General features: G+C 42.9%; 2 protein-coding genes across 3 annotated transcripts; both read left to right on the forward strand.

Moving 5' to 3' along the window:
* Positions 1-1,381: 1,381 nt before the first annotated feature.
* Positions 1,382-14,430, forward strand: CAV2 (caveolin 2). The gene is made up of 3 exons (XM_063134037.1): positions 1,382-1,624; positions 2,263-2,450; positions 11,985-14,430. Exons 1-3 carry the CDS (start codon positions 1,475-1,477, stop codon positions 12,133-12,135), a joined length of 489 nt encoding a protein of 162 aa, XP_062990107.1. The 5' UTR covers positions 1,382-1,474; the 3' UTR covers positions 12,136-14,430.
* Positions 14,431-20,551: 6,121 nt separating this feature from the next.
* CAV1 (caveolin 1) lies at positions 20,552-58,746 on the forward strand. Of its 2 annotated transcripts, none has more exons than XM_063134038.1 (3): positions 20,552-20,855; positions 22,960-23,124; positions 57,590-58,746. In XM_063134038.1, the coding sequence occupies exons 1-3, from the start codon at positions 20,826-20,828 to the stop codon at positions 57,929-57,931; spliced, it is 537 nt and encodes a 178-aa protein (XP_062990108.1). In that variant the 5' UTR covers positions 20,552-20,825; the 3' UTR covers positions 57,932-58,746. The 2 variants fall into 2 exon arrangements, with proteins under 2 accessions (XP_062990108.1, XP_062990110.1); XM_063134040.1 differs by lacking the exon at positions 20,552-20,855 and adding an exon at positions 21,144-21,243.
* Positions 58,747-72,089: the final 13,343 nt, after the last annotated feature.

The following is a 72,089-nucleotide window of genomic DNA, read 5'->3' on the forward strand; positions in this document are numbered from 1 at the left end:
GAAAGACAAATACTCTGCCATCCCATTGTCATATTGCTTTTCGTCCAAGCAAGGGCAGAAGGGGTTAGAAACACTTCTCACAACGTCCTCTCAGTGATGCTTAGAGCATTCAAGGGCCCGTGTTTTGCTTGCAGAAGGTCCCAGGTTCAATCTCCGGCATCTCCCGGTAGGGCTGGAAATATTTCTGCCTAGAACCCTGTTAGCCGCTGCCCGCCAGTGTTGACAATACTGGGCTAGATGGACCAACGATGGAGCCTTCAAACCCTGCCTGAAACTAGCTATCTCCAACAGCAGAAGGGGGGAAGGGTGTGCATAGAAAGGGGCACAGCGCACTGGGACAGGGGGTGCCCACGCGAAAAGTGTTATTACACATGTTAGATTCCTAGAAAAGAATTGATGGTATATAATATTGCTCATTAACATTCCTACCATAAACAAAATTTCTCTGAGACAAGTTCTGTCAATTCTTATGAAGCTAACTTTCGATAAAGCACACCTTGGATTTCAGCCTTATTTTAATTTCCAATGTGTGATTTACTTGTAATTGCAGATGAAAAAGGAAGAGTGTGTTTCCTTCCAGATGGTAACTAAAGGGGTGCAGCAATTGGGGTGGGGGAGTAGCTACTTGTGGCAGGGAAAACACTCACATTCTTCTCTTTTGGCAATACCTAATGGTTACATCTCAAGGGCAAAACAGACACTACGCAAGGGCAGAACACACAACTACGTCTTTTTGTTTTCATTTTTAATTTAGAGAAGGTACAGTGGGCCTGATCTGGATCTTTAAACTGCCCCCTACCTCGCCCCCTGCCCCTGCTATGGTCCTGATCCGGATCGAGCCTCTAGCTCTGAGGGGCCTCCCTCCAAACAAAAGTTCTCTGCTCTCAATTTTTTTTAACCAAACAATTTAAAAGCAGTTTACAATTTTGTTTTTTAAAAGCCTGCTAACCAGTTGAGTTGTCCCACCTACTTATTTTGGCAGCCACCCGCTTCCCCAGGACGTTTAGGCTAGCTTCGGGGCTGTCTGGATCAGCACCCCTCCCCTTTGCCCGTGCATACTCCAGAATAACAATAATTAAAAAAAAAACCAAACGACGGAGCTGTAAGGTACGGATTTAAAGCACCGTCTGTTTCGGCCCTCCGTGGAAACGAAGCCGAGTGCCGCAAGCATGGCTGTCAAAAACCAGCCTCCCGGGTTTCTTCGCCGCTCCCTCTGAGCATGCGCGGAAGCCAGGCGGGCACATCGGCGCTTCTCTGCCAGCAGCAGCTGCTGCCGCCGCCGCCGCCGCCGCTCTGTCCAGCTCCGCCGTGGGTTTCCTCCGGGGCGTGGCCTCCACTAGGACTTGCCCGCTCCCCGTCGCGCAGCACCCCCGGGGGGGAGGAGGCGGGGGGGGGCAGCGAGAGGTGGCAGGGGGAGCTCCCCGGCCACAGCCAAGGCAAAGCTCCGGGAGGGACTCCGGCTGCCCGAGCCACCATGGGGCTGGAGAAAGAGAAAGCGGACACCAAGATCTTCATGGACGAAGAGGGCTTCAATCGGAGCAGCAGCCCGGCTCTGTCCGACACCGAGAAAAGCTTGGACAAAGCCGCCGACAGGGACCCGCGCGGGATCAACACCCACCTGAAGGTGAGGGCAGACGGAGCCCCCCCCCCCCCCGCAGCAGCAGCATCCACACGTTACAGCCACCCCTGCCCTGCCCTCCCCTCCCCTCCCACCGCACCTGTTGCTAGCCCTGCAGCTTTGCGTTGCAGCGATCGGGGTTTATTCCATGTAAGGCGATATCTGCGCGCGCGCGTGTGCCTGCGCCCCCCGCCCCGCTCCTTCCCAGTCCCATCCTAGGCGTTAGCAGTCGCCGTGGTTTGGGAGACCTTGTACCCCTCCTTTCTTCCCTGGTTGTCTTTTCATTTCGAGTTGGGGGGGGAGGAGGGGGAGGAAGGCCGGTCAAATTCGGAAGTAACTGTGCCGATTAACCGGTCAGAATTGCGTTTCCAGGTTTCTGCTGTGCGTATTTTATCTCATGTTAACAAATCGACGGGACTCTATGGATCGCTTCGACGCGGAGGAGACGTTTGAATAGGAAGCTTGTGCCTGTTTGGTTCTCTTTCAGCTCAGTCACAAAACAGAAGCCACAAGCTGAGCTCTGTGTTGGTTACCCCCCCCCTTCCCTCCCACCGCGCCGCTCTCTGCCCCGTCTTTGCATAACTGCCTATTTGCATTTCAAAACAGAGGCTTATGTTGCCAATTCTTGCTGTCTCTGTTTCCAGCTGGGATTTGAGGATGTGATCGCGGAGCCTGCATCCACTCACTCCTTCGACAGGGTCTGGGTCTGCAGCCATGCCTTCTTCGAGGTCAGCAAATACCTGATCTACAAGCTCCTGACCCTTTTCCTTGCGGTCCCCTTGGCTCTGGTGGCAGGAATCCTCTTTGCGGTGCTCAGCTGCCTGCACATCTGGTAAGACCTTGACTTCTTCTTTCGACTGCTGCCTTGCCCAACCCAGCACCCTCCAGTTGTGCTGGACTACAACTCCCATAATCCCCAGCCACACTGGCTTATTATGATGGGAACTGTACTCCAGCCCATCTGGAGGATGAGGAAGGATGCTGTACCGAAATATTACCATTTATCCATGAACAATGTGGAAATAATGTAATGCAATTTGGTGGGGGGAAATACGATGAGCAATTTTTTATGCTGCCTCTGTGACTGCTGGTATCGTCACCTCTTATTTATTTATTTATTACATTTTTATACCATCCAATAGCCGAAGCTCTCTGGGCGGTTCACAGAGAGGTCATTTTAGGGTGACCTCCTGTTATTTATTTATTTTAATTTTTTTAGTATTCTTGCAGCCCAGTCCTATTCAAGGTTATTTGGAAGTGGATTGCTATTTAAAAGTGCTTTAGGGCACAATCCTATGCACGTTTAGACAGGAAAAATATCCGAAAACTCCCAGTATTCCCCAGCCAGCTGGCTGGGGAATGCTGGGAATTTTAGGACTTTTTTTCTTTCTGAACATGCTTGTTTCCTTTGCAGCCTTATTGTAGCTGTGTTCACTTAGTACACACATGCATATACGTCCCTCAGTTTCTCCACATAGTGACTTGAAGCTGAATGTGACAGTGGGTGATTCGTTCTGCCTGTGATGGCCACTCACATATACAATTTGTTTTAGTTGCAGTAATCAGATGATGAGCATGTGTGAAGCAGCTCTGTGTCCTGCTTTCAGTGGAACTTTGCTTCCTAATAGGCATGCTTACCCTTTGTCTCACAATAACCATGTAAGAGAAATCACTGTTATTCCCTTCTGTTATTATTCCCTTCAATTACTATTCTCTTCAATTAATATTCCCTTGGACATCATTTACTCTAAGTGCATCATCAGATGTGGGGTGGGGAATTGCGTTTCCCTACTGTCGCTTCTCTGCTCCCGCTCCTGTCCCACAATACTTCCTCTTTCTTTGCGGCGAAGAAAGAGGAAGTAAACAAAGACCACATGGCCCATTCAGGGCCCTTTTTTTAACATGCAGCTTTTGCTGCACACAGCAGGAAATGGAGGCACATTCCAGTTCCTAAAAAAAAGTTGGATTAAAAGGGGTCCATTTTGTGACGGAAAAAAGGCAAGATGGAACGGGAGGCACACAAGACCGCGGCATCTAAACGATGCATGAAAAAACGTGAGTGGGCAATAGCAAGTGGGCAATAAAATGCTTGTCTAAAATAGAGCTTCTAGGTGACTGAGTGGAAGTGGTTGATGTGATCACGTGATGACAGTGCTTCATCAGCAGCACTGCCTTCCAGTACATTTCCGGGCCCAATTCAGTTTTGGAGTTGGTCTTTAAAGCTCTAAACAGCTTGGGGAGTACCTAAAGGAATGTTTCCGTCCATAAGTATCTGCCTCGACTCATAGGTAATTTTTGGAGGCCCTCCTTCAGGTGCTCCCACAAATGAAGTTAGGTGAGTGGCTACAAGTGAAAGGGCTTTCTCGGTTGTGGCTCCTTCTTTATGGGATGCCCTCCCCAAAGAGGCTTGCTTGGATGCTCACACTGTTATTTTTTCCATGACAAATGAAGACATTCCTTTTCTCTCAGGCATCTTAGATTCCATAATGTATAGATTATCCCACGGAGAGTTGGGGTGATTGCATTTATATATGTGATAGTGTATCTTGTGTGCAGATTTTTGTTGTGTTTATTGTGCATTGTTTTTATTCCTTTATCGTGTAATCTGCCCAGACAGCCTTTTGTTATTGGGAAGACAAAAAATTAATAAATAAATCTTGCAGATGGGTTTCTGAGGCATAGAGACTATTTTCCTGGAGCCATAAGGTAAGGTTGATTCTTATGTGGGCCTGCCAACCATAGTATTACAATGTTTGCTATGCATGTGAGCCCCAATCCTGCACACAGATGCCTGTTTGAGGTTGTTATTTGTAGTAATGTGCATGTTAATACCATGCTGTCGAAAAGTAACAGATGAGAATGCTTTTAAAAGGCATTGTATCAGTAAGTTTGTTATTAAAATGCTTGTAAATGATTAGCCCCTCAAACGTGTACCTGAATGTATGGTGGCTGCATGCTGTGTATACGAAAAAGTTGACTTCTGCATTTCAATATGTCTGCTTTCTCAGTGACTAACATACCCAACAAACCAGGAAGTGAAACAGGAAGAAATTCATAAGAAGGAGGTACTTCTCATCGAGGTGGGTGGGTGTTGGAGTGATTATCTCTACTTTTGTGGAGCGGCTGCTGTGCTACTCATCTCAATCCTAGTAGTCCATTTCAGCTAGCATAGAATACAGGTTGTCAGACAAGCTGATTCACCTGCAAAAGCATTGTGATCACTGGAGAAAGGTGACCCACTGGCAGCATCCTATGTGTCCATGGCTGAGCAGTTGATTCCTGTTATAATTGTTTTGTCTTTGGAACACATTGGTTCTGATGTCTTTGACTTCTGGAACCCCTCTGGGCATATGAAGCTGCCTTATACTGAATCAAAGCATTGCCTTATCTAGACCAATTGTGTGTACACTGATTTGCAGTAGCTCTATGGAGGCTCAGGCAGGCACCTTACTATATTCTTATGGAATTCACAACCAGAAGATGTAGTGATGGTCACTAATTTGAATGGCTTTAAAAGGGGGTTGGATAAATTCCTGGATGAGAAGTCCTGATGGTTGTGTGCTGCCTCCAGTATCCAAGGCAGTAAGCCTGTATGCACCAGTTGCTGGGGAACATGGGTGGGAGGGTGCTGTTGTACCATCTCCTGCATTGTTGGTCTCTGGTGACAGCTAGTTGGCCACTATGTGATACAAAGTTGCCACATACTTTACCTCAGATGGTGGAGGCATCTGGAAGAGAGCCTTCAAGGAGGACTTCAACATGTTCAGAGGAGGGCAACCAGGATGATCAGGGGTCTGGAAACAAAGCCCTATGAAGAGAGACTGAAAGAACTGGGCATGTTTAGCCTGGAGAAGAGAAGATTGAGGGGAGACATGATAGCACTCTTCAAATACTTAAAAGGTTGTCACACAGAGGAGGGCCAGGATCTCTTCTCGATCCTCCCAGAGTGCAGGACACGGAATAACAGGCTCAAGTTAAAGGAAGCCAGATTCCAGCTGGACATCAGGAAAAACTTCCTGACTGTTAGAGCAGTACGACAATGGAATCAGTTACCTAGGGAGGTTGTGGGCTCTCCCACACTAGAGGCATTCAAGAGGCAGCTGGACAAGCATCTGTCAGGGATGCTTTAGGGTGGATTCCTGCATTGAGCAGGGGGTTGGACTCGATGGCCTTGTAGGCCCCTTCCAACTCTGCTATTCTATGATTCATGGCACGTTTGACTGGAGTGCTCATATGTTTGAAAAGCTAAGGAAGAAAAAGGCCAAATGAACTAGCTTTTTTCCATAGGAAGAGAGCAATTAAGGTGACTTAGCATCGTTGCCATTTTCACCTTGCATCTCCCACAAAGGGTGTGCTCTCATTTCAGCTATGCGTGTCCCAAAACACGGAGGTGGAGTCGGATGGATGGACACGTGGGGCCATTGTTCTATTTTCCTGCGGAATCCCTTTGGTTTGGGAGTGTGCAACTGTTGCTTGCTTTGAGGGCAGGGTAGTGAATTCCACTCAAACACTCCCAGTGTCCTTTGGGATCGAGCCAAAGCAACTGCAGCGTGGGGGTTGCTAGCTTCTCCCACCCCTGGTCTCATCCAGTTCCACAAGCGGGTGTAATTCCAGCCAGCTTTAAAAAGTGAAGATCCTGTTATTAACCTGCCTTGGAGTAGTGTGTGCTGGGTGGCTAAATTCCATCCTATGTAGAGAAACATTTTGGAAACCCTCAGTTAGGAAGCACTGCTGAAGTGCCAACAGAGAGGAGTTGTTACAGTCTCAGCATGCCAAAAATTCACATAAGAACTTGACCTCACATTCCTTCTGCACCCAGAGCTCTCTGTGATGGGAGAAGACATTGCATACCAGCGTTGGAGGGCAGAGCTTTTTACCTCTCCATCAGCTGAACTTTGCGCGCACACAAAACTATCCTCACGAGAGTGGGTCGGGAATGGCAGAAATTAAAGAAAAATCTATAAAGAATTGGTGGGGCAAGGGTGGCGGGGTGGGGTGGAATACGATTGCATGCTTAAAAAACAAAGCTACTGTTATTATTTTAGCTTACCTTGGACTTATCCCTTCTGGCAGGCTTAGTTACATTGGTAGCCATAGTTACACTATCTGTGTTAGGTATAAAACAGCTATCTGAACTTCTGCCAGTACCAACCATTGAGCGAGCTGTTTGCAGGCTTGTTAAGGAGAGGTTGCCACTCTACATTCTTCTGTAACTTAAATGGATTTTTCTCCTTTGCTCTGGCGCCAGACTTAAGTTGAAGAAAAAACATCACCAAATATGTTTGTTACATGTTCTGCAATAATATTTACGGATGCTTTTAAAATAGATTCTTGTGGCAAATGCTTGGCTGTTTAGATATTGATTCACCATCAGTATCTCCAATGATGGATTCCAAATTCTGCCGGTAATGAAAGAGATCAGATTGTGGCCTGGGCATCTAAAACGCAAACAGGATTTTTACTGCGCGCAAGTCAGTTTTTGAGTTGTATTTTTATTCTTGCTTCTGGTGAGTGTTTAACATTAGCGTCATGAGAATGCTCCTGGATCTACCACTGCTTCTGATTTACTAGTAGACCATTTATATCTATATGTATTGCTTCTGTAGTTTAGGGAAGATAACCCAGGCTTGCCATTATCCACTTGCCTGGTTGTTTGTGGCAAGGATTGCTGTAGGAACCTAGGAAGCTAGCTGCCTTACGCTGAGTCAGCCCATTGGTTCATCTAGGCCAGTATTATTGACACTGACTGGCAGCAGCTCTCCAAGGTATCAGCAGGAGTTTTTCCAGCCCTACCTGGAGATGTCAAGGATTGAACCTGGAATCTTCTGCATGTGCTCTACCCTTTGAGCTTTGGCCCTTCCTGCAATTAGGCAAGCAAGCTGTACAGATGTTAGAGTGGCTATTTTTTATTATTATTTTCCACCACAAATGGCTAGCAAAGATAAGTGCAAGCAGGTAAGCTACGAAAATTACTGCAAAAGTGCAATAATTCCACTCACTATGCATAGCCTCTCACTCTACTGGTCACTTTTAGAAACAATATAAGACTAGTGTGCTGGACTTATTAATAAGAGTGCTTCCAGATGGAGGGCTCCTTGGCGCTACTAATCAGAAAACCTTGTGCAGCTATTCCATCTTTTCTTTCTTAATGGATTCTCCATGGTAAGAAAAAGATGGAAGAAGTGATGCAGGAACACAAGAGGCTTACAAGTTAAAGACGATGACATCTGGACCCCTTGTAAAATCCTGTGAATGAGGGAGGGGTACTGCTATGAAAAAATAATCTGGAAGCACCCAAACTCTTACAAAAAGCATATACTACTTACTGGATCAGAAAATACATTGTGAAAACGGGGAAAAACTTCAATACCTAGGTAACATTTCCATTGACTTCAGTGGAAAGGGTTGTGTAAAATCATCTACAGGAGTCTTATGCTTATCTGTGAGATGCTCTGTTTAGTGTTACTGACAGTTCTTTTCATTAAATCAAAGCTGCTGTTCACAGTTTCAATCCTATTGATCAGTTTTTCTTTTCTAGTGCACAGGATGGGTATTGATATAATTAATGTACTACCTAGTTACTTGGGATGTGACTGTCAGTTTGCAATAGCAAGAAGGTGAGCATCACATCAGCAAAGTAGTATGGTTGATTCAGAAGAAAAGGATCATGTGATATTCCAGATATACTTCCCAAGTAATTTACAGTAGAGAAACATTTATTCAGTGGGTCTAAATTAAATGCTATGTGTAGAATCGCAATGCCAATGTTTACCCTCCTCTGAGCTGAAAACATCTGTGGGCAGGTTGAGGGAGGGAAAATTCCTTCTGCCACATTTTCTTCTAAAAAGGATTAAGAAGTCGCATTACACTATTCAATCAATAGTTATCAGCAAAGTAGAAAAGAAAATTGCTGATGGAATCATTGCGTACAAAACCCTTTGAGTTTTCCAAGCATAATGCATGTACTAAATCTGCTTAGGGCCAATGAAAATGTAGGTCAGATTGAGGATGCCTTGGACAATTATATTCTGCAGTGAGGGTCTACACTGTTTCTTTCAGCAGAGGAAAAGGAAAAGTTCTCTTTCAAATCTACCAGCATTAGTTAGCCAAGAGTGTAGGATAGGCGAATCAGCATCGTGTTGACACAGTTGAGCTTTGAATTAGCGGCTCATTGTAGGAGTAGAGATAACTTGGATGCTCCAAAAAAGCCACTAGTGGTCCCAATTCAGAGTCCTGCCCTTCCGTTTTTTAAAAAATGTATTTTGCTTGCCCCCAAGTTATCAACGTTGCAGTGTGGATTAAACTCTGTAATGAACTTAAGGCTGGACAAGGAGGATGAAGGTAGAGCCTCGTCCGTCCAGTAGAGGCTGGTGGCTCTGATGTCACTGGGGCAGTGAATCAGCTCTGGGTTTCAGTCAGAACTCTAAAGGAGCTATCCAAGGGATCCGCCACTCCACTGACTTCAGAGCCACCAGCCTCCACTGCTTCCAGGCTACCCTCCTTCCAGACTAAAGAGAGCTTGGCATTTATAATATTCAAGCTGCTCCACCCAGCCTCACATGTGGTCGCCTTCACGTGTGTTCAATGAGGCTCATTTGCTGAATTGCCCCACCCTCTTTCACACAGTGATTACAAGGCTAGATTCAGCTTCAGACAAGTACATTCACTCTTCTGCTAGTATACCCAGACCTAGATGTCAGTGCCAAGTGTTCGTTACTAGTTATCACACACTTAATTGTGTATCCTATTACCATACAAAGCACTTTTTTTTCTCAATCCGGATTGCAAAAAGAGCTTTGATTAATGACCTGATCTGAGAAGTCCTCCCTTATAGAATTCGGGTGCTCTTAAAGCATCAAGAATGTTTGGGGGGGGGGGTTAACTGTTTATTATTTATTTATTTATTTATTTATTACATTTTTATACCGCCCAATACCCGAAGCTCTCTGAGCGGTTCACAAAAGTTAAAACCATAATAAAACAACCAACATGTTAAAAGCACAATGACAAAATACAGTATAAAAAGCACAACCAAGATAAAACCACGCAGCAAAATTGATATAAGATTAAAATACAGAGTTAGAACAGTAAAATTTAAATTTAAGTTAAAATTAAGTGTTAAAATACTGAGAGAATAAAAAGGTCTTCAGCTGGCGACGAAAGCAGTACAGTGTAGGCGCCAGGCGGACCTCTCTGGGAGCTCATTCCACAACCGGGGTGCCACAGCGGAGAAAGCCCTCCTCCTAGTAGCCACCTGCCTCGTTTCCTTTGGCAGGGGCTCACAGAGAAGGGCCCCTATAGATGATCTTACGGTCCGGGCAGGTACATATGGGAGGAGGCATCCCTTCAAATAACCTGGCCCCAAACCGTTCAGGCCTTTAAATGTCAATACCAGCACTTTGAATCGGGCCCGGACCTGGACTGGCAGCCAATGAAGTTGTAAAAGGACTGGCGTAATGTGATCTCGCCGGCCAGTATCTGTTAGTAAACTGTTTGCACAGTGGATTGAAGGTTTTCCATGCATGTACTAGGATAAACAGTCTATGGATATGGACTGACTCCTGAATCTGCAACCTGAATGGCTTCAATGCTCATTGCAACACTTGAGGCAACAGAAATATGTTAAGAACTCTAATGTTATCTGTCAAACTCTAAGCCAGTGGCTGAACATATGAAAGTGACTTATACCGAGTCAGGCTATTTCCCTTCACCTGCTGCCTGACATCCTTTCAACTGGAGATTCCAGGAGCTGCACCTTGTGATGTGTTCAGCGTGCCCTCGACTACCGGAGGAGACTTGTCAGCTTGACAATCTTTTAGCATTCAAGAAAGCTATCAAGACTGATCTCTTCCAGCAGGCCTATCCAGTAGGATACTTTTAATTAGTATTTTATGTATTTTATGCTTGCTGTTGTTCCCCGCCTTGATCCAATTGGAGAGACGGGTAAGAAATAAATTATTAGTATTATTACTGAGCTATGGCTCAATAGGGGGCTGATGGTCATGGGGCAGAGTAGTCTTTTGAATCTCCAGCAGCTCATACCACAGAAAGAGTTATGTCAGGCCCGTGAACTGTAGTATAATGAATGCAAAACACAGCCACAAAAAATAATAATGATCCATTGCAATGTCCCCTCCAGTATTCGAGGCAGTAAGCCTATATGCACCAGTTGCTGGGGAACATGGGGAACATGGTGCTGTTGCACCATGTCCTGGTTGTTGGTCCTTGGCTGATGGCTGGTTGGCCACTGTGTGAACAGAGTGCTGGACTAGATGGACCCTTGATCTGATCCAGCATCGCTCTTCTTATGTTCTTGTGCTGAGGTGAGTATCTTAAAAGCTGTATATAGCACAGTAATAGTTCATCCTTTCCTTGGACATTATACACTGACACAATGAGCTCTTTCAAAACATAAAAGCTTATATCTGAGGGAGGAGTATGTGGAGCACAGTAACATCATGATGACAGGAAAGACCAAAGAGTCTGCTATGATGGAACATTAACTCAGGCTTGTAAACAGCCACATGTGGCTTATAAGCACTGACTCCAGGAAATCTGGCAGGAAGCTTCTGTAGATCAGAATGAAGTTATCCTGTTAAAATTTCTTTTCGGCTGTTGAGCTGCTACCAATGACTAAGATGGCAATGCTGTGCATTTTTACCTGCAAGGAAACTCCATTGAACTCAGTGTATTAAGTAAAGATTATCATAGTGATAATAATTCATTTGTGTTACATAATATCATGATTATTATTTAATACAAAGGAAAACACACAAAAAGACAAAATAACAACTTATACAAATTAGTGGTGCAATGCTATCTGTATGTGCCCCAAAGGTAAGATCTACAACATTCAGTGGGGCTCACTCCAAATAAAATGTGCATAGGATTACAGTTCAAATCTTGATAATTTATCTTAAACTTTCTAACCTCTGTATCTTCCATGCTGTACTAATCTGGTGTATTCTTAAAAACCACAAAAGGGGGATTATAATATTAAACTTGTTTGAAAATGTCACCATTGAGGAATCTAGCTTTCTAGTGCCTTGTAAACAGATCCCACTCTTTAACATATGATTAAAGTGGAATTTACTTCTGAGTAAACATCTGTAGCATGGGGCTGTGATGCAGGTCCTTGAGGGCTAGTAAGACTTTGTGGGCATTTGTCTTTTGCGGACTTATTTGCTATTGATGTGCTAAAGCTCTACCATGGCCAGGATTTGTCAAAGATAGACTCAAACAAAGATGATGGATCCACTTGGTGCATAATAGTAATAATAATACCATTTTTATTTTAATATTCCATGTTAATGGCAGAATTTAAGGGCTGGTGGTTAAACTCTCTCTTTTTAATTCTCTTTTCTAGGATCGTGATGCCTTTCATCAAGTCTTGCCTTATGGTCTTGCCTTCTGTGCAGGCTGTATGGAGGAGCGTGACAGATGTTTTCATTGCACCAGTATGTCACAGCATAGGAAGGTGCTTTGCAGCAGTCAACGTACAGGTTGACCAACAGTGAACATCTGGAATTCAACGATAGTCTAATCTTAAATGATGTTAAACCTCTCTGCTGACATAGCATGGAGACACTTAAGCATTCATTCCAAAACTACTATTGTATAAATGATATTTTGTTTTTCTTCAGTTGGGTTGCACTTTTTTCTGAAAAGTAAGCTTGCTTTGGGGACAGTAAAGAATTGTTTAAGAGAAATTAGCCCATTTTCTAACTGAAAAATAACGGGCTACATTCGTCAATGCCTTATTTTAATGGTACTCTCATTGTCTGGTTGTCCCGGATGTGTCATGGAGACGTACATGACCACATCACATCTGCTTGCCTAGAGAGACAGAAGAAGGTAACTACTATGAACCCTAACTATAGGATGTCGCCATGCACTGTATCAACTAAATCTGTATCTAAATCCCAGTTTCTTTGAAAGTTATACCTGTAATAGACCTGCCCTATATCTTACTGTTAAAGCTCTCAGAATTATAAATGCAAACCGCCCAGAGAGCTTCAGCTATGGGGCGGTATATAAATTTAATAAATAAATAAATAAATATAGTCATTCCTGAAAACTTTCTTCATCTGAATCCTACCAGTCAACCTATTACCTTAGCAGCTAGCTCCCTATAGAATTTAGCAGCTCCTTGCACAATGCATCAGCATCCTTCTGCCCCCAGTACCTGCAGTCTCTCGAATCCAGTGCTTTCCAACAGCATAGGAGTTCATGAGCAGCTGCACCTGGGTCCCCTCGGTCAGTAGTGGAAACTGGGGACTTGAGCCATAGTTAGGGTTTGAGTTGGGGCCTGGACAGCAGCAGGCAGGTGATACTTGTGCTATTGACCAAGAAAGGGCAGGAGGCTAGGCTTATGTTTATAACGGGCCTAGCCAATCTGAAAACCTCATACTGTCTGCCAGCCCCAAGGGGGTGACGTTGCACGTCCCTTCTGTGCTGTGGGATCTCTGAACACACATTCCTAGGTAGCTCATTAGATGAGGTGCCAGCGCCAGACCATGAGAGTCCCATTTCAAGCACTGGAATCCCTAACATGGAAGTCAGGCACGCAATAGTGCTCCAAGGCACACATGGAGATTGTCTACTGAGGGAAAGATGCATACAGCCACTCCCTTTCAAGTGAATAGGGAAGCCATTTCAGTAGATGGCTTAGACTAGGGGTGGGCAACTTGTGGCCCTCCAGATGTTTTGGCCTACAACTCCTAGCATCCGTCACCATTACCTATGCTGGTTGATGGGAGTTGTAGGCCAAAACATCTGGAAGGTCACAAGTTGTCCACCCTGGTGTAGACAGAAAACAGGGTTCTGGACTTTGATAACAAAGCATCATCCCTGAAGTGCTTTGCAGGAGAATGCCCCCTCTTTTTCTCATTGTGGGGTGTGTATTTCTTAAGAGATATTTTCTTGATCATTCTGTATCTCTTGGGGTTTTGTGAAGTTCTGCATATGTCGATGCAGTTCAGGATTGAAAGAATAGTGCATGGATGTTTACATAAAACCTTGCAGAGAAATTAGATACTTCTGCCTCTGGCCTACTGTGCAATTTTCTGAAGATAAAAAAGAAGGGGCAAAGTTACTCCAAAATTTTTTTCTTTTTTTTAATAAGGTGTTGATTTGGAGCAGGTAATAAATCTTGATGCTTTATTTAATTGAACTTTTTGATTTTGCTGTATATATTGTGTTTTTATGTAAATGATATGGGATGGGTTACCTTGAAGCGTTATGTTTACGATCTCTGTATTCTTGCCACATTGTTATCCTAAAGAAGTGGGGTGCTTCAGCCAATTGCCTGCTTGGGTGATCTTCTACCATGCACAGAAAGTCTGCAATATGTATACAGGTCCACAAAGGTTTCCACATAGAAAGGCCTTTTTGAACTGCCCTTTGCTTGAAGAACCTGAGTCAGGATCATATTGTGTCTTGGAAACTAGAACATCCCACATGGAAGTAGGTGCTACCCACTTCTCAGCTGAGCAGTGTGTGGATATTCCCTCCTACACTGGGATCTTCACAGTTCTTGATCTTTGGACTGTGTTCCATGCCTGGAAATACTAGCATACAGCACTTCAAGGTGCATGAGCATCTCCAGAGCAGGGTCAATGAAATTCTAAATGAGTGGGTTTTGTTATCTCAGTTATGCAACACATCAGTTGAAATATCCATGTGCAATTCAAAATATACCAAAGACTTCATATAATGCTACTTTTGATACCTAAATACTATCATACAAGCTATGCAAACAATTCTGAATGATGTATTTTAAAATTATTTCTATTAAAATGGTCTATATAACATTCAAGATTTCCTGCCTTTGTAGTTCAGCAACCACATTGTTCAATAATTCACATAATAAACATTTTACTGACACTTTGAGCTGGTAGGATGTCCTCTTGCAAAAAACAACAACAAGGGTGATTAGAAATTCTGTTCCCAAGTGGATTTTAACTGTAACTTTAGTACAAAACCTAATAACAAAGATCATTTGACATGCATTTAATACAGCTTTGAGAGTTTTATATGCATGGCTTGAATATGCAAGTTACACTAATTTTGAACTAGACTGTTACGTTGATTTTATTTTAAAAATGTTACAAGGGTCAAATCATTTACAGTGTGGTACAATACACTTTCTCCGAAGTGATAACACATAAATGGTATCTTTTAACATCGTAGGGTGTTTTTTTTCATATTTATATATGAAAGCCAACATCATTCACTTTCTATTCAGCCAGAGATATCATTAGACATTCTTCTAAATCAGCCTTCCTCAACCTGGGGCACTCCAGATGTGTTGGACTACAACTCCCAGAATGCCCCAGCTGGGGCATTCTGGGAGATGCAGTCCAACACATCTGGAGCGCCCCAGGTTGAGGAAGGCTGTTCTAAATGAACCCTGCCAATCAAAACCTTAATTCAAACTTGAAGAATATGAATAATTATATCTGAGCACAAAATAGTGGACTAAATATAATGGTGGTGTAAAAGGAAAGGAGCAGCTACCTTCAGGGACTAGGAGTCCCTTTTCAGGAAATAAAATATGGCTCTACTTGACCCAAATTAGGGCTGCAATCATAGGAGTAAGTCTTACTGAACTCAAAAGGACTTATTTCTGAGTAAACATGCATTGGGTGTACGCCTGTGTATAGGTTCCATATAATTTAATGGGATTTGTGTAAATATCCCAAACTAGCAAGGAAAGCTGTGTACTTTAATAAGCACCAGTTTTCAAAGCAGGCCTCTAGTTTGGTTTTTTGCTTTCCTATTTTTCACAACAGTAAGAACATTTTCTAACGTTATGTAATTTCTTTGCAAGCCAGCTACAAAATGCTCATGACGTGCACTTTGAGTTTTGTCTACTAAATCCTTGGGGCAGTATCCAACACTGCCAATCTGCTTATGCTACTGACATACTACTAGCTTAAGTGACTTCTTTCAGTATGGCAATAGCATAAGGTGGTGCGACAGGTTTCCTCAGAAAACCCATTGTGCCAATGCACATTATTGGTGTACAGCTAGAGGTCACATAAACTAGCGGTACATCAGTGGCCTAAGCAGATCTAAATATCCAGAACTTGACACTGCCGTGTATTATAACAGAAATTTCCAGACCCGTCATATTCTACAGCAGAGGAAGGCAGACTTCCAACTTGTAGGCTCGACTTTGTTTTTTACTAGAACCTCAAGATCCACTGGATCCAACTGAAGCCAGACACACAAAATGGCGGCTTGAGGCAAAGCGAATTATCTACTATACCCCATGAGACATATACTGGGATGACTTGCATAAACATATACAAACCTACACCAAGCAGGATATACAGTAGCACTATGAACGTGGAACTGTATATGGAAGGTGTCAATGGGACCCAACAGTTGTCAGTGCACTTAAATACCTCTATAAAGCAGTAGTGTGGCTCCTGACTTTTATATACTGCTTTCATAGGGCAATATCCTGCTTGGTGTAGATTAAGCCTACATCTGAGTTACTACATATCGGTGAGTCTAACAGTCTAACTAAGACATAAAACTTACCCAACAATCCTTTTATCTTCCCAACTGTGAACTTCATGGATCACCTCGGAACAGTCATCTCTCAGACTAATCTATCTCACAGTGTTGTTGTGAAGATAAAATGGGAGAATGATGTACACTGCTTTGACCCCATATATTTGAAGGTGTTCTCACCACTGAGTTATTGTGCATGGCCTAGGCCACACACATTATGCCAGCAGTGCGGGAAGTAGCACTGCTGCTACAACTCCTTTAAAGGCTTTTTGTTGCCTTTAATGCTTTTATTTATTTATTTATTACATTTTTATACTGCCCAATAGCCGAAGCTCTCTGAGCGGTTCACAATGACTCTTATAATAGCCTTATGCTGTATTTAAACCAGCTTTTGCTTTTCATCTGTTGTCTGGCCCCACTAGCTTCCTATTTTCAAATCTATTATTATTTTCTCCACTTTTGATATGATATTTTTAATTATTGGATTGTACTTGTGATTTTTTTTTATCTTCCTATTGTAAGCCAGCTTGAAGTGATTTCACTTCATAAAAGGTGTGTGTGTGTGTGTGTGTGTGTGTGTGTGTGTGTGTGAGAGAGAGAGAGAGAGAGAGAGAGAGAGAGAGAGAGAACTCCTATGCTACTAGCATAACGAAGATCAACCTAAGACCACGACTGCAACATGGTAACCTCTTCTGCCTTCCAGGCTCAAGAGTTCTGCGCTTCCTTTTAGGAATGACTTGTCGCATTTGGGTCATCTGATACAACTCTGGTGTTTTATCTAGTAAACAAGACAATTGTGCCAAATACTTAGCAATCCAGTGCCAGAAGAACCACAGTATGCCCAAAGGCTGACTCTGCCACTTGAAAGGTTGGCCGTATCTTATTCACTCCTGATCCATTTCACAACTGACATACTGTATATACAAATATGAACACTATGTCAATTTCCAGAAGGTCTTTTTGGAACCATTTTGGTTTAGTGGATCCAAATAGGCAAAACAAAACAAAAATTAACCTAGTGGTTAAAGCAAATAAAGAAGGGCAATTTCATACTCTTAGCAGAATCTGAACTCATCACTCAAGTCTCCTTTCAAGGGCACTTCACACATCTAATGTTTCTCCTTCAGTAAACAAACCTTAGAAGAGAATGGTTGCACTTCAAAAAAAAAACCCAAAAGGGGGGAGACTTTAAAAGGAGAGCCAGTTCTGAAATATTCCAGCCAGCTCATTTGCATGGGTAACTGCAGTCTGCTCCAGAGACCATTATGTACACGTGATCAGTAAGTTCACATGCAATTGGTGCTCCTCTTCCATCCACAGAGAAACTGCAGTTTCAACTTTTCTGTTTGCTAAAAAGGAGATCTGATCTCATGTGAATTTGCTTCTCCAGTGTTATACTGCTTGTTTAAGTGAATGTGTTGGCATCTGAGTCTAAGCAGCCACTTCTGTCCTCCTCACTAGATACCACAATTCTTCATAGGCTGTTCTGAAATTCATCTTACGGGTTATATAAACTCTGCCAGCCCTGAAAATTCCTTTGACTGCTTTTTGCAATCCTGCATTGTGTTTACAAAACAAAAAATAAATTTGCACAGAGCATAGAAGTTGAGGATCAAATCTTAAAGCCAGGAGGATGGTTGTGTTATCAGTTCCAGGGCCAATGCAAAGTAGTGATTCTGACCTCTGAAGTCTTTTGCAGTTTGGGCCAGAGTACCTGAAGGATTGCCTGACTCCACATATACTTGCTTATACACTAAGGCCTTAGCTAGACCTAAGGATTATCCCAGGCAAATGTCCCTGCTTGCTCCCGGTATCCCCTGTGTGTCATTTGGATGCACAGGGATGATCCTGGGACAATCCCGGGATATAGGCCTGGTCTAGCTATGGCCTAAGATTGTCAACAGAAGCCCTTCTTGGTGCCCCCACCATCTGAAGTGTTTTGAGTCTATCAAGGAAAAGGAATTTCTCAGTGGTGGCACCCCAGTTGTAGGCATGCTCTTCCTAAGGTGGTTTATTTGTCACCTACTTTTCAGTGCCAGGTGAAGAACTTTTTATCCTCCCAAGCAAGTCCCTTTATTTATTTATTTATTTATTTATCTTTGCTAATGACTCAACACTGCTCTTTTAGCAGATTTTGCCACTTTCAGATTGTTTTGCTTTGTATGGGCAGTATCTGATGCTGCTGCTCTGTTTATGCTGTTGACATATAACTAGCACAATTGACCCCTAGCACAACATTAACAGTTCATACTGGCAAAACAGGTTTTCCAAGGAAATCTGTCATTCCAGCATACCCTATTGCCATTGCACTAGGCAAGAACCCTTATGCTAGTGCTATGTTAATAGCATAAGTGGAGCGGCAGCATGGGACACTTCAGTAGGAGAGTTTATGTCAAAGGTGGTTTATAAATCTTTTCAAGTAAATACATTAAATAAAATGTTTTATCACATGCTTGGATTTTTGCATTGTAACCTGCCCATGGGAAAGCTTTTGAAGGGTGGGGGTAGAAATGCCCATAACAAATAATAAATCACTTTGCAATATTTATTATTGCACATTTGCATTTGATGTGTGCCAAAATTCTTTCTACTTGGTAGGATGAAACAGATGACCAAATTATCACAAGTTAGTGACTGGGTTCAGACAACGCGATAACCAATGGTGGTTTAAATAGTTGTCAGTTTGTTACTTAACCCACCAAGGGTTATTGTGTTGTGTGGAGGGAGTTTTTAAACCAACAGTTGGTTATTTTGGCCAAAATAATCAACGCTGTGTAGAGTTGGCAATTTGAACTACCATTGGTTATTGTGTTGTGTGGAGGACACTGTTGGTTATTTCCTTGGCCACCATTGGTTATTTCATCAGCCAGAGAGTTGCAAGGCAGGAGCAGTCAAAGTGATGGCTGCCGGCTCTAGTCCAGCTGGCAGGATAGATCTTCAGCAGTGGGAGGACTGAGAGGGGAAGAGAGGGCGGGGGATGAGTGAGTCAAGTCTGCGTGGACTAATAGTCAACTCAACACTGCTCCTAATCCACACCACAGTTGATTATTATCATGTTGTGCTGGGAGTACCCCCTAGATAAACAATTGTCAAGTTGCTTATTACCCCACCGTTGACAATCATGTTGTCTGAACACAGCCAGATAGTTTACCCCAGGGCAGTTTTGAAATCTGACTGATATCTGTATCGACCCACTGTGTTCAATTTTGACACTGAACGATCAGCAGTGAATCTGAAAGATCGCAATGGGATACAGGAAAGGGAGCAGTTTCCAAAGTATGGAATTCAACTTCTAGGAAAACACTGAACCAATTTGACTGAAATACAAAATAAGATGAGGTTTCACCACTAAACTTTTCCTCAGGCTACCTTTTCCATTTTTGTTCTTTCTCTGGGACACAACCAGCAGCCACGCCCTGAATTCCATGCTTCCAACATGAGCAAAACCGTTTGCAGCTTTTTACTTTTTTGTTCATGCTTGTGTCTATCTCTACCAACAGCCCTTAGAATGTACATTACGGCCAAGTCTTGTTGTTGATTGTATTATCATTCCCCACGCAATAAAGCTAGTAAGCCATTTTATACTGGCATTATTGGTATGTTTGCATCAGTAGCTCCCTTTCTTAAAGCATAATATGAAGGGCAAACATGCTATATAATACGTTGGCACACATAACCATTCTGGAGGCAGGTTTAAAAGCACAAAACAAGGCAGAGCTGTAAAAGATTTGCATAGTTTTGGAATGAAGCAGTGGGGAAAGCAATCTCCATCTTGTCACCCTGAGATGAGTCCAAGTTTCCACAGCTTTGGGAGCAGAAACCACAGTATGGAGGAGGAAGAGGAGGAGGAGGAGGAGGAGCAGCAGCAACAGCAGCAACAGCAGCAGCAGCAGCAGTTTTGGTCAGAGTGTAGACTTTTGTTTCGGGTGGTGGATGTGAAATTGTAAGTGCTATACCTCCAAGCACATTGCATTATTCATTGTCTGCAGGACAGAAGCACCCAGAGATCTTCCCATCAGAATTGACTAGGACAGCAGCTCAAGGCAGCATGATTTTCATCAAAACCGAGAAGGCTGGGCCCTTCTTTCTCTGAACATGTCCAAAAACGGTGAGCCAGTAGGTTGTATCCAATGTTAGCTTACGATAAGTCCCTTTCATTTCAGTGGGTCTGCCCCACGTAAGACTAACATTGGATACAACGCAAAGTCAACCAGGCAACCGTTTTCTTTAGCCAAAGCAGCAACGGCTTCCCTCGGATCGCTGAGGATGTGCAGCGCGCACATGCGCGTAAATTACGATTGCTGGGACTGGCAAAGGAACAAACATCGCCTCGGGTTTCCCAAAAGGAAACAGGAGGCGAAAATCTCCCTCTTTCTGCAGAAGTAGTCCAAGCGCGTGTCCTGTTTGTGTGTATTTACCCTTTTCCACCCCGCGCTGCTCCAGATCCTTGGGGATGTGCCGAGAGACCTACCAGCTCTGTCCTCCAAGCCTAGAATTAGCAGAACAAATCCCTGGCGGGCGGCCAGCAGTATAACTTGGAGATACCTCCCACTCGGCTACCCTGGGTGTGTGTATGTGTGTGCGTGTGTGTGTGTTTTAACAATACGGGATCTTCCTTCTCCGGATCCTTGAAATTATAGATCGGGAACACCCACAGCAGAGCCTCAAGCGAGCCCAAGACAGCATGTCTGGGAGCCAATACGTAGATTCAGAGGTAGGAGTTTGCTTTGCATTTTTAAAATTGCTTCTTTTTTTTCTTTTTTTAAAAACTTGCTTTGCGATCCTGGCATCCGGTACCTGCTCCAGCCATCTCTGAGTACTCTTGGCTCTTCCCTTATCTTGTTCTCCACCGTGAAGTCCTTTCCAGAGTTGGAAAGACGAGACGCGCGTGTGTGTTTTAGGGCATTCGGGGGTTATTGGTCTGTGTTGCTGGTAATCCGATCTTCTGGCCGGGCACTTGTTTTCGCTCCCCCCCCCCCCCTCCGCCGCACTTACCCAGATTTTTCTTGCCTAACGCCTTTCCCCCACGCAGCAGTTTCTGCAGTGGTGTCCACCCAAGGCTTTCGATTTCGAGAGCGAGACTTCAAGCAGACTACTCTAGAGTAAGTGCGCGGGGGCTTTTCCGTTTGCAAATATGCTCTCCCGGCCTGTGGCTGTGCAGAAGCGCCGTCCTGTAGCACGCTTCTCCCACGCCTTGCAAAGCGCCTGGTTCAGTCCTTACAAGGCGGGAGAGCGGATTTCTGGAGAGCGTCTTGAGAGTAAAACTGCAAGTAGGGAAGGCACGTTCGGTTTCTTAGGAGGAGCGGCGGCGGCGGCGTTTGTTCTGGAGCGTGGAGCGAAGTTGGGATATCCCTTAAAAAAACCCGAAGCGGCTTGGCTCCTACAGCTGCCAAATCCACAACCCAACCGAAAGTATTTTGAGCGCTTGATAACACACCTTTAGGAGTTCTGGCCTCTGTGGGTTGTGTGGATCAGGCTTGCGGGAGGGGAAACGACTTGGCCTTCATTTCGGGGAGTTCCTTTAAAAAAAGACATGTGGAGGACGGCACGGCTGACAAGGAAGCGACTCTTTGAAAGAGTGCCATTCTTCAAGGGAAGCATTAAAGCAGCCTTCGCCAACCTGGTGCCCTGCAGATGCGTTGGACTACACTTCCATCATCCCCCAGCTAGCAAGGGGCCGTGCTGGCTGGGGATGATGGGAATGGTAGTCCAAAGCCTCTTCTGCTGGGCGCCAGGTTGGCGAAGGACGCATTGGAGGAGCCTTCCGATTTCCGGAGTCAAAAATCACTTTCTGTGGATTTCGCCCGCATAGAGCGCTTTAATTGTCGTGGAAAGTCGGCGCTCCCCCTCCCCATATGTTCAATGCATGTTTGTAGGTGAAATCGGGATCCTGAATTGTGAATGACTGTGACCGGACGGCCCCAGGTATTTATTCTGGATTAAGAAACTCGGAATACAGAGTGGCCAATCATAGCCACCGCTTTGCAGAAGACACGTTTCCTTTCCCAAGGAACGCTCCTCCGGTCCAAAGTTTCGGGGAGGCCGATGGGGGAAGATGTGACATCCTTTGCCCCCTCTCCCCTCTTTGCTGGGGGCGCTTTGTCGACCACCAGATTCCCTAGGTGGCCAGTTCTCCTGTTGCCTTTAGCGGAATGAGTGGAACGACTGCACGGGAAGGAAAGCGCCTTCCGGGAGGGGGGTAGCGAATAAAAAAAGGAGACTTAAGGCTGCGATCTTACGCACTCTTACTTGGGAGTAAGCCTTGCGGATTTAGCGGGACTTACTTCCAAGTAAACACACAGAGACGCCAAGTCCCGCGGCGCGCGGTTTGCTGCCAGGGACGCTAAGAACTAATTTAAGGGATCGGTTAAGAAATCCGGATGATATTATTCCCGCTCCGGGAGTTGGTCTAGACACGAAAGATACTTTTAGGGGGGTTAGGCTGGTGAAGCCTCCTCCAAGCGCTTGAATTCAGGGGCGGGGTGACTGCGCCCTGCCCTTGCCCGAGCTCGCCTCGATCCTGCTGCGTGCGCCAGGAGAGGCCCCCTGGCGGCGCGAGCAGAAGTCGCGGCTCTGCCTGGTACCGAGGGGTGTGGTGTAGGTACTTTTTATCCGTTTAAAAAGCCAGCCTTGGGACGTTCCCTGGATGAACTTTCTCCTGACTCCGTACGGCCGCTGCTCTGGACGTCCGATGAGCGAGTGAAGGGGTTTTTTTTACGCAGAGCCGCCACCCACCTACCCACCCATCCACCCCCAAAGCTTCCCAGGACAGTTCGATAGAGTGCTGTGGGCTGATCTCTTTACCCTTCCCTTTGTAGGATTTTTTGTACACCGCACCCATCAGGGAGCAAGGCAACATCTACAAGCCCAACAACAAGGTCATGGCAGATGAATTTAACGAGAAGGAGATGCATGATGTGCACACCAAGGAAATCGACCTGGTCAATCGGGACCCCAAGCATCTCAACGATGATGTGGTCAAGGTAGGAAGTCGAGAACTCTTCTCAATCCCCCCCCCCTTTCACGATCAGCTCAAAAAATCTGTTGAGCCAGCATGGGGAGGGGGGGGGGACAGATTGAGTCTGAGTTGCCTGGATTGTATAAGAGGAGATGGGTGGGGGTGGGGGTGGATTGATTTGGCTTGGAAACTCAACAGAGAAAGCTCACCGTGCTGGGACTCTCCAAGGAAACTGTTTGCATTTGTGACAGCTCCTTAACCATTTGCTTTCATTCTCTAACTTGAGCGTTGCATAATTCCATCCAGTACTGTTTATATGGAATCGGAGGATTGTAATGTAGATGCTGAAACAGCTTGCCTGGATATAATTGCATGATGTTGCACTTTCATCTCTGTTGGGGAAGCTTAATGGCAAATTTCTAACAGATCAACAGCATATTGAGAAAGTTCCATGGAGGAAGTATATCCTGTTGTAGTAATGAAGCTTCTTCCTATTTACTTTCCAGTGGAACTTTGGATTGAGGCTATTTACTAGTTTTTAGCAGTGTGGTGCACTGGATAAGCATTAATACGGAAGAGCTCGGAGCAAGCTTTGCCATGGAATCATTATATGTCTTCCAGCAAGTCAGTATACCTCAAACTCAGTTTGCTCATCTGTGAAAATGGGAATGAGACTTATCTGACCTCACACTAATGTTGTGAATGTGAACATGTCAGTGACTGCTTAGCTCAGGCACATGAAAAGCAGTGCTAGTTCTTGCAGGAAAACTGTTTTTGATCCCTTAAAAGGGAAAGTTGTTTTCGGATGCAAACCTGTGCACACTAATCTGAGAATAAATCCCATGAATATCAATAGAGTTTACTTCAGAGTAAACCTGCATAAGATTGTGAGTTCTGGTCCACGAACACTTATGCCACAATAAATGTGTTTCTTTTTAAAGTGTCATAAGTCTCTTTGTTGTTTTTACTGTTAGACTGCAAATCAAAGCACCCTTTCTAGAAAGTAAGTCCTGTTGGGACTCATTTCTGAGTAAATATGTGGACTATTAAGCAATGTCTATGCATGAAGGATAAGGTAACACATGTTAAAATGGTTCAACTGTGTCAAGCCATGTATGTAAGAAGTACGTTCTGCATGCCTGCACAGCTGGAAGAGTACATGGTGATTTGCTGTCCCAAAAGAAAACTTTTGCAGGTTTTCTGACTAAATAGGAAAACATGTATTTGTATATTTTCTCATTAAATATCAAGCTGCCTATAAAAGCCTGGCTTCAGAAGGCAAGGCTGGAACACTTTTTGAAAAGAAAAGAAAAGGCCCTAATTCCAGGTCGGCCCTACCATTAGGCAGAGTGAGTCAGATGCCTTAGGTACTATATTGTGGGAGTGGCAGCATGGTGTTGGAGGACAGAGCTGTGTGCCACATGTCTGCCTTGCACTTCGTAAGCTTGCAGGCTGCAATAATATGATAATAGTATATAATAATATACTATAATAATAATAATAATATACTATAATAATAATATGATAATAATATAATAATATGATAATAGGTGTCCCATTATCAGTGTTGAAGTAAATACAACTGCCTATCTGTGTGTAGCATGCAGGAGACAACTGCACAGTTTCTGTGTGTGGCATGCGGGGGGCGCCATCTTGTCTTTGCCTCAGGCAGTGAACTGTCATGGGCCAGCCCATTGGACACTGAAGAAAGAGGAAAAGAGAATGGGCTGCAATACTTAATCCATTTTTGATGATTTAATTAAAAAATTGAATGAGAAGCAGGTGATTTTTTTTTAAAAAAAAAGAAAATTATTTTTTAATACGTGTACTTAAAAAATTCAGGTGCAGGTGCCACCTTAGACAGTGTATTCCAGTTTCTCTCTCTCATAGAAGGGAAAGCCAGTGGTAAAATGGTGATTGCTATGACATATATGGATATAATTTAAAACAAAGAAGCAATGCTTTTTTTCTTCAGAATGATTGCTTATTTGAATACAAATGTAGGCAGATTTAGGATACAGTCCTACTACACACATTCACCTGGGAATAACACAGTGAAATTTACTTCAGAGTAAATATGCATCATCATCATCATCATCATCATCATAAATGTATTTCTTACCCGCCTCTCCATTTTGATCAAGGCAAAATGTAAATATAAAATATATAAAACTGAATTAAAACATAATATACATTGTTAAAACATAGGATTGAGCTGTGATTAATGAAAACTCATAAAGTTAATTATCTAAGATTTATTTAATTATGTAACATCATGAGAAAAGAGGAGAAGGTTTAATTAGGTGTGCTGAATTATTCCCTCTAATTCTCAACTGCAGCGTGAGTGACATTACCTATGTAGCCAAAATGCCACCACCCATGCAGGTTCAGGTAGGGCGACCATATAGAAAGAAGAAGAGGGCTCCTGTATCTTTAACAGCTGTATAGAAAAGAGAATTTCAGCAGTGACCTGATACAAAAGAGGGCAGGGCTTCTACAGATTTAACTGTTATGAAGAGGGAATTTCATCAGATGCTGCATGCATACAAATAACACCTGCTGAAATTCCTTTTTCTATATAATTGTTAAAGATACAGGAGTCCTGTCCTCCTTGTCATATGGTCACTCTAGGTTCAGGGAAACCCCCAAGGTTTGCAGAAGTGTGTGTATGTGTACACCAGGGGGGGACAACTTAGGGAGCGACCCCAAAACAGCCCAATGAAGACTGAGCATATTTGGTGACTATAAAATGGTGTCTGTGGGCGGATCCGCACGTCGGCCCCAGAGCGCATTTATGCGACCCCAGGGCACCCCAAAAACGATAGTCTGTACTTACCTGTAAAAAGAAATGAGGAAGAGACAACGACGATGATGCCGCCAGCGCCACGCCACCCAGCTTCCCGCTCCCCGGCTGGGATGGAGAGCTGGGTGGAGAGCAGAAAAAGCTCTCTACCCCGCCTTCTTCAAAAAGAGCTCTCCGAGCCGGCCAGGGAGCAGGAAGCTGGGTGGCGTCGGCGCCTCTTCCTCGTTTCTTTTTACAGGCAAGTACAGACTATCATTTTCGGGGTGCCCTGGGGTCGCATAAATGCGCTCTGGGGCCGACGTGCGGATCCGCCCTGTTGGTGGGGATGAGGATGTGAAAAACCAGTCAGTAGGGTAATGGACCACAGTATCCTACAAAAAGGCATGGCTGCCTCACTGGAATCCTGAATAGGAACACCATACACTGCAACATCTTGATGCAGATCCCATTTGACCACTAATTCTATTATATAGACCAAGTTTTACATGGAAGAATTTTTGCAAAAGAATAGTTTATTCATGGAACTGGAAGTATGTACTGAGACCCCACCTCAGCCAAATGGAAGCAGAAAACCTCCATTAGAGAGAACTTCTTTCCAATCTAAAAATGCCAGAAGTAGGGAAGGAGAAATAATTAAATAACTTGGTGCAAAAGCCTTTTTGGATCTATTGTCAATTTTGTAAATGTCAAACTTTGTTCATTCCAACAAATTTGGGTCAATGGAAACTAGTATTGGGGCCCATCTGAGTCAGGGAAATTATGGATGTGATCCATTCTTGGCAAAAACACGTCATACTGCAGATGAGATGGCCAAGGATGGTGTAATCCAAGCTTGATTGGACTTTAGGAAAATCATATTTCTACAGTCCACTCAACTTAAAACAGTAGGACACTGAAGTACTATGCCGTGCAGCCTGTTATGTGGGAGAAAACACACACACACACACACACACACGTGATTGCAATTCCCCACAATGTTGTTCGTTAATGTTTGGGTGCTTTGTCATAGGGTGACCATATGAAAAGGAGGACAGGGCTCCTGTATCTTTAACAGTTTAATGAAAAGGGAATTTCAGCAGCTGTCATTCGTATATATGGAGAACCTGGTGAAATTTCTTCTTCATCACAACAGTTAAAGCTGCATGTGCCCTGTCCTCTTTTAAATCAGGTCACTCTAGTATAGCTTCTGCACTTTAACTGTTGTGATGAAGAGGGAATTTCACCACATTCTCCGTATATACAAATGACACCTGCTGAAATTCGCATTTCTGTGCAACTGTTAAAGATACAGGAGCCCTGTTCTCCTTTTCATATGGTCACCCTAACAATGTACATCTGTATAGGCCTGAGGCCTAGCGTTGTTAGTATGTCAGAGGCTGGTGTTAGTAGTAGCTGCTTGGTGACAGTTCTGAAAAGAGGGAGAAAGACTATCACTTTGAATATTTTTGGATAGGACCTGGATCAGGTAAATTCAATTTTGATTGGCTAGAGGTTCTAGGTATGTGGAAAAGAGCAGTTGAGAAGTGACACTTGACAGTAACAGGTTGACAGTTTGAGTCAATTGGATGGTTGATAGCCAGAGTGGTCTGCTGGTTGATATGTGGTGTGATAGAAGGGTTAGGAAGCAGCTGATGAGAAAGTGAATAGTAAGGCCTGGATATTGAGCTATTTCTTCTCTGTGGGATAGTCATATGTGGCTGGTGAAGATCAGGAGTAGGAAATAAGTGGCTGTTATGCCAGGAAGCTGCCCTAAGATCCCATCAGGAGAAGGTTACACAAGCAGGCATTAAAACTTAGATAAACAGCCCAAGCAGCCAGAAATACAACAGGTAAATATTAAGTAAATATTCCCTTATGTGCAAAATATCCTTTTAACTAAGCAGTTGCTCATGGTTCATTTTGTTTCTAGTGTTAGTGACCATCTCACACCTAAGCCTCTTATACCAAGCTATTGATTGAGCCCCTGATGATCAGACTCCTCCACATTCGGAGACTTCCAAACATCCGAAGTAGGGCAGAAAGAGCAGCAGAGGTGATCTTCATCTCCCCATCCTCCCACCTTGCATTTTTTGCTAGACCTCAGGATAACTCGTATCTTGGCCTCTCCAGTCTCCTCTCCTCCCCGCTCACCAAAACACCCCCTTTTCTCCCTCTCCGAGGTTGTTTTGCTTTTCCAACCTCGGAGGCCTGTTGGCACTGTGCTCTCCATCAGCTTTGAGGGAGGGGAGGAGGGTGTATCTCCAACTTCCCCTGACACCTCAGAAATGTCTAGGAGCCATAGGATTGCTCAAGATAATTGGTGGCAGCAGAAAAGGCTCATCTCATAGAGTTAGAGCAGCAGGGAGTTACTTAGGCCCTGAAATACCAACATTGCTAAAAAAAAATTAAAAAAACAACACCATAGATAGGATTGCTCAGTGAAGGTGAATTTCCCCATATCTAGTTAGAGCATGTCAGATAATTAATAATAAGGATGAAAGTGTGACTGGGTGCATTTCCATCACTATTGAGTGGTCTGGGAATAGAGCAGGGCTTCCATGTTAGAGGGGATACTCCTAGATAGATTTGAAATCTGACAATATCATATTTCATTGAATTGAACATGTACTTGAGTAGCTACAACCTCAGAAGAAAGGATCTAATTTATTTAGCCCACACTATTTTGGTTCTATCATTATATTTATTTTGTCTTAATGCTAATTTAGAGTTTCCACTTATCTGTTATTCTAGAACCCATCTCCTTGTGCTGCTAGCAAGGAGCTATTGACTTGGAGGAACAATCAAGTATACCATCCTACCACCTGTATTGTAACATAATACAATCCTTAGAAAGCTACACCACACATTTTCCTCCCTGAAAATGTCAATTGCCTTAAAGAACCAGGATAGACAACATTCCCTTTCTTCCCCCATCATTCATAGAATCAAGGGTTTTCCACTCCCAATTCCTGTCCACTAGTCAGAAAACCATAAATTTCCCCATGGGGCCAATAATGTTCTTCCTACAATTCTGGCATTCCCATTTCACAGGCTGAAGATCTGTGACAGAGATGTGTCTTTCTTGAGCCTCTAAGGCTGTGATCCTGTGCACCAGAAGTGGGCAACTTTTGGCCCTGCTGATGTTTTGGCTTACAACTCCTGTGATCCCTCACCATTATGCTGCCTAGGGCTGATAGGAGTTGTAGGCTATGTACCCTTAGAGTAAGCTCCATTGAATACAGAGGGACTTTTGAGGTGATACACACAGAATTTGTCTGTTAATATCTCAGATCTCTCATCATTCATCCCAATGACCAAGTTGTTCTGCAATAGATTGTGGAAATTAAAGTATTGTGTAAAACAATTCACCAAAAAGCAGCTTACATAAATACTATAATATTTATTTATCCTTAGCTGGGAAGCAAAAAATAGGCATGGGAAGGGGAGTATTCAGGCAGTGAGGAGAACATATTTTCTAGCTCATTTTTCAGTGGCAGCTGAGGTTCCCAAAGCAACAAAACCTTCTGAGGATTAGTGATATGTTCAGAGCTGGATGGAATCTAGATAGCGCCAAACAACATTATTAAACAGAGAAAGATAGATCCTACAGGGAATAGGAGGCCAGTCACCAATGTGAAAAAACACATTTCTTAGAGGAAACATTTGCAAACCTTCCTCAGGGGAGACATTAAAGATGTCAGTTATATCCAGAGTCTCAGAGGAAAATGAGAACATTAGCATCAAATAGTGGACTTTTCAGCAGCATAAGGGTTATTCCCCCACCTTAGTACACACATATTATGTTGTGGTGACTTTTAACTAAGAGTATTGTAATAATAATAATAATAATAATAATAATAATAATAATAATAATAATAATAATAATAATAATTTATTTCTAACCCGCCTCTCCATCCTGATCGAGGTGGGGAACAACAACAAGTATAAAATACATAAAATATTAATCAAAACACAGTATACAATTGTTAAACTTCCTAAAAACATCCTAAAAGCATCCTAAAATTCCACTGGATAGGCCTGCCGGAAGAGATCAGTCTTTATAGCTTTCTTAAATGCTAAAAGACTGTTAAGTTGACAAATCTCCTCTGGCAGGCCATTCCACAGTCTATACTGTATTCTGAATAGTAGCAATTCAGAGTACAAGCAGAGACGTGTGTGTGTGTGTGTGAGAGAGAGAGAGAGAGAGAGAGAGAGAGAAGAGCCTGGTCCACATGTACCGGCAACCCAGAGTATGGTTTGTTGAATCATGGGCTATCATTTCATGTGAACCCTACACTATTTGTAGTTAACCATGAACAACATAGAGTTCACAATCCAATAACAAGCCATGGGCTCTCTTTCTGGGTTGTTCATGGCTAACAACACATAGGCTGAGTTTGGACGACATGCTAATCAACAGGGGGTGTGATAATAGGAACGGAATGGGAAACAACTATTTATTAGCATGTCGTCCGAACTCAGCCATAGTTAAACCATAGTGCAGGGTTTGCATGCCATGTAATGGCAACTCACAATACAATCCACACTCAGTTTCTATTCTGGGTTGTTGTTTCATGTGAACCAGGTCAAAGAATACTCTCTCTCTCTCTCTCTCTCTCTCTCTCTCTCTCACACACACACACACACACTCACACACACACACACACACACACACACACAAACATAGAAAAGAGCATGTGAAAGAAAATGCTAAACTAGAACCTTTCCCCTAATATTCAATTTCATTTGGCTATAATTCTATACCTACTTAGCTGGAAGTAAGTCCCATGAAGTTAATGGATCTTACTTCTGAATCCTATGTATAGGATTATGCTATTTGTGTATTTTTTTAATATATGGGAGCATTCAGTCATATAAGTTTCCATCTACAGTCTGGAGTGATAAGTCTAGGAATCATTTTACCACATAATTGGTTCATCTCAACCTGTCTTTCTTGCAGATTTCAGGGTGACCATGATTTCAAGTACTTATAGTACTGGAATAGAAATAAATAGATTCAGTACAAAGTTGGATTTGAATTCACAGCCTAGTTTTTTGTTTTATTCTTTGTCTAAGTTCTTTGCAAGCCTGTAGCCAGAAATATTGTACCAAGGAGGTGGGGGCTATGGGGGTGGGAAATCATTGCAGAGCAGTTGAAGAATATACATACAAATTAAGAGCCCATTGCGTCTCAATTATCCCATTTCCTTGGTATCCATTGAGGAGAACTTTGAAAGGCAAGATTACTTCTTTGTGAGCGATTGTGTATTGCCTTTATGCAATATCTTTATATCTCTGCAAATAGATTTTTTTTCTTTTCACAAAAGCTGAACATCCAAGGGCTTAGAATGCTTCTGAGGAGAACAGGCAGCTTAGCTCCTCTTGTAGCTACAACACTGGTTCCCTGGAATGCTTTGAGCTAACTAGGCCCACTTTGGACATTGGTGGTGGTTGTTCTTGTTGCAGGTATGTCAGATGGGATAATCGTTCATGTTTCAGCATACTGACCAAAAAAAAATATTATATACACATTACAAACACATTGCTCTCACTCTCTTTGCGAGTAAAGGAGCAGCCTTGCTAGGCCTGACTGTCAAATAATTCTTCACAGGGGAGGTGGACAGCTGCTCTCTTGCTTCAAACTACATGTCCTTTACTCAGTTTGTAATAGTGTGACTCCTACTATCACAGAAGTGCCAATCCTGGTCTTAATATTAATGTGTATCAAGGACTTAATATCTGACAACAATCTTTTGCTGTATGTTAGTGCAGTACCTATAAAACGGGTTGCTCATTCTCAGTGGAAATCTGAGGGCTACTATAAGGTTCTATATTCAAGATCTAGCTGTGGACTAATTATCCATTAACCACAGGGCAGCTCCATGTTTGAGGGAGTCCTGGTAAGTGTTTCCCCTGGTACTTCAGTGGACCCCTGGCTGCCATTTTTAATTTTCTCCCTTGTCACAGAGCAAAGCTACATCAGCTTCTCTAAGGCACTGCGGGAAATCTAAAATGGCAAATGGCTGCCACGTCCAGCTGCATGTCACAGCAGGCCCATGGCCATTGTCAGTAATAGGACCTGTTGGGGTGTTTGGTCTCCAACAACGACTCAAGTATGCCAGGTGCTGATGTCAGCCCTGCTGCCAAACAAATAGGGAGGTAGAGGGGGTGAATGTTTCCAGCTTTTAGTGTATGTCTTATAGATGAAATGGCAATTCTAATGACTGAAAGTATGGAAGCTAGGGCTAGTGGGGTTTTTTTTTTCTGGATTCATTAAGGTAAAATACAAAGGTGTAACCAGCTTTAATTGACATCCTTTTACAAAAAAGATTTTATAAGGCAAATTTTTGCATGTGTCATACCCTCAGTTTAGGTTAGAACCATTCCATCCTACCTACAGTTCTGACCACTGTAACCATTGTTCAGGACTTCTGCATTTCTTGTCACCACTCCATGCTGACACCTACACAGGGCCATAAAAGCAAAGTCAACCATGGAAGACAAATGGTTAGGCTAGGGCCAAGGAATCTGCTCTGTAAGCATTTCCTCAAATGGCGTCAGTGTTTGTTTTTTAAATGCCTTGTAAGCTGTGAAGAGCAGGGAATGGGCTCCCCAGATGTACAGTATGAGAGCCAAACTATACGTTACGCCAATCACGTAGCTGAAACATCTTTTTATCTATTCTCGTGTAAGTGTGGTCCCAATTTGGAACAGGACCACTGTGCCCTGGGAGGGTAGGTTTAAACCTTCCCACTACCACCATTTCCCCCATGAAATCCACTCTTAAAAAACAGGAAAAAATGCTCCATTGGTTTCAATTGAGATTTTCCTCTTTTTTTTGAACGCCCTGCAAGGGAAGGGGTTGCATTTCAGGGCTAGAAACGGTGTAGGGTGGGGGGAAGTTTAACCATCCCCTCCCCAAGCACAGTAATGCCATTTCTACACCAGCCCGAAAATGCAGGCTGGTCACGGCCGAGTCCTTGTGCATCCAAATGACGCAGGGGGGACGAGCACGCATTTTCCCAGGGATAAATAATCCCTGGGAAAACCCAATTCCTCCAACAGTCTCAGGATCATTCTGAGACCACAGAAGGTGTGTGGCCGCCCATCACAGCTTCTTCCCTCCTCCCTGCGAGTAGCGGGGATCAGTAGAGGGAAGGAGCCAGGTTGGGAGGTATCGGGGGTGGGTTGGGGAGCAGGAGCGGGGGGGGTTCCCCACTTACCTTTCGCTGGAGTGCGAGTGGCCACCTCCACTCACACAACGTCCCTCCTCCCATCACGGACATCATGCTGGCCATGTGGACACAGGGGACAATCCCAGCAGGAGGTAAGTCCGGGATCGCCCCCCCTCTTCAAGCAGAAGTGAGCAGAGATATCTGCAGTACAGAAGATGCTAGCAGCAGTCAGAGTCCAAGCAGATAGAAGTGCAAAAAAGGGGGTCAGATTTCTTTTAGCTTGGTAACTATTGCCACTTTGCATGTGTGGTGGGAAATGCCTGAAGGTCAAGAGGCTGACATTGCCCATAGATTCATTGCCTAAAGATTCATTGCCCAAAGCTCTTTTCCCCTTCCCATGACTAATAAAACCAGAATACATTTTAGGGGTAATCTGCCAATCCTGAAATGTTTCCCTCAGAGAGGACTGCCTTGTGCCTACTTGGTTGATTATTTTGGTGCCAGGCAAAGCCTTTTTTATTCTCTTGGGCCTTTTATCTTTCTGTATACTTCGCCTGATTGTATCTTCAGTGTTGTGTCTCAGATCTTTTATTATCTCTATGGATATTCTTCATTCATTTTAGCATTTGTTAATTTTGATATTTTAATCTTGGCTATTTTAAATTGTGTTTGTATTGCTCTTAGTTTTGGGTTGTATTTAACTGGATTTTATTGTGCGTGTTTTTTAAATACTTACTGTATAAAATAAATAGCTGAAAGCTTTGGTAATAGAACAACTCATGTGTTGAATTAACAATAAATAATGGAAAATGAGATGCATATGCATGTATTTAGTTTGCCCAATCTGTATAGGTTGCACACCTTTTTGGTGCATAGTTTGGTTACTTTTGCTCACAAATAGGCAGGGGATACACAGAGCAGGGAATTGCTTCTACCCTTCATGATTACTGTTAAGTCATTGAATTTGCAGTGTGGAAAATTCCACCTGCAGACTAGCTCTTGGAAATACAAAATAAGCAAGATAATATCATGCTTGTCAAATAAGTTTGTCACCTTTGAATTGAGTTTTTTTTTTCTGGACACCAACCTTAAAAAAAGAATTACAGGGGAGAGAGAAAGGTTTAGCTTAACAATTTAATTCTTTTATGTGGCAGGGATGGGGAGAGAGAAAGAGATGCAATGGGAAAGATACAGGTTTCTGCCATTTCTCTAATGAAAATCATCCTCTCCTGAAGCTGCTTTTACTGTAATAGAATTGAATGTTACACACTTTTGCTATGAATGAGATGGCTTTTTGAAAGGATTAGATAAACTTCTAGACTGGTTAAGCCTGTCATTAGCTAGTTCAGGGGTGGAAAACATGTGATGTTGTTGAACTCTAGTTCTTTTCTTCTGTGACCATTGCTTCCTGGAGCTGATGGGAATTGGAGTTTAACAACATCTGGAAAGCTACAGGTTCCCCTACCTTTGAGCTAGACCATGATAGTTAAAAAGAGACCATTTCCAGAGGCAGTATATTTCTGAATGTTAGATGCTAGGGCAGACACCAAGGGAGGCTGTTGACTTCATGCCTTCTTTGTAAGCTTCCCAGAGGCATCTGGTTAGCCACTGTTAGAAACAGGGATTTAATTGGTTGCTGTTGGAAAGCTTTGGTTCAATTCATCTGGGCACTTTTTATGTTCTTTATCTACAGCCAGACCTGGAAAAGAGACAGGTGTAGCTGGGAAATGAAACCTTTTGGATTCAGTAGTGTTTTCCCATCCACTCCATCTTTTTCTGTGGTCCCTTGACTGGTGCAAGACTTGTACTAACAAGGTCCCTCTTTGTCTCTGTGAGCACAGACATAAGCTTCCTGGTGGACCAGCACAATGACTACAAGCCTTGGGTGAGCCAAGTGATGGCAGAGTGGAGAGGAGGAAGACTTGCCCTGATCAATCACGACATTTCATCTCCAGCCATCTCAAATCTTTCTTTCCTTTCCCAGGCTCCTGGGCAGTAGACGCACGAGCCTCACTAAAAATGACAATAGGAAAGGAACCTCTCATGCAAGCACTTGAGTCATTGCTGACTCCTAGAGGGACGCCTGCTTTCGCTAACGTTTTTTTGGCAGACTTTGTAGTGGGGTGGTTTGCCATTGCCTTCCCCAGTCGCAGTTCCCTCTCCCCCAGCTAGCTGGGTACTCATTTTACCGACCTCGGAAGGATGGAAGGCTGAGTCGACCTGAGCCAGCTGCCTGAGAACCAGCTTCCACTGGGATCGAACTCAGGCCGGGGGAGAGTTTCGGCTGCAGTAACAGCCGAACAGCAGTAACAACAGAGGAGAGCTTAACAGAGACGAGGAGACACTGCCAAAACTCATCTGCTCATTCTCCAAATTAGAGCATACCGTTAAAAGTTGCTCTGGGCATTGAACATAGTTCTTCAGTCCTGATACTCTCCACGTGAGAAATAGGATAGATAGCAACCCTAATTTCAAAGGTCTTCAGAACTGTGTCCTCTGATTGTCTTATGCCCACAATGTTTTTTGATTGTGTTCAGTTTAATGCTGAACTGCACTCCCTGTAGTCAGAACTCTCTGGCTCAAGCATTAAGAAAGAGAAAGCGTTTATTATTACCTCCAGAATTCCGATTTAATCCTGGACTAAACAGGCAGCAGATGAGATGACAAAACCTATCTTGGATTTTTAGGAATTCAAACTGCACATGGGTGAAGGGGGTTGCATGATTGAATGTTCCCCTATTTATTTATTTTTAAACTCCCTGCACATAGCAAGCTAGATGTCAGCTGGGAAGGGTTCTAGCTTAGCTCTTTCCTTCACATGTTGTTTTTCTAAATGTAACAATGTTATTATTACCTTTATTTAAACACACACGGACGCGCGCACACACACTGCTACCCGCTGCAGTCTGAAGCAGTACATTACACAGTTTAACCATCTGATCTGCTGTTTGTGTAGACTAAAAGCTCCATCACACCTTGGAAGAAACGCTGGCTACCGTTGCTTCTCCGTGGACACTCAGTTACTTCCTGTTTTCAAACAGGAAGTAAACAAGGTGCACGAGGTCCATTCAGTCTGTTGTGAACATGCTGCTTCTCCCACACACAGCAGGAGAGAGCAGCAACTTCGGTTTAAAAAATATTTTGGCGTTTTTCTGGTTTTTCTTGCGGTGCAAGGAAGACCGGAATGTGCGAGGGAGGCAGACGACGTCATGCGAACTACCTCTGAGGAATCCATGAGTGCCCAGTAACAAGCGTGCAATAAAACGCTCGTCAGATGGAGCTTCAAGGAGCAAGCTACGTGGAAAGCCTTTTCCAATGTGACTCAGTTTGAAATCGCATCTTCATCAAATCGGATTTGCTCCTCCCATGGCACATGCCACCAATTAAAGCGGTGTGTATAAAAGAAACACTTACGCATGGCAGACTGCATGAGAAATGGTATTACATTCAGGCATATATGGGTGGAGTTTCATGGCATCAGCAAGTTTCTTTTTTCTTTTTTTTTAAAAAAGAAGAAGTCATTAAACCTTTTGTGAAGGTATACACCTCGATAAACATAGATTTAAAACAATAAGCTTCTCCGCCCCTTTCTCTGCTCTGTGCTGAGAAAGCGCAGTGGAAGTCAAAGAAATTACTTCTGAATAGAAACGTTTAGCAAGCTGTTCTCAGGGCAGAAGTGAGGAAAACAGCATCTTATCTGAAGCTCTGCTCCTCCGCATAGGTGCAAATGATGCAACCTTCCCTTCCTCCTGTCAGTGCTGCGCCCCCAGCTGGTATGGAAGCTAGGATCACTCGTTGAGGTCATACAGACTCCCAAATTACGCGAAATAATAATAATAATAATGATAATAATAAATTTATTTCTTACCCATACTACACAAGAAGAGAGCACTATAGAAAAATCTGTCACAAAACAACTTTGCAAAACGGTGGGTTTTACAGCATGAAAACCTGTGGTTGCTGCAAAGAGGAGGAACATCATGTGCCACTAACATCTGTATCACCAGAGTAAATACTCTGTGTAGATTTATTATTTATTTACAATATATATATATACCACTCCCCATCGAAAATTTCAGAGCGGTGTACAAGATAAAATAAAAACAAAAACAGAATAAAACACTTTAAAATAGATTTTAAAAGATGCAAAATGTACAGTAAACCATGGCTAGTCATTAAGAAAAGGCTTCCTGGAATAATGATGTTTTTAGGAGGTGCCAAAAGAAATACAAAGTTGGCACCTGCCTGACCTTCAGAGGCAGGGAATTCTATAGGAGGGGGGCTGCCGTGGACTCTAATCGGAGGATGGGACTATGTGGAACCACCAGGAGCATGCCTTTGGATGACCTCAGTGACCAGGCAGGTTGGTAGGGGAGAAGGCACTCTCTCAGGGGGGCCTAAACCATCCTTGATTTTTTTTAAAAAAAAATCTCAAAGCATCTCAGAACCAGGAATTGGCATTTCCTTTAAGGGGACCAATCAAAATGTGAGAAACTAGTGAGCAGGTTTTTGAATTCATCACCCTGATGAAGATTTCTGAAAAACTCAAAAGCTTGCTTACTGTTTTCTGACATTTTGGTCAGTCTCCATAGAACTACTGCCCAACTGTAGATGTTGGAATTGTTCTTATAGGCCAACACAGTTTCCTTTGCTTTTTGTGCACCTTACAAAATCATGCTATATAATTCCCAGAAGCCACGCAAAGTAGCTTTAGAAATCGATAGAATAAATATTCGTTAAAGTTCACAGTCCCCAATGTCAGCACGAAGACTTGAAAGCTGCATTTTAAAAGGAAAAATCTAAACCAGACATGATCTAATGTGATACATGGGGCAGGAGAAGTTTTTTTTAAAAATAGTATTGCAAAATAAAATCACAGCATGCAAATAGGCGGTGAGAGAAGAGAATTCTGGAATAGCCTTGTTACTCTTCAGACCCTGGCACCAGAGGCTACACGTTCTTACATGTACAAGAAGTCTGTTAATGCAGAATTGCACACAAGTATAAACGTTGGGATTTTATGCCATAGTCTGTGTTTTACCAAAGCTTTCTTGTTCCTTTCACAAGCGCAGCCTCTCCCTACACCCACTCATGGCCTTTCTTTCTCTGAATCAGTAAATACTGCCTGGGTGCAGCTAACTGGTTGTTGCCTTTTAGTATCCCTAATCAAAGCTGGCCAGATCAAGCCTGCCTACTAAAAGGGTGAGCAGAAAGAAAGGGGCTCTTGTGTGTGTTCCTTCTGCCAACTCCTACTCACAGTTGCCCGTATGTAACTTTGTTTCTGTTTGGGTGTTTGTTTTTAAACTAAGGCTACAATCCTATGCATACTTAGTAGGAAGTAAGTCCCATTGAAATCAGTGGCATTTACTTCCAAGAAAGCATGGTTAGGTTAGGATCAGGCGATATGCTTTTACAGATCTATTCCACTGATGAGAAACATCAAGCCATTTCACAAGGGCTTTTAAGTAATTCAGAACATCCACTTAAGTCCCTGTTTCAGAAGTCTGGAATTTCACTCTCATTAGGATTAAACATATTCCAGATTCTTGGTTTGGAGATTAACAAGAACCTACCCATTGCTAGGTATGTTGGCATCAACGTGGATGATATTATTTACACATCCATGCAGAACTGGAATTTCAGTTTTTTTTTTTTTTTTTTAAGTGAATGATGACTGCAAATGACTAAAATCAAAATAAAAGAATGCTTTCTGTAAGCATAATAATGGTGGCTAATTAACAGTTTAAAATAGCAGTTTAAGGCTACAGTTCTATACACACTTACCTGGGAATGAATCCTATTTAATTCAGTCGGATTTACTTCTTACGGCATGGCTAGACAAGGGGGGGTTGAGGGGGATGATCTCGCGATTTTATGATCGTGAGATCGTCCCCCTTGTCTACATGCGGTGCGCGACATGCCAGGAGGAAGAGGACATCACGCCCGCCATTTTGTTTTTGTTTTTTTAAAGGAAAATGAGCACACAAGCGCTTGAACAAAACTGTAAAGTGTGTGTGTGTGTGTGTGTGTGTGTGTGTTTTAAAAAAACTCGCTCTCCCCCCACCCCACCCCTGATGGGCACATAGCTCCTGAGGAGCTCCATATCCCATGCCTGGCTCCTCGTGGTTACTCACAAGGAGCTCGGACAAAATTGTGACGGCAGGACACAAATTGGAATTGAAGGGTAGGGCGATATCCCAGGGCAAGGGAGAGATAGTCCCTCCCTGCTCCCGGGATGCCCTATGCATCATGTGGACACACAGGGATGATCCTGGGATGATCCCCGGGATATCGCCCCATCTAGACCTGCCATTTAACCGTGACTGTGTCTGCTTCTGCTGTTGCTGATGCATTTGGAACTACTGCTGGGTGTGCCCCTACAGTTTTAGCATTTGAAAGACTGCTGTAGGGGTTGATGTGGTGGGGGTGGGGGTGGGGGTGTGAATTTACTGCTAAAAGTAATAGATTACTGCTGTTCCTTGGAGTAGGCTGTCTGAGGATGGCTCAGAAACAGAGTGTGTGCTACTTCTGTCCTCCTCGGCAGAAACAGTTGAATAGGATGCCCTTTTTGAAGGCAGCAACTTTCAGACTCCCTTACTTAATATAGAATGCATGACAATTAGCACTTTTCTTTTTAATGCAGGAGTAAAACAGGTAGCTTATTGCTTTTGTAGGCAACAGAAGTGAAATACTACCCTTACCCAACCTGATCCCCCAAATGTGATAAAACACAAGTCCCATCATCCCCAGCCTAGGGGGGTCGTTCATGGCGCCAAGTTGGCACCACTTTCCACCCAAACCCTGTGCTTTCGCTCCTGCGGGGTTGTGCCAAATAATCCCCACGTCAGGGAGCAAATGCGGGGTTTATTGCTGTCATCTGACCGCCAACCCCATCCCTCCCTGGGAGGAGGAGGCAGCGGTAGCAGTTTGTGGGGAGGGGAAGAAAATATTTTTTAAGAGGAGGAGGTGGCAGCGGCGACAGGCAGGGGTGAAATAATGGAGGAGGAGGAGGAGGAGGAGGCACCAGCACCAGCTCAGGGGAAGAAAATACTCTTCTCCCTGGTAAGGCAGTGTGAGACGTTCCCATCCTTCTCACCAGCCCACCTCCACCCTCTGCCCAGCAGATGGCAACCAATTAGGGTTTGCCATCCACCAGGAATGCCCCCAGAGAAGTTCCTTAGTGAGGACAGACCAGTGAAAGAGCTGGACTGCCCTTACTCTGGCTGGAAGAGTTGGGGAAGTCCCTGAGTTTTCAGCTGCGCATTTTTGGCTCTTTGCCCTTGGTGGAATCGAATCTATGGCTGCGTCATCTAACTAGTGCCGTGCAGATTTGGAGCCACCCTAGAGCAAAGAAGACATCAAGACAGCCCCCTAGCCTCAGTTATGCATGCTCTAGTTACATCTAACTAGACTACTGTAATTAGCTCTAACTGGAGCTGTCTTTGAAGATGACTCAGAAAATTGAACTTATACAGAATGCAACCGCTTGCATCCTTGTTGGGGCTAGCCATTAGATAGTCAGACCACATTACACCTGTACCAGCTGCTCCAGTTACTGTGCATTTCTGGGCCCTTGTGAAAGTTCTGGTGTTGACCTTTAGAGCTCTAAAGACTGCCTACACCCATATGAACCTCCCTGTGCTTTAAGAAAAAATTTGGAGGCTCTATTTACTAGTCCTCCCCTAGGATCAGTAATTGGTGGACACTACAGAGGAGCCTTTGCAAGGATGGCCCCTATCCTGTGGAATTCACTCCTGATAGGGATAGCTCCGTCTCTGCTTTTTAGACAGCTTTACATTGGCCCAGTTTAGAAGACACCTTAAACTACTACTTTGACCACGGTGAATAAGGCCAAAAGCTTTATTCACTGTGGTTAAAGCCATGGTTTAAGGTGTCTTCTGAACGGGACCAATGAAAAGCTTTTATGGTATTTGCTGCTGCTAAAGTTTTGAAATCGTATTTTATTTTGCTAGCTTACAATTGTTTAAATTTTAAAGTGCTTTTATAATTCTTTATAGAATGTTACTCTTTTATAGTGTAAGCAACCTTGGGAAGACCACGGTCTTGAAAGGCAGCCAAGAAATATATAAAATAAATACAAACATAAAGTCACAAACACACCCAAGCTGTTTTTCCACTCAGAGTTCCAAATGTTTGCTTGTGAAGGTAAACATAGGGTGACCAGATGGAAAGGAGAACAGGTCTCCTGTATCTTTAACAGATGTATAGAAAAGAGAATTTCAGCAGGTGTCGTTTATATGCATGCAACACCTGGTGAAATTTCTTCTTTTGTACCTGGTCAGGCAGCTTTAACTGTTGTGATGAAGAGGGAATTTCACCAGTTGCTGCATGCATACAAATGACACCTACTGAGATTCCCTTTTCTATGCAAATGTTAAAGATACAGGAGCCCTGTCCTCCTTTCCATATGGTCACCCTAGGTAAACATCTATTTGGAACTCTGTGAAGGCAAGGAAGCACTGTCAGGGATGGTCATTTGGAGAACAATTACTGACCAGGAAAGACTTAAGCAATCCCTTCACCTGCTTCCACCATTCCTTCACTCCCATCTACCCCCTAGTGAATGTGCGTAGGTCAGGCCTTAGCTTCCCACTGAATGTGTGGTTTCCAAAGGTTCGCTGTAACCATGATTTTCAGCTGAAAAGTGTATTTGAGTACTCTGTGTGTGTGTGTGCATGTGAAAGAGAGAAGCTCTCCCATATAAAAGTCTCAAATGATTTACTAAATATAGGTTTGGAACTTCAGTTGGCAGGCCGTCTTCAGCAGTGCACTGGGGCATTTTTGTTTCTCTTGAGCCTTCACAACTGCAATGAATCTCAAAAGTTAGTTAAGATTTGAAGGGAGGCCAGCTTGATCATGTCTGTAGTCTGCTTATTTTACTCTAGTACACACTTATATAGGACTCCGGATTTTATCTAGTTTGGGATTGAAGAATTATTCCTCAAGAATTAAGCCAGCAATTGTGTTTGTTCTGATCAAACGTTCATTCTGTTTATGCTTCATTTTTTGTACACATAATTGAACCCTTGTGTACTTGTTTCCATTTTACTGCCAGTGCCCATGAGTCATAACTCCATAGGAAAATGTTTGCTATGTGCAAATTGTGTGCGTAAAAGTCAAAACAGCAGTTTATTGGGCAAGAGCAATGGCCACCCTGTCCACTTTCCAAAAGTAGCTTTTTGGCATGGAACTGCCTAGCATATGGTGCCCATGTATCTGGCCAAGGGGAATATGTGCCACTTCCCCCATTTGGACATTATGCAAGAAGCACAAAAGGCGGATGTGCAAGTCACTCACACATCTGGTTTTCCCACTTCATAATGACATCCAGCTCCAGCCTCAGCAGCAGAGCTTAAAAAGCAACACTTGGGGCTGTTCTACATTGAAGCAGAAATCCTGCACCTTTACTGGGTCTTCTTCTGGAGTTGTTGTAGGATTATGATTGGTACAATACACATACTTCCCCCTCTTTTTTGTTTGTTTGCTTTCTGGACAAGTTCCATATGTTCCATTTATACAGCCAGTAGATGGTGCTGCTATATTGCACAATTTCGGAAATGTTACTGCATTTTTTGGCGAGTTAAAAATGGTGGAATAAAGCTTAAAAACAATAGGAGAGGCACTGGAGGTTGACAGTGTTGTGGAAAGGACCCGCAAACTTCCATGAGTGACCAACTCACTAGTGCACGATAAAAGCCTCATGTGAGGAGGGCCTTGATGTCTGGACTGTGTCTTGAATCCAGCACCAAAACTCCTGTAGCTGCTACTGAGAAAAGTAATACCACCTCCCCTCTTCCTGTAAGCACCCTTGTGCTCTGAGTATGCAAAGGGGAACGGACCAAGCAGGTGAAACGACTGTGGAAAGTAAAAAGAATAAGCATCCCTCCTGATTAGCTTGGACAACATGCAAACCTCCCTGCCTAAGACACATGCTAGAAACATTCCAGTTAGCTCACAACAGAATTTTCAGCATATGCAGGCAGACCAGAATGAAGGCACCCAGAATGTTTAGTCTTCTTTGTGTAACATGGCATGAGCAATGAACACATGGAATGAAGTTCAGGATTGTGCCTGCTACCCTTGCTCCTCACCGGTGCACATTCAGGAGACTAGGGGTCCCCAAACTTTTTAGGTTGGTGAGCACATTTGGAATTCTGAGAGAGTATCATGGGCACTCTCACAAAATGGTTGCCATGGTGGACATCGTCAGTCACAAGATACCCATTTCCCAGAAGGCAAACCAGTGAGATAAAAGGAAAGTAACTTGCCCTAGAACCTAAGTACATTTTTAATATAAAAATAAAAATCAAGAGTAGGGAACCTGGTGGATGACAAAAGACACCATGTTGGAAACCCTAGGAACAGACCATAGCCTCACATTCTCTTCCATGCATTTACTGACCTTATGGAAGGGGATTGTGCCCATTGGCCCTGCCCTCAACCTCTGTATGTTTCCTGGGCCCACCGAGCATATAGGGGAAGGATAGAATGGTAGGGCCTCTACCAATGAACAACTCTTACATGTGTTAAGCCCCTCCATTCGATCAGGAAGCCTGAGCAATCAGGGTTTCTGATTCTGTGGACAACCCAACATACAGCTCTTTTCATTCTCTCCTTCAACTGTACACATGGAGCTTGGGGGCAGGAAAACGTGTGCAATCCCACTTCCCTTCCACACATGATCAGTGCATGGAAGGGAGCATGCAAAGAGGTATCTTCTGAAGAAAACTATGCACATATACTTATAATACATACGTATGTATGTATAATATGTGACTATGCAAAAAGCTCCCAAAAAGGTCGTATGAGGGCCACCAATCACATGCAGGCATATGTGCATACTGTTTCTATGCAAATAGAGTCCATTCATAAGGTCTATTGAATGTGTATAGATCAGAGTAGGAGCTGGGCCAGCAGGCATGATCCCAGACACACCCTTCCACGTGTTCGCTATATATTCCATGTCACATTAAGAGAGCTTCTCGCTTTCCAGTTCATGGATGTCTCATAAATGAAAATGGGTATTCTGTAGAAGGGTACAAAAACAACATGAACTGAGAGATGTAATGTCAGATCCTAAGGAATCTTGTCCTTGGACTTTACCTATGCATAGTTAAAACAAGAACCCATCACCACATGGTTTGTCTGATGTCAAAGAAACAGATAAGCAAGTATCCCTCAAGATAACTTGGAAGGTTCCGGACATTTGTGCCAAGCAATGCACTTCAGCCCTCTCTACCTTCCAGAACATTTCTCTTAACAGCTTTAAACTCTAGACCTCACTTGAGAGAAGGCCAAATTTATCCAGGATGTAGAGTTTATGGTTTGGGAGGAATTACACGAGGGATGAGTATGGTCCACGGCTTTGTTTAGCAGAGTGGTGACTGATACGTTCAGCTCCTCAAATAGGAAAGGGAAAAAGATTCCATCACAGCTAAAGGTGAAAGTGCTGCATTCTTCGTCAGTCTGCTCTGGTCAAAAATATAAGCTAGGATTTTTAAAGGACAGGAAGGAAGCTGGAGATCCAAATGTCCCTTCAGAAAGGGAATATAAAAAACGGACAAAAGTGCAAATTGGCAGTGGACTCATTTAAGTCAGATGATACATGCCCCTCTTTGATTGAAAGAAGACCTTTATTTGCAAAAGAAAATGAGTGAAAGAGCTCTTTGACATCAAGCACTATAACTGTAGCATTCAGGATTAACTATTTATCTAACTCTTCAGCTAGTAGTTCAATTACCAGAGGGCAATAATTCCTGTAGTGCAGTTTAATTGGAGGATAAATGCATGTTCCTATGGCATCTACGCCTGTTCCTGACTCAACTGTGCTCATCAAAAGAAGCAGAAAGATTGGTCTCTCTGTAATGGCAGGCTTCAAATTTAAGGTTAACAGGACCGAGAAACCATTCTGGCCAGTCATCAGAAAGAGCAAGGTTTTATGGCAAGGTTTTGAAAGATGAGTACCTGCAACATGTAGTTCAGCACTGGGCCTTCTTGTCATTTTCTTTAGCTCAACTAGGGATCCACATAATCAAAGAGGAGATATACATGGAGAAGAGAAGTTGGATCATGGACAAAGGGCATGCCACTGTGATCCCACTCACTCCCACTCAGTATATCTCATTGGATCAGAAGAACAAAACTACTGTCATGAGCCACCACAGATAGAATCATGAATATGTATTTATTTATTTATTTATTTATTTATTTTATTTATTTATTTATTGCATTTCTATACCACCCAATAGCCGGAGCTCTCTGGGCGGTTCACAAAATTTAAAACCATTCAAAGTATAAAACAACAGTATAAAAATATTTGGCTCTATGTCTGGGCCGCCCTTTGCGATGAGCTACTAAAACTAGAGTGTGGTGTGTCTTCCTCTTATCAAAGTATTCTTAGACTCTGTCTGGACCCACACAGCCAGATTGGGCATTGGGCACTGCTAGACAGGAAGGGTTATAGAAAGCTTCCTGTTTGGACTGGGTTTTGCCCAAGCAACAAGGTCTTCCTGGCTCTGTGTGTTTGGAACTCTGGTTCAGCAATGTGCCCTCATTCTTCAGGACTAGTCTATGCAACTGTATTCGCTCCAGTTCTAGAGCCTGAGGTTTATTTTTTAATATATTTTTTGTAATGGAGAAAGCTCATGGATAGATGGCACGGGGGTGTGAGGAGTTTTGTACGAGAATTTGCCTCACTAAATTTTCAGGATTATGTAGTTGTGAGGGGATACATGGATCTGTTAGACTCTCTGGCTGCTTTGCCACTGTAGCTGTTTCATTCCCAAATCAATTCCACATGCTTTTCCTACATCAGGCCTTCCCCAACCTGGTGCCCTCAAGAGGTGTTGGACTCCCAACTCCTGTAATTCCAGCCATGGCATTGAAATTGCCATCCAACGTATCTGGAGCAACCAGACTGGGGAAAGCTTTTCTACACTTCATCTCATACAGCTACGTGTGTGCTAACTTATCGTGATTCCCCCCCCCCCCAACTGCAATGTTTCACGTTGGAGTGAATATCCGGAAGTCTGTTGGTTACATGTATATTCCAAAGGAAGTGGAAAAGAGCTGGTCAGAAAAAAAATGCCTGATGGTTCCAGTGTTTTCTTTGTAATTCCTCTGTAGCTCTTGGCAACTCACTGCAAATCATTTTCCTAATTAAGGCTAATTTGCAAGATTCTCTATCTGATTGTTAATTGCAGTATAATTATAATATAGTAACAGAGCCTAAGGATGAAGGCCACTGTTCCACTTCCTACCCCCCTCCCTTTGAAATAAACATATCTGCCACAGTGAACCAATTGTTTGGTAGTATTCCAGGTTTGATGGTCTCCCCCCACTCCCCCGCCCCCTGAAACAAGACTTCTATGACTCATAGCTATGGACATTTTGTGAGCAACACATATTTGCTCCAAGTGAATTGTTTCAAAAGGAAACTGAGCTCTATGGGAACATGAGTGTGATAAAATCTTTCTCTATTGTGATAATCTTATCTGTTTTCAGCTGTACAATTTGAGTCATTAAGCATACAAGGGCACATTATTCGCCCTTGAACATGACAGATTTTTTATGATTTACAAAAACAGCAACTTTGCTCTGACAGTCCTTTATGGCAATAAGACACAGAGTTATTTAAAGGGAGTGGTGGTAGTGGTCATGCAAACTCAGATTTGAAGCTATTTACTTATGAATAGTATAAATTAATTCATTGATTATCACAGACTTCAAGCAGGGCCTATTAATATAGTTTTATTCAGCACCACTGCCTATGAAATAGAGTTTAATAACAGTATAGTGCTAATTCACTTTTACAAATGCTTAATGGCACAATCCTACTCAGAAGTAAAGCACATTGGATTTAATGAGGCGTAGGGTGACCATATGAAAAGGAGGACAGGGCTCCTGTATCTTTAACAGTTGTAACGAAAAGGGAATTTCAGCAGGTGTCATTTGTATATATGGAGAACCTAGTGAAATTTCCTCTTCATCACACCAGTTAAAGCTGCAGATGCCCTGCCCCCTTTTAAATCTGGTCACTCTAGTATAGCTCCTGCAGCTTTAACTGGTGTGATGAAGAGGGAATTTCACCAGGTTCATATATACAAATGACACCTGCTGAAATTCCCTTTTCTATGTAACTGTTAAAGACACAGGAGCGCTGTCCTCCTTTTCATATGGTCACCCTAATGAGGAATATTCTCAGGTAAGTGGGTATAGGACTGGAGCCTTACAAACTATTAACTTTCTTCACTCTCCTAGTACTGGGGGAGGGCAAAAAAATCTCACCTCTGCTTTTTTCTGTATCACTTCCAACTTTTGGTTTCAGCCCAGTTTGCCACCCCTCTATTTACGCTGCCCTCAAAAGTGCTTTCTAGAAAATATTTTTAAATATTGAGGGCATTGGAAATAGCTCTCAAATTTGGCTCACTCTTTCACGTATTTCAAGCCATTTGCTCAGGATTATCTGTTGTCCACAGTCAGTCCTAAGAAGAATGTTATGGAGCTGAAGTGTTGTGAAGTAAGGGGTACCTGTTACGTTCCAAGGAGCTGTTGCTTTTTGAAACGATAGGAATTCACTATGGAACACGTTTTAGGGTGTCTCCACATTAAGTGGGGTGGGGGGTAGGAAAACTGAACCCTTACCAGAGTTTCTTCTTCTGGAGTCTTTTCATGTTCACTCTGTGCTTCTTTAGACAGCGACCCAGAGCTGCCTGGAGGAAGGAAGGGATATAAAAATGTAAGAAGTAATGATATCTAAGGAAACATAATGATTAAGCTGAAAGACCATTTCAGGATAGTCATAACAGAATGTGCTTACTTATATCTTGGCATATCATCATTTCAGTCTAATGTCCTGTTGGCATAAGCCAAAGAAACTATTGACTTCCAGTTCAAGATCCTCTGCCCCAAAGCAGTCCTGCCCTTTTGGGGACTATGAATCACTTTAGATAAGTAGTGGTGAGCTGCAAGCATGTTTATATATAAATAAACATGGCATATTTTAATCTTTCTGTGTCTGGAAACAAGGGACACTCATGCTCCTTTTCACCTCTCATGACCTTTGTCTTAGGCAGCTGTTTAGATTGTAATGCACTGCTTTGTGCCTGGATGGTATCAAGATGTAAAATTGGTCACCACTTGCCATTTAATGCCACTTATCTACAATGACTCATTGCCCTCCAAAGACTTTGAGCCACCATATGTATTGTGGATTGGATGGCAAGTTCATCAAGCTTTCATCAGAATGTAATGACATCATGATGCACCCTATGCGGGATGAGGTGGGGACCCCTTGACAGTCTTAGCCTTGTTCCTCCAGATGAGTTATGACATCATGAGGATAACATAAAATGCTTTGAGGGGGCGGGGAATTCAAAGAGCCTTCAACTGACATTGGATAATGGATTTCACAGGACCTCAGCCCAGTTCCTAGCAAGGACAATCAACATATACTGAGGTCAACATGTGGACCTGGAATGATTCTTAGTCTACGGTTGCCTTTCATAGGTCCTCAACCCCTGGAAATGTCAGGGCCACTAAATTTATGGCACACATTAGCAGATGCCGCCTGCAAACTAGTACTTTGCACCGTTAAAAATGACCCACTGCAAACATCAAGCAAGATTATGCTGTCTTTCTGACAATTAATGAAACAGTAAATGGACTATTTATCATGCCAAGTTAAGGTTGTTGGCTTTTCAATCAGTTAATGGGCTTTTAAAATGGTTGATTTTCTATTATAGTATCTCAGTAGAGGAGATATTTGTAAATAAAGATCAGTGTTTTTACAAGTAATATAGCCAAATATTTGGGTTGTATCCAGTATAAGTCTAACTTAAGTTTAATTCATTTCAGTGGGTTTACTCTAAGCAAGAGTGTTTACAAAATCTGTTCTGAACACGCATTGTCTGACTGAAGAGAAAAATGCCCTTTTTCTGACTGGGGCTTCAGTTGCAAAACTGTGGGTGCTGCATGGGGGAAGGAACCCTAAATATCACACCTGTTGGTATGCATAGATCCTCATCCAGGTAGGGATTCTGCACTCATGGCAGATTGCTATTATTATTATTATTATTATTATTATTATTATTATTTATTTATTTATATAGCACCATCAATGTACATGGTGCTATGTTTAGACACTTCACACTAAACTTGTGGAACAAGGTTCAAATAGTAATGGTGCACAGGGAGGCATCCTTGGTAAGTAGTCCCCACTTCTGGAATTCCCTTTCTCTTGAGGTCCTGTTTGGGCAAATATTTAGTAGCTGAGGATAAAGATGGGTATATTTAATGACCTAATTATACATTATGATAATTGCATGGCTTACAGACATTTCAGGGATTTAAACAAATTTAATCCTACGTGTGGGGGGGCTGGGCACAATTTTCATTGGGACCACAGTGCCTGGTGGTGGGGGAGAGAGGTTTCTGTTTCTTTTCTTTCTTCTTCTTTGCTTTAATAAATTTGTGTTAAGGATTTTTTTTCCCAATACATAACAACCCTTCCCCAATCAGATAAACAAAAACCGGGGAGGGGGGGGAATCAGAGATCAAATCAAGTTAAAGGAACCAAGAACATTTAAATAATACAAAAAAGGTCAGCAATCTCACAATATCATATTCCTCCGTCAGCCAAAATGATTGATATACATCTGGAAGTCTTTTATGCTGATCTTCTTGAGCTGTATACTTAATAAAGCAAGACCAGTCAGCTGAAAATGTGACCTTGTATTTTAGTCCTCTAACCAGGCATGAATTATTTGTCAATTTTTCAGATAGAGCAATTTTCCAAACTGTTATAAGCCAGTTATCCAGTATGGCTCCTTCCAAGGTCTTCCAAAAGTGAGCTATAACAAATCTAGCAGCTGCCAGTAAATATCCCACAAGAGGCTTAAATTTAAAAAATTCTCATTTACACCTTGGAAAAGGTTTAATAAGGCAAGTTTTTGGGTTTTAGACATTTGACCTGTAATCTTATTAATTTCAGTGAAAACTGCATCCCAGAACTTAGCCAACTTTTCACACCACCACCACATAGGTCGGTAGGATCCTCAAACCCCACAACCCCTCCAACAAAGGGCAGAGGGAGCAGGGCTGAAATGGGAAAGACTTTCTTGGGAATTCATAGAATCATAGAATCATAAAATAGTAGAGTTGGAAGGGGCCTATAAGGCCATCAATCTACCCTAAAGCTCAATGCTCAATCTACCCTAAAGCAACCCTGACAGATGGTTGTCCAGCTGCCTCTTGAATGCCTCCAGTGTAGGAGAGCCCACAACTTCCCTTGTGGCTGAAGCATCCTTTCTAAAGAATCTCAGAAGATCTTAACTTCAAACTAATATATTTTCTAGGTACTTTCTTCCTAACAACTAGAAAACACATGATTTTACATTCTACCAACTTCATATTTTTGTGCATAAATCATTCAAATTTAGATCCAGCACTATAATTGCAAGTATTCTTGTCTAGCATTCTCCAATATATAATAGATACCAACAACTGATATGTACAGTGGCAAAGGAGACATTCTGCCTGTTAAATAAGTAATTGGAGTCCATGAGCTCCATCAGATGGGGGGTTCCCTACCATCTCTTCTCCGCCCCCGCTTTCATTGCTTGATACTTTCTCTTTCAAAAGAGGAAGTAAACAACATGCACATGGCCCATCAAGTGGGCTGTTCTGATCGTGCTGCTTCTACTGCACACAACAGGAGATAGCAGCAACTTCCATTTAAAAATATATATCAGACTTTCTGGGTGTTTTTTTGTGGCGTAAGGAAGGCCAGAAGGGGTGAGAGGCACACGGGAGGCAGATGACAATGTGAGAGGGACCTGTGAAAATCCGTGAGTGCCCAGCAATGAGCCTACAATAAAATGCTCATCTGATAGAGCTGTATGATGTCCCAGTAGCTTGGGCATCCCAGTATCCTGGCCATAGCAAGTTCATAATATTGGTTTCCTATACAATGTATCACCTACAACAATATTAAATACCCATGGAAAAAACCTCGGAGGCTTCAGGATTTATTTGTGAATCAGATATCAATCTTCTTGTCACCAGAAAAATATGGATTGTTTGATTTTCCCCTTGTGGATGGTTCATTTTTATGACACAGTCCTAAACAGCAGTGTCTCCAGGGTCAACAGCATCTGACAGTCCATTTGAAGCCAAGTAATGTAAAACACATTAAAAAAAAGGACTGTTTTTACTTGAAAAGTAACCCATCTAGATTTTGGCTTGACTTGCACCTTTTAAATTAATCAAGGTGTTTTATGAGCCAGTGTGCTACATGAAAGTATTCCTCATCGTTTATAAAGAATCGAAAAGTACCATTCAGCACTAGTAAATTGTCCATGGAAATAAATAACTGGGGTATATTTTTCCTTTGATGATCATCACAGAGTTAGAATGATTCTTGCCAGCTGAGCAATGTGTTCTCTGCATTAAAAGTTTTAAAACTCCCAAAAATGTAATGTCCATATTTTTCATCACTGATCATGTTGAATGTAGATGGTTGTAGGCCTTTACAGGAGTGCAACTATGAGGTGTGTCCTGTCCCCACTCCCACTAATTTTCTCTACAGGTTTCACTTAGCCATGCTAAGGTTACAATCCTGTACCCACTTACCTGGGAATAAGTCCCATTCAAGTCAACATTTGAATCTGAAGGAACGCCTCCTCCCATATGTACCTGCCCGGACCCTAAGGTCATCCTCAGGGGCCCTTCTCCGCGAGCCCCTGCCAAAGGAAGTGAGGCAGGTGGCTACTAGAAGGAGGGCCTTCTCTGCTGTGGCACCCTGGCTGTGGAATGAGCTCCCTAAGGAGGTTCGCTTGGCACCTACATTATATGCTTTTAGATGCCAGGTGAAGACCTTTTTATTCTCCCAGCATTTTAACAGTCTATAAATAAATTTTAACTTAGTGTTTTAAATTTGTAATTTTGCATTGCTGCTGTTTTTATCTGGTTGAGCTTTTATATTGTATTTTATATTATGGTTTTATACTGTTGTTTTATACTTTGAATGTTTTTAATTTTTGTGAACCGCCCAGAGAGCTCTGGCTATTGGGCGGTATAGAAATGAAATGAAATAAATAAATAAACATTTTAGTAGACATGGTCATTGGAAGCTGCCTTATACTTAATCAGATCATTGGTCCATGTCACTCTGTGGTCCTACACCAACAGTAGGCAACCTGGTGCCTTCTAGTTGTTATGAACTACACCTCCCATCATTTCCAACTAATGTGTCCAGTGCCTGGGGATTGTGGGAATTGTGGTCCAAAAAAACTGAGGGGCACCAGATTGCTTGCTTCTGGACACTGATCGGCAACAGGACTCCAGGGGTTCAGCAGCATTTCATGTTTCCTTTCCCTACCTGGAGATGCATGGGATTGAACTGGAGACCTTCTGCATGCAAAGCAGGTGCTCTACCACTGTACCGTAGTCTTTCCCCATAGCAGAAACAACTTCATCTGCTAAACCGACTGAGGATTTGTGGTTACGGGGACATTTCTCCTTCACTGCCTCCTCCATCCCCTATTCTAATCGTACAAACTCATTGATATGGACTAGAAAACCATTCACTACTTGTAATGTATATAGAGAAGAGAAAGACAATTGCCTTGATAATAATTATTGTTATAAGCATCACATTTTATAAATTAATACCTTTTCAATCCATATTGCCGAACCTGATTTCTGGGGGTGGAGGGACTGTGGTTGTTTCTCCTGAAAACAGATTCATCAAATATTTTGAAGAATGTAATGGTCTGGAGAAATAATAACTATTATGGTAGCAATAGAATGCTGTTTTGAAATAGCAGCCAGGGTATCAGGATTCATTGTAGATAGCTATGTTTAAAGAAAAGTGATAAGACAGGTAAATAATTCTAGGACAAACAAGCCATATTTGGCTTATTGTCCATAATTCTAGGACAAACAAGCCATTCAGCACTTCTCAGGGCTTTCTTTGGGAAATACAAATGCTCCAAGCAGAACCCTTCCGAAAACCTTAGCTTATGATCTGAAAATGCTGCTTTCGGCCCTCAGCTGCTAGTAGGTAGTTTGGCAAAGGCAGTCTGCATAGGCTGAGAGACACTATTCTCTGCCTGCAATACAGAGAACAACTGTCTTGGCTAATGCATTCTATTTTAGATTGACATTGCAAGGCAGGGATGAGGAATTCATGGCCATCCAGGGGTTGTTGGATTGCAACTCCCATCAACTCTCACTATTTACCATGTTGCACAGGTTAATGGGAGTTGTAGTCCAACAGCATCTGGAGGGGCACACGGTCCTTATCCCTGCTGCAGGGCCTAACGAAAGCATTTGGTATTGGAGCATGAGACTTATGAACATCCAAACTTGTGTTCAACAATCACAAGATGGCTATCTTCTAGCCACCTTCCAGGAACCTAACATGTATCTTGGTCTTGTGACAACTTTGACACACATGCTGGTTTCAGATTCACACAATTTTGGCAGACCTGTTTATTGGAAGCTGGTTGTACCATCAAGACATACCATCAGAATGCAGATTGAGCCATTCACAAAACCAGAATCCATCTTGATGTCCTTCCCCCACCCCATATTGATCACAAAGTGTCACTCATGTGTCTGGGAAATCGTCATGTTAACCCTCCATCAGTGTTCCATGTGTTCCTGATCCTGCACTTTCTAAGGGCGTTACTAGACGGGGCTCTAGCGTGCGTTACCTTCCGCAGTCACGTCGAGGCTTCCAGATGACGTTCACCAGGATCCGCCTTTATCCTGCGGTGAAGCCTCTTTCTCCCGACTTTAAAAAAGTGAGTTCTAGTGCGCCTTTTCTTGCCGTCCCGCGGTAATTCAGAGTACGTGTGGGTGGATGTGAGGTCACTGCGGTCCGCACTGGGCAGGAAAAGGCGTGCTAAGGGGGAGTGGTCAGCGGCTTCGGTCAAGCCGCCTCCACCATTTGCGCCCAGTCCGCCAGCTGGGGCAGCGCGGCGGAGCGGCTTTTTTTTTTTTATTCCCCCAGTGACAGTTTGCGCAGGAATGGAGGAACGGAAAAGTGGCTGGTGACTCCTTGCGGTGGGCAGCTACCGTGGCCACATAATGGCGGTGCTGTACGCTGCCTGTTAGTGTGGGTACCAGGCTGGCAGAGGGCAGAGCTGTTTGTGGGCTGCTGCCATGGCTACGGCCAGATGTGGGTTGGCTCCTTGGGATGGGGCACAGGGCACAGAGGCGGTCATCACCGCCGACACCTCAGAGGCATGATGGGAGATGTAGGCACAGAGTGCCCATGCAGACGATTGACCTCGGGTCATATGACACCCGCCACGACCCCCATCAGGAAGTGAGCGCATCAATGCCCTCAACAGCACCAGCAGCACTTCAGCTGGCACTGGCACTGCCGCCTCTGACGGCTGCGCAAGTTTGCGGTCTTTCGGACTTGCGCAAACCGTGCAGCGAGCGAAAAAAAAAGCCTCAGGCCGGTGTGGCTGCGCAACCGTGCTCGCGGCGGCAGCAGCACAACCGGCGCAAACTTCCGCCACAAATCGAAGGCAGGTGTGGATCATGAGGCGTCACGGTTGAACAGGAAAATCCGCTTTCACCGCTCCTCAACGACGGAACACCCGGTAGGTCTAGCAAAGCCCTAAGACAGGGCTGGGGAATATGTGACCTTCCAGATGTTGTTGGACTGAAACTCTCATCTAGGCATGGATGGGTTTTGTAAAAATGTTCCACCTGCATTTCATTGATTGTCAGATGTCTTGCATTCCATCGTCTGTTTAATGGAATCAGGGTCCCCCCCCCCCATTTTCCTGGATTTATGGAAGTTCACATTTGTGCAAATTTGCATATCCCCCCAGGGTGAATTTTCATGCTTTAGCCTATGGGGGTGGGGGGAAATGAGAATTTTCAGCTGGATTTTTTTTTTAATGCATATTTTTCTAGGACTACATTTCTGTAAAAGCCCGGATGATGATGATGATGCCATAAGTCCACAGAATCCATGTGACTCAGGAAAAGCCAGTCCACTGCAGAATCTGCGGGTCAGATTCATAAAAATTCAAACTCATTTGATTCCATTGCAGATTTTTCCAACATCAGACCTAGCCAGAGCAGCCAATTTTGAGATCTGTTAAGAACTGCAGCCCAACAAAAAGTAAGGGTGGTTCCCATTGTCAACACAACTGAAAATCCTCTATGTGGGTTTGGCGGGGCCGAGGGCTGCATGGAAGTAATACAGGGCATCATCAGATGAGCATTTTATTGCACGCTCGCTACTGGGCACTCATGGATTTTTGTGGATCCCACTCACAATGTTATCTGCCTCCCACAAGTCTCCCACCCTTTCTAGCCTTCTTTGCACAACAAAAGCCACCCCAGTAAGTCCAACTTATTTTTGGTGACGGAACTTGCCACTATCTCCTGCTGTGTGCAGGAGAAGCAGCGCGATCAAAGCAGCCCACTAAATGGACCACATGCACATAGTTTATTTCCTCTTTCCTCTCCCTTGAGAATGAGGAAGTAATGAAGGACAAACGCACGGGTGGAGAAGTGACAGTAAGGAAATGTGATTCTCCCCTGTGTGAATAACGTTCATAATGTGTGATGCAGGGTGTTTGCTGAATTACTGCAATACAATCTTGTCTCTTGGGAAAGGAATAGAAAGAACATTGAACCAGTTGTACTCACATACAGATGCATTCACTCTGTATGGTAGGTACTTGGAAGGGACACCAATTTCCACCAGTCCCAGCCTCCACTTGCAGGCCCCTGTGACTCATTCCCCACCTTCCATAGCATCCTTCTCCAGCATGGTGCCCTCCAGATATTCTGGATTACAGTTCCCAGCATTCCTGACCATTGGCCATGCTGGCTGGGGTTGATGGAATCTGAAGTCTAAAACATCTGGTGGGCACCAGGTTGTACAGAGGCTGTTCTATAGGGGCCCCAATCCTCTAAAGAAACTTTTCAGGGGATGTGAGGGGTTGCAGTAGAAAGGGGTCAGGCAAGTCTCAGTATGCACACTGAAGTGCTACAATTCATTGCATCCAAGCCGCTGTGTATTCTTTTCCCTCTGGATCTGACATACCTCCACTCTTTAGTTATTTTGGCTACAATAAATATCCTGTGCTGTGGATTATATCAAAGACATGTTCATGTGGTGTGTGGATGAGCTATTTTATCTCAACATGTTTCTGTTAATTTTCTTGTGGAAATGTTATGACAAACATCCTGGATATTTTGGCTTTTCACCATAAAATGATGAATTATATACTTCCTTGGACAACATATTTTTCTTTCCTAAAGACCCAAACCCCCAAAATACAAAAGAGAGGGTATTTCTTCTTAATGGCAAAACTAAGTGTTACTTACAATCAAGTTGCAGTCCCTGTTTGAAAAGGCAAGAACAAAAGGAAGGGCTCCAGCATTCCATGAAAGTACACACTAACACTTCCACAGAAGATATAAATCATCAGATGTGCTTATACTTTGAACACTTGCATTTACATGACACTTCACAAGTTATTTAGATTAATTTCAATACCATCAAAACATTCCCTTCCACAGCAACAAGCAAGACTGTAAAATGGGTGGGCAACTTGTGACCTTCAGATATTTTAGCCTACAACGCCTATCATTCCTCAGCATTGGCTAGGGCTGATGGGAGTTGTAGGCCAAAATATCTGGAGGGCAACCCTTGTTCTATGTGTGTGTGTTTGTGTGGAGAGAGAGAGAGAGAGAGAGAGAGAGAGAACACAGGGCATCACCGGACGAGCATTTTATTGCATGCTCATTACTGGGCACTCACAGATTTTCATGGATCCTATTCACAATGTTGTCAGTGTCCTGCACACCTCCCGCCCCTTCTAGCCTTCTCACAACAAAAAAAGACCTTGGTAGATCCTACTCATTTTTAAAGATGGAAGTTGCTGCTATCCCCTGCTGTGTGCAGGAGAAGCAGCGGGATTCAAATGGTCCACTGAATGGGCCATGTGCAGGTTGTTTACTTCCTCTTTCAAAAGAGGAAGTGATGAGGGACAAATGTGTGAGCAGAGAAGTGATGGTAAGGAACATGATTTCCTCCCCCCCCCCCCCGCCCCCGTGCGATGACACTGATAGTCAAAATGTTGTTTGCTATAGGAATTATGAGAAGTAATATGTGGTACAAATTACAGAAATTTCTTAAGTTATGGCTTGTTTGTACTCAAAACTGCAGCAGCTGAAAAAGCGAATATGTTTTCTTCATTTTTCTCCACATTTGCTTGGACATCTCCCTTTTTTTCCTAATACTGCCACCAGACTTCCCTTTCCTCTCTCTGCTTTCAGATATGAACATTACATTTATATAGATTACTCTGGAAATCAAGTAACATGGCTGCTACCTCTTGGTCTTAAAAATGGAATAAATGCCATATATAGTTCAATTTTTATTTTATTTTCAGATCGGTGGCTTGAAAAAGTGCATGTATGATTGTCCATTTTGGCTTTCCTTCTCACCTTATGGTGTCTTTTGTTTACAGATTGACTTCGAAGATGTGATCGCCGAACCTGAGGGAACCCACAGTTTTGATGGGGTCTGGAAGGCCAGCTTCACCACCTTCACTGTGACAAAATACTGGTTTTATCGTCTATTGTCTGCAATCTTTGGCATTCCCATGGCTCTCATCTGGGGCATTTACTTTGCCATTTTGTCATTCCTCCACATCTGGGCAGTGGTGCCCTGCATCCGGAGCTACTTGATTGAGATTCAGTGCATCGGCAGGGTTTATTCTATCTGTATCCACACCTTCTGCGATCCATTCTATGAGGCTGTTGGCAAAATGTTCAGCTCTATAAGAGCAACAGTACAGAAGGATGTGTAACTGATGTTTCAAGGAGCCTGAAGAGTAAGTCTTCTCTGCCTCCATCCCATCTTTTTTGGTGCCAGTCTCAAGGCTGTCAACAGTGAACAAAGTGACCGGCATGCAACAGCATCAGTTAATGAAGCAGTCAAGTCCAACCTGAATGCAACAAAGAATCACTTACTCAAATTTCCTTACTACTTAATCACTCCTGGATTTATATTACTCACTCTTTTCGGGAGGGAGTTCAATTAGCTTTTTTAAAAACACACACACATATTTAAATTGCTGCTTTCCCATTCCTATTTTCCTATTGTTTTGCTGACCCTTTGACAGACTGACTCATGTTCTGCTTACCTCTTCCGTTCATTTGTTGCAAATTAAATTCACAACAATATAATAAAGAACTACCTAAAATGCTTTCTAGCACTGTAACACTGCTCTTCATTTTACTGTGAGCAAAAGGGGTCTAACGCTATTGCTGCATAATGGACATGATAAGCTGGCAGATTTTTAAAGAATGTTCTTTTTTCAGATGTATTGTCATTCGACTGTAGCTCTTTACTGTAGTGGACAATATCTAACTGCAACACACAGATAGATCTAAGTAAATAACTAATATATATGCTGAACAAGAGAGAGAGAGAAATCCAGTGCCTTTAAGAAGGACAATACCCTCAACCTGGGCAACTTTGCATGTCCACACAAAGCTACAGCCAATGCCGTTCCTTCCACTGTCCTGTTTTGTTGTCCCAACTGAGAGATGACCTGCAGATCTTTACGATATGTCACTAAAAGGGGTACAGAAGGAGCCGCTTTAATGGTTTTTTTTTTTTTAAGAAATACCAAATCATTCATCATCTAACCCATTATCATGAACTCCTGATTGGTGGCTCTTTTTGCATGTGACTCACTAGGTCTCCCTGCAGAGATCTGCCTCTTCGCCTTGAGATCCCCTTCACCGGAGATGTCAGGGATGGAACACGGAGCCTCATAGAAATGCAACACAAATGGGTCATCACCAAACAACAGATTTCAATATTCAACATCAAAATTCAAGCCAGAAATGTCTTTCTGAGTGTGTTTTCTGGACTGTGAGTCAAAGTGTAAAAGTACTTCCATCAACAGAGCCCCTATGACACTGCCCTTCTCCAATCAATGGCTCGTTTTAGCAACTTGATCGTGAGTGAAGTGGACAGGTAAATATCACTGCAGAGGGACAACTTTTCTTTCTTTCTTTCTTAAATGAATGTCAAAGTGCGTCCAACTAATGCAGAGTCATTCCAGCTATGAACTGGGTTTGTACGGGTGGTTTGGCTTGGTTGTTTTGTGTGAGGGGCCAGCTTTAAAATCCCCTTGTCAGCCAAGGTCAGCATGCTGCCAGTACATTCACGCTTTGCTTATTTCACACTAATCCCCCACAAGAAGAGCGGCTTTAGCAACACTACATTGTGATTCACTTTTTTCCGCCCCTAAGCTGAGCTGTGCGCATCAATCAGGAAGCCTTCGTGGAGGTAATTTGTGTGAAACTGGCTGAAAAGAACATACAGAAATAAAGCATTTGCAACATTATTTCATGCTGTGACCTGATTTGAAGCTTTTCCTTCACTGTAATAGAACTGTGCTGAGAGAGTGCCATCCTTGATTTGCCTGAATCTATTTGTTGCTTTAAAAAAAATAGCTGTGAGATCATGTTAGCTGGAATAAGCCTTTCTATGACTTCAAACTGAGGAATTTCAAGGCCTGAGCTTACTCTTTTTTGGATTAGTCCCAGTGGGGCTTGTTTGAATCCTTAGCATAAAACCTGTAGAAGCTTCCAGGTACAGCCCGCCTGTTATTAGTGATAATACCCTGCATAGTCCGCAATACTTTATAACTGCTTCGACCCTTTTCTGTTACTTTAATAGTAAACTCAACAGTGCAATCCTATGCATGTTTATCCAGACCTAGTCCCCATGCAGTTCAATGGGACCAGTGCCAGCTCATTATACTTTGCTGCCTGAAGTGGAGTCCAAACGGTGCCTCCCTGCATCACCAACCCAGCTACAGCCAACAGTTCAAAAAGTTTTGATGGAAACACATGTTCCTGCCTTCATCTATTGCTCACAACCGTACACAACATAGCACTGCCTGAAGCAGGTCACTTCACCTCGCTGCATATTAAAGGCCAGACCTGAGTGGGACTTTCTCCCTGTGAACTAAGGCTACTAGTACAAGCAATATGTGTTGCCAACCTAGGGCTTATCGGAGACCAGCCTCAGTTTCCTTTGTTAAACGAATTTCCCATCGTTTTCACAAGGTGATAGCATAAATTGCCATGGCAAATGAGGCCAAGATGGTCTGGGCTAATTATACTGGTTTCTCAAGTGCCACGCACTCTCGATTCCTAATCCACTGTTTCCAAGGGCTTTCTGGATGATTTGTAAAATACATGGACAGTTGTTGCAGAAGATCCATTCATTCTTCCACAAGGTGGTGCTTTGTGTTTGGGGGAAATCATATTTTTCCTCATTGGTCTGTGACCATAATACATTTATTTATTCATTGATATTTTCCCAGCATTCAAGCAGTAATATTTTATTGCTGAAAAATGCAATTCTTCCTTTGACATGTGGATTTAACTACAGTATTTAGAGTGCAGTATGGATTGTAGTTTGAGCTTCTTAAGCGACAAGAAACACCTGCCTGCTCATCCACCTCTCATTTGATAGCTTTTTTTTTAAAAAAAAAAACTTATTTAATTTTAGCATCCCCCACCATCTTTAAAGTACTTTCTGATCTTGCCCACTGTTACTCCATCAAGGGAACATGAATTAGCCCTTTACCATAAAAGTAATGAGCACTAGGAAAGCTATAGAATCATAGAATCATAGAATAGCAGAGTTGGAAGGGGCCTACAAGGCCATCGAGTCCAACCCCCTGCTCAATGCAGGAATCCACCCTAAAGCATCCCTATAGAACAGCATCCCTTGCTGTTCCCCTAACATTTACTGTTGTCCCATTCCTCCTGTTTTGAGAGTGTGTCATGGGTCCTCTCACAAAATGGCTGTCATGGGATCATCTTGCCCACTCACAAAATGGCTGCCATGATTGGCATAGCTGGTCATAGAAGTCAAACTTCTGATAATAAAAGAAAAGTAACTCAGCCAAGAATCTAAGTAGAAAGCAGGAGTGGGGTCTCACTCCAAAACAAAATCATTCTTTTGAACCCAAATAAAGATAGCACTGGAGTTCAGATCTTTTCTTTGCAGCAAGCCAGCCTCCTGGTTGTTGTGTTGTTGTTGTTTTTTAAAAAAACAATTTTTAAATATTAATAAATAAAATAAAAACCAGAAGGTGCAGGAATCTTGCTGGGCGCCAAGAGAAGTGTCCATGGACACGTTGGCACATGTTCAGGACCCCAGCTTTATGCTGTAGGCTATAAAAACACTGGTTCCACATCACAGCTTGCATTTGAAAAATCCTATTAATAAAATCTCTTCATTTCACCATCTGGAAAAGACATGGTAGTTGTGATTGGATGCTGTAATTCTGACCAATTTGACCCTGGTTGCTAGGGTGCTATGTGAAAGCACATGAAGTCTGTAAGCACACTTACTGCTGAAAAAGACCTAGGCTGAATTTGGTTTCCAGAGAAACTTTGTGAAGTTGAACAGGGAAAAATAAAGTAGGGTGTTGCCCACAGGACCTGTTTTACTCAGGGTGCAAGTCACTACTGAAGCCGATAACAAAATTGCAATTTTTAGTTATTCTAAATATGCCTTCATTGTTAACAGGCCTGCAAAGATTGGAGATGGAACTTCTGAGGGGGATTCCTTTATTTTTTGGCACATAAATTACAAACCTAATAAGTGTATGTTTTTCTCTCTTTCTGCATTTAAAACAAACACTGGTCTGGCTATAGTTTTATATTTTTACTATGTACATAAGTGGGAGTGTACTATTAGATATATATTTTGCAGTATTGCAATACACATTTGGTGAAAATATAAACGAGATCTGTTTAATCTTTACGTAAGGAAAATCACTTTGAAATCTATTGCATATAAACTGTGTATCCAGAAAGAGCTCCCAAATGCAAATAAATTGCTAATCCAGGATATTTACATAGCTATTGTATGCTTACAAGATATAATAACAGACACTTTTTTTTTAATTCTGCATGTTTGACAACCAAGGCTACAAATCTGCACAATAAAAGCTGTTTTGATAGACGCTCTTGCCTGAATCATTCCTTTCTTAAAAGATGTGATTTCAAACACAAGTTAAACAAATACTGTATATTAAGGGAAGGGCAGGTCAATCCATTGAAGCCTCCATACTGTGCTACCAAACTTTGCCCTAAAACTGATGGCTAGTGGTTTAATACAAACAGACTGGAGGAGCTTTCTGATGAGTCAAAGATTCACCTAGGTTGCTGCCTATACAGAGTTAGGTTGCTGCCATGATAAAAACAACAACATGCGCTTTCTCTGCTGCGGGGTGGTGGCAGCTAATCCTAAAACAGAGTGTGCTGGGTTTCTGATGGCCATTCAGCTCACCAGGCCCACCCCCTGCTCTCTGCCTGGGTGGACAGCAACCAATCAGAGGTCACCATCCATCCAGGGAACACCTCTGCTGCAATGCTGGGGTAAGTCCCTGACTTTTTAAAATCACAGCTTCATGTGAAAGCCCTGTAATGGCTGCAAGGTGGCTGCTGTATTGTATAACAGGGAAAGCTTATTTTAAAAGATGTGTTTTCAGGAGGCATTTGAAAGACGCTACATTTTCCGCCTCCCGAACTGCATGAGGGAGGGTTTTCCAGAGGGAGGGTGCCACTACAGAGAAAGCCTGCCGTCGAGGTTCTTCATGACGACACTCTGTTTGTCTTGGAATGATGAGCAGGACCTCCTCTGATGGCCGTAAATGTCTTCTGGGTGTGTATAAGGGAAGGCGGTCTGCTAGGTATCCTGGTCTCAAGTTGTTTAGGGCTTTATAGGATAATATCATAACCTTAGCACAGGTTTTATGTGAGCAGAGCTAGGTGTCCCCATGAGCACCCTAACTGCTGGGTTCTGCACAAGCTGCAGCTTCCGAACTACACACATGGGTAGCCCCACATAGAGTGTGTTACAGTAGTCTAATCATGAGGTTACCAGTGCATGAATGACTGTGGCTGCGCTATCCCGATCCGGGGCCAGATCTACACCAAGCTGGATAAAACATTTTGAAAACTATATGGAGTGTGTCCTGGGCCTCAACAGTTGTCAAAACTGTTCTAACCCATTTTTTAAAAAAGTAATGTAGATCCTGCCCAACCAAAGTGGATGTACCAAAGTGGATGTACCAACCAAAGTTGATATGGATGCTCCGGGCCACCAAGGCCACCTGGGTCTCCAGTGACAAAGATGGATCCAGGAGCACCCCCAAACTATGGACCTGCTCCTTCAGAGGGAGTGCTACCCCATCCAAAACAGGCAAACACCAAAATTCCCAGACCTGGAAACTACCAACCCACAAGGCCTCTGTCTTATCAGGATTCAGCTTCAGTTTTTTGGCCCTTATCCAAGCCATAACTGTATCCAGACACTGGTTCACAATGTGCATGGCCTCTCCTGATTCAGATATTATAGAGAAATAGAGCTGGGTGTCATCTGCATACTGGTGACACCTTACCCCAAATCTCCTGATGACTGCTCTACATGGCTTCATATAGATATTGAATAACATTGGGGACAAGATGGTGCCATGTAGCATGCCACAGTTCAGCTGCCATGAGGCTGGAGTTCAGTCACCTAATGCTATTCTCTGGAACCGACTCCACATGTAGGAGTCAAACCACTGTAAAACAGTGTCTCCAACTCCCAACACATGAAGGCAGTCCAGTTTTCAACGGTATTGAAAACTACTGAGAGATTGAAAAGAAGTAACAGGGTCTCCAAAACCTGAGATTGATCCCACAAAACAGAATAAGAATGATGGACTGGACACCTCAATAGACACTGAATCAATAGCAGCATTCAAGTCAGCATGGAGGTGAGCAATTTTATCCTCGAAGTGTCTTGCAAACTCATCCCAGCAAGCCCGTGAGGGTTCTAGTATTGGATTGGGTGGGTTAGATATAAGTAATCCCTGAGCCTCTTGAAAAAGCTCAGCTGGACAACAGCTTGAGGATGCGATGGAGGCAGCAAAGTAAGCCTTCTTTGCTGCCTTCACTGCCACGCAGTAGGCATGATTATATGTGCTTACATTTGTTCAGTCATCTTCATGACAAGTCTTACGCCACCGACGCTCCAGCCGTCTTCAGACCTGTTTCATTGTCCAGTGCTCCCCAGTAAACCAGGGGGCCTTCCGAGCTCCACAGTGTTGAAGAGGGTGCTCAGGAGCGATTGTGTTGATAGCCCTTCACACCTCGCCATTCCATAGTGTGATAAGGGCCTTGACAGAATCGCCGGCTCTGGCTACTGAAAATTCCCCCAAAGCATTCAGGAATGGCTCAGATTCCATAAGTCTCTGGGGGGACGGACCATCTGCCAAGGCTAATCCAACTATATCTGCTTAACTACACCTATACTCCATTTCATGACTGTGACATAATGCAGACTTTGGGGAAACAGCAAGTGCTCAAAGTTTCTTCTCCCCCCACTTTCTCTCAGCTTGTTTTGTTTAACAAGAAGCTTGAGAAAGACTTCTGGAGAACTCCAAAGCTTGCTCATGACACTTTGTGATATTCTTGGTAGTCCTAATAAAAGGATGACTGTACTGTAGACCTTTGGATTTTTCCTCACAGGCCAACATGGCTACCTAATGTGTTCACATCCAGTTGTTTACTTTTCATAGAGGCACACAATCTGCCCAAGACAGTCCTTTCTGTTGGATTTGGATGCTATGTAGTGAACTTCCCAGTCAAAGGACTAGTTTATACTTTTCTTACAGTGCGTTTGTTTTGTTTTCCTGTATGTGGGTCCACAAGAATTTCCTGTATGTGGGTCCACATTGCTGCCTGCATATGAGGGGGGAGGAAATTCCACAGTTGGAGTGCCTGTCTGGAGAACACCCTCTCTCGGGTTGCCACATATCAATTCCCAGAAAAATGCCGCACCTTCAAGGGGGTGTCCACACTTGATCATAATATACAGGTAAGCACATAAGGGAAAGGGTGCTTCATCAAGTAAATTAAGTCCTATGCCGTGCAGGGCTTTATATGTCAGCATAAATACTTTAAACATGGCTCAGTAGCTTATTGGCAGCCAATGCAACTCCTTCAGAACTGGTATATGTTTCTGGTCGGGTGTCTCATTTAGCAGCCTAGCATTTTGTTGAGCTGCAGTCGCCAGGCAACCTCATGTAAAGTGCATGGCAATAGTCAAAGTCAACGTTTATTGAGGCAACCAAAATAGATTTTAGACAATATTCACAATTACATCTTACAATACAAGCTATAGAGCAGAACAGAAGACATATACATAAGCAGAGTAATTTATGGGGTACCAGATTATAAACCTCCTTTCGCAGGTACCGTCCGAACCCTCTAGAGCTTCCCTGATTCTTGCTGCTCTCGCAGCAAACCTCACCAAATTTAGCATGATGGACTTGGTTGTATTGGAGAGTAGGTTATATTATTTTATCCAGATCTGTGAGATTAGCATTCGGGGCCAGGTGTCTCATTAGGTGTTTATCTGTGGAGATTTTGTAAAGTTTGCAATATAGGACACAATGTATAGTATCCTCTAATGGCAATAGTCCAGTCCTGAGGTTACCAATGCATAGATCACAGTGGCCAAGCTAGAAGCTACCCCTCTCTAGGAATGGCTGTAGCTAGCATATCAGCCGAAGTTGGAAAAAGGCACTCCTTGCTGTAGAGGCCACTTGTGCCTCCACAGACCATGATGGATCTAAGAGTACCCCTGCTCCTTTTGTGCTTGCCACCATGTGAGCATGAAGCAGAGAGCCATGGGTCAAGCACAGCTCTTTAGTGTATTTACCCATATGCTATATGCGTTTTCAAACATGACCTTTTAGCACACACACCTACAATAAAGCAAAGTATATACATATATTTTTTAAAAGGCATGATTATTATTTTTGTGGGCTATTTGAGGGTTTTCAGCAAAAAGTGGGTTGTACGTCTAAGAACACAAATAAATAAAATCATTTGCCTATAAACATTAAAAATGTGTGTTTTATATTATAACACACATTCATAAAATATTTGCTGCCCTTAAACCTAGCAGGCATTCTGTGCTTTTAGTAGCTATGCCTTGTAAGAGAGATAAGGAATACTTCCCACCAATTGATTTATCTACATAAAGGCTAAGAACCATCTGGAGGAGGAAAGAATACGTCTTTGCCATTTGCAATAAAATAAAATAAAATCCCAAGGTATTTTGAAAGTATTTTCTGGTACTACCAGACCATTTTAGTAGGTACATAAAAGCTGCTTTGTGAGTTACCCTGAGTCCCCATCCCAAATCTCTCTTGGCAATCTACTCATCACTCAAGTATTTTATTTGCTGCTCAAATTCTTGTTGACTCTGGATCTCCTTTATCTTCCATGGTGGTGAATGCTAAGCTTTGAACAGACACCTGAGTAATGTAACAACTTTCCAGTAGATTAACAACCCATTTTTGACGGATCTAAGTTTTAACACCATCCTGTCTAGGGCTGCAAACTTAGGGAAACTTTACAAAGCAAAGCCCATTGAAGGTACATAAAAAAACACATTTTGTTTGGTCCTCATAAAGGTATTACCCATTGAAGATAGGGGAACTTACTGGGTAAACATACTTAGGATTGTACTGTAAATAAGGCACTCACAGTGCAATCCTAGGCATTTTTTACTCAGAAGTAAATCCCATGAATCAGAAAAGTAGTTATGCTCAGCAAAACTCTTCTGTTTAATGGGCAGTATTGTTACTGCTGCTGACCCACCCCTTTATTAGGCAGATTGTTTACTATAATTTAGGATGGTGAGTGATATTTCATCAATGGGAGCTAATATCAGAAGTTGGCCCTGTTCAGAAGACACCTGAAACCACGGTGGTTAATGTTAAGTATATGAAAAGAAATACTTGCTTAGTCATTAAAATTGTGTGTGTATGGCTATTTCAGGGTTAAATAGAGAAAGACTATCTGTGAGCAATTACCTTGAGATAGAGGCTGTTCTGGGAACCTTGCCAAGATTCTAAGTTAGCCTCATCACAGCTGTATGTAATGTAGATAAGAATTGTGTAAGATGTGTATATAGTTTCTCACTTGTGTAAAATGGAACTGATCACTGCTTACTGATCACTGCTCTATGATCACTGCTCTCTGTGTATGCCTCAGTGTGCTGATCTGAACTGAACTGCACAGAAGCCTGAAGGAAATAAACCAGCTCTGCTGTGTAAGACCTGCGTGATGTGTGTTTGTTTCTGAGCACAAACAGAGTTCCAGAAGGAGAAAAGTTCTGGCAATAACCCAACAAAGGTTATGGGCCCAGTCTAGCCTAGACCAGCCTACGCCAGCCTAACCCAGGCAGAAGAACCAGAACTTGATGGGAATGGTGCAGTATCAGAACCAGAACCAGGAGTCTGCTAAAACAGAAAACTGTTGATGAAGGAAGACATCAAGCTAAAGCCAGTGCTGCAAAGTGAGGAAAAATCTCAGTCGGCTGACTCTGAGGAGGACTCTGAGCAGGAGGACGGTGAGATACCAATTCCTAAAGCAGAGGAAATGGCAGGAGCTAATATGTCTGGTTTGCATCAATTGTTAGAAAAGCTGAATGACTCTAACTATGCATTATGGTCTTACAAAATGCAAATGTATCTGATTCAGGCTGAACTGTGGTATGTAGTCACAGAGGATCCACCAGATAGAGCAGATCCACAGAATGCTAAATGGTTTAAGGACGATGCAAAAGCAATGGCAGTTATTGCATTAGCTGTGGAAGACTCTCAAATTTCCTTCATTCAGTTTTTGAATACATCAAAAGAGTGCTGGAATGCGCTACAAGCTGTATATCAAAGAGAAACAGCGGGCAGTAAAATAATTCTAACCCGGAAGCTGTATGGAATGAAGCTGAAATCAGGGGAGTCTATGTCAAACCATTTGAAAAGCATGAGAGAAATCTTCAATCAACTCAGGGCACGAGGGATGGAGTTTACAACTATACACCAAGTCTATGTGATTTTGTCAAGTCTTGATTCATCGTACGACGCGGTTGTCACCATGATGGAAAGTCAAGAGGAGAAAAATTTAACCCTCGAGTATGTAGCTGGAAAACTACTGGAAACCTATGAAAGAAGACAAGCTTCAAAACAACAGAGCCTTAAACATCCTGTGGCTGAATTTCAACAAAGCCATAAATCTTCTGATGTGGTGGCTGCATTAAAGGCAAGGAAATGCTTTAACTGTGGTTCCACAGGACACTTAAGGCGGGATTGCAACAACAAGAAGAAAAAGCAGTCAACAGCAAAGTGGAGAGAAGAAAACAACATGAATGAAGCTGAATCAACAAAGAAGTGTCTTCTAGCAAGAGTCAAAGAGACAATGAATCCTTGGTTTTTGGACTCTGGGGCTTCAATAAGTATGGCAAAAGACAAACTTTCATTTGTAACCTTGGAAACTTCTACTTCAGAGCAAAAGTGTGTTACCCTTGCAAATGGAACAAAAATCCAGATTTGTGGTGTGGGTAATGTATATTTTGATTGTCTGGGAGTTGAACTACAAAGTGTTTTATATGTACCAGAATTAGAAACAAACCTTCTAAGTGTGTTTCAGTTAACAGAAATGGGGTATGAGGTTTGTTTTACTGAAGAAAATTGTACTATAAAACAGGGAAACAAGGTGTGTGTGCAGGGAATAATGAAAGATTCTTTGTATGTGATTAATACTTGTACAGAAAATGAAGTTGTAGCCAGCAAAGTCACAACAAAAACAATAGCCAATTGCAAACCACACCAAGAGTGTATCCATTTAACTCATAAAAGGTTTGGTCATGCTAACTATAAAACAATTTCTAAGATTCCAGAATTGTGTGAAGGGGTGAAAATCAAACCATGTTCTAACTATGTAGAATGTAATGTATGCAGTGAAACCAAGTGTCATAAGTCAAACATTCCAAAACATAGTGAGAGAACAACAAAAAGAATTTTTGAATTAATACATGCAGATCTTGCAGGTCCTTTTGAGACAAGTCAAGGAGGAAACAGATTTTTCTTGTCTATTGTTGATGATTACAGTAGATTTGGATTTGTGTATGTGTTAAAACAGAAGAGTGAAACTTTTGGAAAGTTTAAAGCCTTTGTTAAGTGGAGTAAAAATAGATTTAAAGAACCTATAGCTAATCTAAGAACGGACCGGGGAGGTGAATTTCTTAGCAACCAATTTAAAAAATTCCTCAGTGATGAGGGTATACAACATGACCTTACTGCTCCATATTCACCATTTCAAAATGGAGTTGCAGAAAGGAAAAACAGAACCTTGCAGAACATGTTAAGAGCTCTATTGAAAGAGTCAGGATTGTCTAACCTGTTCTGGGCAGAAGCTTTGTCCACCTCAAATTATTTGTTAAACAGGCTTTACCACTCTGTACATGAAAAAACCCCATATGAAATGTTTTACAAAAGAAAACCTAGAGTGTCACATATAAGGGTTTTTGGAAGTAAATGTTTTGCTCATGTTCAGAAAGAAAACAGACCAGGAAAGCTAGCTCAAAGAGGTTTGGAATGTAAACTGTTGGGATATGATACACAAACAAAAGGCTATCGTTTGTGGTCTCCATATCACAAAAGTGTAATTGTGAGCAGAGATGTAGTTTTTCATGAACAAATGCAGGAAACAAAACAGTATGTAAGTTTGCCTGTAGAACAGAAAGCTGTAGAAACAGAAGAAATTCCTGAACAATCTCAGCAAGAGAGGGAGGGGGAAGAAACTGTAAAGGAGGAAACTGTGCCTGTAACTATGCCAAAGCGATCAGAAAGGGAACGCAAAGCTCCAATTCGTTACTCAGATGAATACCAAAGCAAACAGGTTTCTCATAGAGCTTTACTAATAGCCTATGAACCTACTTCATTTGAGGAAATTCAGGAAATGGAACCTACAGAAGCTCAGGGCTGGCATGAAGCAATGTCAGAGGAAATCAGAGCAATGGAAAAAAATGAAACGTGGGAGCTAGTACCTTTACCTGAAGGTCGTAAAGCCATTAACAGTAAATGGGTATTCAAAGTAAAACAAAATGAGGAAGGACAGGTGGAACGTTCAATGGTAAAACACAAAGAGATGCTTTTAAAGCTGGGTCTCAGATTGTAACACAATTTAAACAACATGCGCAAGAGGAGGACTGTTAAGTATATGAAAAGAAATACTTGCTTAGTCATTAAAATTGTGTGTGTATGGCTATTTCAGGGTTAAATAGAGAAAGACTATCTGTGAGCAATTACCTTGAGATAGAGGCTGTTCTGGGAACCTTGCCAAGATTCTAAGTTAGCCTCATCACAGCTGTATGTAATGTAGATAAGAATTGTGTAAGATGTGTATATAGTTTCTCACTTGTGTAAAATGGAACTGATCACTGCTTACTGATCACTGCTCTATGATCACTGCTCTCTGTGTATGCCTCAGTGTGCTGATCTGAACTGAACTGCACAGAAGCCTGAAGGAAATAAACCAGCTCTGCTGTGTAAGACCTGCGTGATGTGTGTTTGTTTCTGAGCACAAACAGAGTTCCAGAAGGAGAAAAGTTCTGGCAATAACCCAACAGTTAAGACTTTTTTGTTAACAAAAAAGCCTTAATCACTGTGGTTTAAGGTGTCTTCTGAACAGGGCCGATGAGTCTCTTGATAGCTGGGGATCTCTTTTAAGTGCTTTGAATGAGACACTCACATAATACCCAACAGAACTTGGGGAAGGTGAGGTGTCAACCCTTCAGAGAGGCTATGGGGCAGGTAGGGGGGGGAAGCACTGTGCAGTTTTCATGGTCATAGGTAGAAGACCTGTCCTGGCAACAAATATAGGTAGACTGAGCTCATGGGGCGAAGGGAAGAGTGGGATCATGATGGCAGCAGACCTTGCCTTCCACCAACACACATTTTAGTAGACTAAGAGATGAGCCCTATGGGGACCTTAAGGAGGGTGAGCAGACCTTTGACAAACGATGCACTGTATTTTTGTCTGTGTTTACAATGAACCCTGTGAACAGGGCCAGCCCAAGACATTTTTGCTGCCTAAGGCGAAGCACAAAAGCTGACTGGATTGCCAGATGAATCTGTCATCAACGCTAATGATGGGACAATGTTTTCCACTGAAGGCAGCAGGCTAACTTAGGAGGCACAGAGTAGGCTGCAAGGCACACAGCTCCCTCCATGAACACCTTGCTACTGCCTCCCAGCATCTCCCATCCAAGGTGACTGCCTCACCCTGCCTAATGGTATGGCCAACCCTACCTGCAAAATATAATAGAATGGAATTTGAGGAAAATGTATCTGTGACTTTAAGATGTAACCACACAATACAGCAGGTGGAAATCCATGTGCTTAAATTGTTGATCTCTCTCTCTCTCTCTCTCTCTCTCTCTCTCTCTCTCTCTCTCTCTCTCTCTCTCTCTCTCTCTCTCTCACACACACACACACACACACACACACACACACACACACACACACACGGAGAGGGAGAGGGAGGCTGAGAAAGAAGACAAGGGGCTCATCTACACCAAGCAGGATTTTCCACTATGAAAGTGGTATGAAAGCAGTATATAAAAGGCAGGAGCCACACTACTGCTTTATAGCGGTATTGAAGTGCACTGACGACTGTTGGGGCCCATTGACACAGACCATATACCGCTTTCATACCACTTTCATAGTGGAAAATCCTGCTTGGTGTAGATGAGCCCAAGAAGTGCAGAGAGGAGTAAGGAGGCTAGTGGAAAGTGGGCCCTTCTATCTCTGTCCCTCTTCCTCTATTGTCTTTTGTTCTTTTTCTTTCCTACATTCTTCCTCAGAGAGTGAACGAGCAAAAGAGATACATAGATGTTAAACATGTACAGAGAGCTACTCATTCATGTTTCCTGGTTCACAGTGAAGAACTGTTTTTAAAAGTAGCCAAGGACAGAAGTAAAAGGTACCCAACAAAGATTTTTTTTTTAAAAAAAACAGCGTAGCTGGCATTGGACCCCACTCCCTCCCCCAAAAAAATCCAAATAGTAGCAGCAAAGAGAAGAGT

This window comes from Elgaria multicarinata, chromosome 9, assembly GCF_023053635.1.
Source record: "Elgaria multicarinata webbii isolate HBS135686 ecotype San Diego chromosome 9, rElgMul1.1.pri, whole genome shotgun sequence".
NCBI lineage: Eukaryota > Metazoa > Chordata > Lepidosauria > Squamata > Anguidae > Elgaria > Elgaria multicarinata.

Coding starts and splice junctions, on each gene's coding strand:
- CAV2 (XM_063134037.1), top strand. CDS start 1,475: ATGGGGCTGGAGAAAGAGAAAGCGGACACCAAGATCTTCATGGACGAA. Junction 1,625..2,262: donor GGATCAACACCCACCTGAAG/GTGAGGGCAGAC, acceptor CTCTGTTTCCAG/CTGGGATTTGAGGATGTGAT. Junction 2,451..11,984: donor CTCAGCTGCCTGCACATCTG/GTAAGACCTTGA, acceptor TCTCTTTTCTAG/GATCGTGATGCCTTTCATCA.
- CAV1 (XM_063134038.1), top strand. CDS start 20,826: ATGTCTGGGAGCCAATACGTAGATTCAGAG. Junction 20,856..22,959: donor GCCAATACGTAGATTCAGAG/GTAGGAGTTTGC, acceptor TTCCCTTTGTAG/GATTTTTTGTACACCGCACC. Junction 23,125..57,589: donor TCAACGATGATGTGGTCAAG/GTAGGAAGTCGA, acceptor TTTTGTTTACAG/ATTGACTTCGAAGATGTGAT.